General features: G+C 42.6%; 2 long non-coding RNA genes across 2 annotated transcripts; both read left to right on the top strand.

Annotated features, from left to right (window-relative positions):
* Positions 1–23,700: 23,700 nt before the first annotated feature.
* LOC118176937 lies at positions 23,701–31,119 on the top strand. The gene is made up of 3 exons (XR_004755589.1): positions 23,701–24,744; positions 27,697–27,759; positions 30,967–31,119. It is a non-coding gene; the product is annotated as an uncharacterized LOC118176937 (long non-coding RNA).
* Positions 31,120–47,692: 16,573 nt separating this feature from the next.
* Positions 47,693–53,100, top strand: LOC118176935. The gene is made up of 4 exons (XR_004755588.1): positions 47,693–47,777; positions 48,140–48,348; positions 49,921–49,966; positions 50,632–53,100. It is a non-coding gene; the product is annotated as an uncharacterized LOC118176935 (long non-coding RNA).
* Positions 53,101–72,089: the final 18,989 nt, after the last annotated feature.

Here is a 72,089-nt window from a genome sequence, read left to right as displayed (position 1 = left end):
CAGGATTAAATACTTCAGCCACTCTAAAATTAGTTCCAGGAGGCATTTTGTGCTTTCATTTCAGAGCTCTCAGGAGCCTTTCCTACTTTGTAAGTCTGCTACAGCTAATTACCTGATGGTTACAGTGCTCTAGAAGATTTCAAATATCTGTCTTTTCCACTAGCCTAAAGACCCAGGTGGGGTTACTCTGCAGAACCTGTACCAGGAGTGTTTGCCAAACACTGTAACTAGCTCAGACAGCTTTGTGAGACGGGCAAATAAACCACTGCAGACAAAATTGTCTTTGTCCAGCGTCTCCATCCAAGATTCACAGCAAGCTTATTTTTGAACCTTTAAAAGCATCTCGGAAGCCCATTGGAACAAATGTTTTTATGTACTGAGCCCTCTGCATCTGTGTGATCCATTAGAGAGGCCGCAGGATCACGGCAGAAGTTTTCAATGGGGCAGCCTTCAGTGCCGCAGTTTAAGAGTTTGCAAAGCTTATTTATTCTTTTACTTTGAGAACACCTGTAATGTGTGGTGCTACTGTTTGTCCTTTGCAGGCATGTAGCTGTCAGGGGCAGAATTAGAATACTTCTGGGGCAAGTGAGGAATCTCCTCACATCCACTAAGGAGTGTGGCCCCAGGAAGAATGTGGGCCCTCAGTGTGCAGACATCTCCTGGCAGTGGTGGTCCTCCCTTGAAGATGCAGTTCACACTGCTTGGTATTTCTGGCCACCTCTCTGGGCCAGTGCTGGCTATGATCCTTTGGCCCTGCTGTGATCCTTTCTATTTTCTTCCCACCTTTTCCTGGCTCCTTTGTGATGATTCATATTCTGAATATATGTGTGTGTCATATATAAAGTCTTACTCTTCTGACCACAGCAGAAGTCCAGAGAGGTTTGTTTCCTTACTTGTGATTTCACAGGCTGATTTTTTTTTTCTTTTAACGTGGCACCATGCCCCAAAGAAATGAACTCTCTTTTATGCTTCCTAGGGTTGTTCTTAGCATCTTTTAAAACCTGCTTGCTCATTGCTTCTGAGCCATCGAGGCAGGCACAGCTTCATCCACCAGCACCCAGCCTTACTTTCCTGGGTTTGGTACTGATGTTGTTAAACCCATGACAATCTGAAACACATTGCATTTTTTCTTGAATAGTTCTATGCATCCTGGTACTGCTAGCAAATACTTTTCATCTTTGAGCCATCATTGAACAAACTGAAATTGTTCCCTCACTTAATCCGAGTGAAAGATGTCTATCACCTTCAGCTAGATATTCAGTGAAGCTGAATACCGCTGCTCTCCAGGGTCTTTTCTTAAAAAAATAATAATTAAAAAATGCAACTCACGAGCCGTTGCTGCTAACCTCCAGCACAGCATCGCTGAAGAGCACAAGTCCTATTTTTCAAATATAGTGCCCTAACGTGACATTTCTAGGCTGTAAATTCCAAGACCCTGATCTTAGTGCATAACTATGGATTTATTCCTAGCCAATAGCAGGACCTGGTTGCTTCAACACGATTTTCTGTGTTGGGCATGATGTTTGAAAACCGTGTTCTAAGATTGAGACCTATCTTTCTTTGAAGTCAATGGGAATTTCAGCCTTGACTTCCAAAGCAGATGGGTTGGGCTCTTTGTTCTTTTGTGTAGCACAATTTGTGAGTAATTACTATGCTCCAAGTGCTGGGCTGGATTTTCTAGCTTGTTTCCAAACTGGTTTCAGAATGAGCACAGACTCTTCTTCTGCCTCTCCCAAACAAAATGCTGAAGGAGCACGGGTAGAGGAAATCCGTTCAAACTAAGTAAACAAGTAGTGAGGGTAGGCCAGCAGGATTCATTCATGCTCATTCAGCCCAGGCTGGCTGGTTTGATTCCAGTTGGAGCACTCTCTTCATTACAGGCCCCCTGGGGAATGTTAATCTGTACAGTATAAACATTTATAAACATCTACTAAATCATTACACTTCAGCTGCCCCATAAACACTCATGAATGCTTTCCTTAGGCAGCATTGGTTGGGTAGCGTGTGGCTTTTTGGAATGAGCTAACGTGTGTTTGGCACTGGTAGAAATATGGGGAGAGGGCACAGGAGGTTAAATAACATTGTTTAAACTCTGTGACTTATTTAGGATAAAGACAGAAGCTGTTTGTGAAGGATTAAAATGGGACTAACTGGTAGCTGTTGAGGCACAAAGCAGGTTGTAGAGGGGCTAAAACTGATTTTTAGCTTTGCACACTGGATTTTCAGCGGTATCATTGCCTTCAGCACCACAAACACACGTACCACCAGGCCACTCAAGCATTTTGACATTTCTGGACCCAAGCAATACATCATGATTCATGTACGACTGCAACACTAGCTGCCTCTGAAAGAGCTGCCTGATGCAAGAAAAAAATGTCGACACAACTTCTGGAAACTGAGCCAGAACTAACATAACCAACCAAACTGTAATCAACCAGGCTGCAGACCCAGGGCTTGCTTGTATAGGACACGTGAGTATGTATACGCAGGTAAAATTAAGTATGGTTATGAACTGAAATAAGCGTGTATATATGTTTGTGTCTGTGAAGTGTAAGAATAGTAAGCAGGTTTCGATGTACACATAGCAAAGCAAAACTTGAACCTACTGAATATGATCTCTCCCTTTGCCTCAAGGTGCAGACATGAGTGAGCATTACCAGGGCTGGAGACTTAGTGACCCCATAGCCAGCTCTAGTTGTATATGAATATAAAGGTAGTTAGTAAAAACAAACAAAGAAACCCTCGTGACCTAGTCTTAAATGGATAAAGGATCCTTCCCTCAATTGTTACTTTTTTTGTTTGTTTGCAGAGGTTCTGAACTGATAAGAGTTATAATTAATTACCACAAGGTCTGCATATGAGTAAAGTCACCTGAGCAGAAGTTAAACGTGTTGTATGTGAAGGAGATGTGTTTACTGATAGTCTGATGAACAGATAATAACTTGATTTTCAAACAGTATCTGAGGAAAAAACACAGCATTTAATTGGCTATAATTATATCATATCCTACACTTGAGCAAATACGAGTACGTACATAAATCTGTTTTGCTTGCACGTATCAATGGTATGTGGCTGGAGGTAATATTTTGGTTCAGGGTAACAGTCTTCAGGAGCTGGTAACAGAAGCATCCTTTTCTGTCTCCTCTTTTTCTGCTATTCATAAACATACAGCCACTGCCTTGAGCTACAACCACACCTATTTGTGAAATGAGGACAGAGAAAACAGGATTTTTTCCTAAGTGGATCTGGACGCACAAAGCAGGCAAGCCAGAGGGAAGAAATCCTCCCTGATAAACACCCAGGCATGGCTGCAGCTTTCCTGCCCAGGCCCCCTGGGGCTGTCATTGCCAAATTAACAGCTGGGGTGAGAACTTGCACATGGAAGGACTCCAAAATCCTTTGCAAAATCTCGAGGTGGTGGGGCAGTGGGCTGCAAGGTCTCCAGACACAGGCAGCAGGCCAAAGGCTTGTCCTGATGCTCCTTGGCCCTTGGTACCAAGGAAAAGGTATGCTGAAGATTGGTTTTACTACTCATTTTTACTAAAAGCCTCTTAAAACATGACATCGGTCCAGACCCAACCCAACATAGGCTAGAGGTGGCTTTAAGGTATCTGCACTAGCAAATTCCCTTGTATACGTATCATCATATCATCAGAAGTTGAATTTTCCACAGCTTTTCGTGGCATTTTGCATGTAATGAGGTGGGTAATTTAAAATCTGCTCTGTATGGTCAAGGATCCAGCTCCCAGAAAGTATTACACATTATTAGCTTCAATTGGTCTTTTAACATCCCTCTTAAAGGGTCACTAAATGAGTTTGCCTAGAGGTAAACCAGTTGTTATCAGGCACACAGTTAGGGTCGCAGCTGGAGGGCACTGGCAGGGACAGGCTGTCTGTCTGCCTGTGCCGGAGACGTCAGTCTCTAGCGTCGGTGTTCTATTAATTTTACAGTACCCTAAATTCATATTGTGATTATGAGAAATAAGCACAGAGAGAGAGGAGAGAGATCTCCTTTTAATAGAAAATGGGTTTTAAAAAATCTGGAGCCTATTACCCTGCCAAATGCTAATGGTATTACAGCTGAACTTTTTTTTTCTTAGTACTCTACAAATAAATTCAGAGGTAGCTTGGATATTTGTTTCCCAACTTGAAAGCAGGAACCTCTGGACAGGAGGAAGAATTGAGCAGAGGAAAGCAACCAGCATGCAGCTTCAGGAGTGTCAGATTTTTAAGTTCAGTTTTTTATCTTTCAATACCTAAGCTAAAATTTGGTGACTTTTTAATTCAAAAGCAAAAATAAATTTAGTGGTCTCATACAAACCCCTAGTGGACATCATTTCTCCAGTAGAAGAGAACAACAAGTATTTTAACATTATGAGGTCTCTGATTAGAAGGTAAAACTTGGAAAAAGCTTAGTTGTGAGGACTGGGAGACAGAAACTTTCAAAAGTGAAGGCTGACATACGTCATTCCCACTGCTGTTTGGGATGAAATCTGCTGTAATATAGCAGTTGCATATATGTCTGGAGCCCAAAGCTACAAAAATGATGAAATTTACTGTTGACTTGCTGAGCATTGACTGAATTGTGGTCAAAGCCTGGAACAGTGCTATTGGGGTACTTCAGCTCTGGTTTGGAGTAGGGAAACACAAGTGGCATCTGATCACTAGGCAAAGCTCTTCTGTTTTCATTAATGCCCTTGCTTACTGTATAGTTAAGAATTGTTAATGAGAGAGGCCTGCAAGCGTCGCTCTATTGGGATAGGGCTGAAGATAACAAGAACTTGAGGCATTTTGTAAGCACAGAGTTGGTATTTGACCCTTCCTCCCCAGCGATCAGGACTTTCAGTTGCAGTGTCCCTGGGCGTCTGCAGGCAACATCCAGACATTTAAGAAGGCTGGTCTCATCGAAGCTCCATTAGAGGCATTTAATATTGGCTTGACATGATCTACTGCGGCCTTTGTTCATATTTCTTCATCTCTCTGAGGGATCGGATAGTGGAGGTGGTGGTGGAGGGGAAGGGAAGAGCGGGGAATTGAGACTGTAATTTCTGTCAGAGCTTTACCAGGAGGACAACGTGAAGCTCTGTCCTTGCAAGGTTAAGAACAAGCACGTGGTTAATTCCTGGACGTGTCCGCCTGGCACCTGACCAGCAGCAGCTCGTGCTCTGCTCCCGGCTTACGTGTCCTGGGGTTTCTCCTGGGACCTGGCTCATCCGAGCCTTCTCTGCCACCCTCTCTGTTTTGTTTATTGCCTTTTTCTCAGAAACAACTGCCTCTGAAGAGAAAAGTCTTTTGCAACAGCCCTAAAAGTAGCTTGCATTGAATGAGGCTCTCACCCCTCGACACAGGCACTGCTTTTTTCGAGGAACGGTGACTGCATGGGACTGGTCTGCAGAACAGAAGCGTACCTGGCCCTGGTTCGTTATGGATGTGCGAGGGGGTGCCTGTAAACCCTGTGGCTCTTTTTCTTCCCAGCAGTGTGTTGCCAGGAAGAGCAGGGGTTGTGCCACAGCAGCACCGATCTCCATTCAGGATGGGACACTTTCTGGTCGCTCAGCATTTGTCGAGAGCTGTCGCAATGTCATCACGCAGGCCCTAGGGGGAATGTGCCCCCTTCATAGCTGCTCTTGCCCTCTGTTTCTCTTCTCTTCTCTTTCTTTTTCTGTCAGCCTTGTCCTTGTGAGCATACTTGCATTTCTCTGCGATTCCTTCCTGCCGGTCGGTTGTTCCCTCTCCTGACCCAGGGGGCTTTCCCCTGAGTCACGTTTTTGGGCAGTTTCTGCACAGCAGCAAGCACCACTGCCTGCTCACAGCTCTGCTGCCAGGTACCTGGACCTCACAGCCCAGGAATACTCCAGGGAAGGGGTTTGTGGGCAGGAATATTAGAGGAGATGGAGTTTTTTTTCCTTAAAAGTAAGTATTAGAAAATGTTCAGAGAAAGCACTTTTGTAATTGCAGGGGGGCAACTGTCCATGCAGCTGATTCCCATGGTGTTGCCGTCTGATTGAGGAACTGGAACATGACTTTTCAGAAAAGCAAGCCCAGTTTCCAATAGTCCATCATGGTCTTACCTGCAAAGTGAAGACTGAGTGTGCCTTTCACAAAAGCTATTTGACAAATAATTTTCAATAGAAATGAATGTGCATATGGAAAATTAAAGATTATTCATGAACAACTGTAAACTGGGAGAAGAGGCAAGGTCAGCTGAAGGGAGCCTTACAATTTTGGTCTTGCCCAGGAGCTAGATAAGCTGTACATAGTCCTTATGCTGACCTGATGCATAAAAGCAAATCCTGCAGCTAGCTCTAGAGATAAGCACAGCTTCGGAGTTCCCTGGACAGTGTTTTCCAACACTAATGTGCAGTCCAGCCCAGTGACTTCACGTAACGGAGAGCAGATTTGGCTCTGGTGAGTTTTGCTTCCTCCTTCGTTTGCAGCAGGAGTTTGGGCAGGAGGAAAACTTGGCTCTCAAAAGTTCAGCACTATTAGTGTCATTTTGATAAGCTCTTGGGCCTGCGCCTCAGCCTTCTGCAAGTATTCTGCAGTAAAACAAGAGCACGAGACCTTGTCTGACTCTATGCCTGCTCTCCTATGCCAGCGCTTTGAGTGGCAGCCGGAACTGTTTGGTTGGTGATGGCACAGGAAAGAATGCAAGTCCCTCAGAATTAGTCCCTTGCAGACTAAACTTGTCCCTATACAAAAGCTGTGCTACGCTTAGCCTGAAGTGGGACGGTGGGATACTTACTGCAGGGAAGGACACGATGTGCAGACCTCTGGCTTCTAGAAAGCTGCTCTGCCCTAGAAGCTGCAGTGGATGTGTTTTGGAGAGAGGGACAAGGGGAAGGGAGTGCAAACAGTCCTTTTGCTGCTGTAATGCATGCTCCTTAGCCTTTACCAAAGGTGTCAGTTCAGGACCTTTCCTTAAGAAGAAATGAATAAAGGATTTATCCAAAGACTACTCGTCTGTAGGAATTTTATCCATTGGCTGTACTGAGTTTTGGGTTGTGCCCTAAATCCTACAGCCGTGCCTCTTAATAATTAAGTAAAGAAAGATTGGCAAAGTTTTCCATCCACTGTAAACAGAGATGTTCCCACTCTGAAGTGCATTTAATGGAGTCTTGTAGCAGTGGTCTCCCGGGCGAGCATATTAGTCTCTGCTTTCCCTCCCTGCCCTAATGGCCGTGGCCGGGAGGGGCTGTTTGAACTGTGAAGGAGGCTGGTTTTTATCCACGTTGAGTGGAGAGGCATAAATTGGCATTCCATATCATCATAAAAAAAATCCCAGCAATTATTAAAAGATTCTTATCTCTTGCTCCCTACATGGATAATGAGATCCCTCTCTGCTGGACTGAGACAGCCTGTCTCTCAGCTCACTTAATGAAATGGACCCAAGTTTGCAAATTAGCATAGCCCTGACTCCAAATGTAACCTCTTGTTGTCTAGTTGTACATCAAGGCCCCTGGCTTATGTCTTTTCTTATTAACACCCCGTAATCATGTCAACTCTCTTTAGTTTTCATTTCCTGTTTCCTTTTACAAATTCACTTTTGAGTTTTGAGCACATTGTTGGATGCCTTTGGATGAGCTGGGATTTTATTTTTATCTCATTTTTAACATTATTGAAGTGTAATCTGTGGGCACTGGTTGGGATCTAGGGAATCTGTTTTCTGTTTCATATTTTTGCAGCTTGTTTGCTATGTTATCTTAAGGCAAATCGTTTCACATTTCTAAGCTTATTTCTCTTACACTTTTTTAAAATTAAATATTTTAGACTGTAAGTTCTTGAGGGCAGAGAGTTTTGTCTTGCTGTTTATTTGGTCAGTGCCTTGCAGAGTGTGTTTCTGGTTTCTGCGAGGTTGTCTATGTAAGACATGGTTATTAATAATAAGGAACAGTGATCTTGTACTCTAGCAAACACAATATGCTAAGGGCTTTCTAAGAAGTCATGAAGGAAGAGTGCTTTGAAAATCTTTTCCCTTCTCTCTCCCCTGATGTGCAACTTCATTGTTGGACCTTCAGAGTAATAAATCAAAGCAGCTGAAAGCAGTGAATCATGATTTCTTTTGCCCACATGTATCTGACCCAGTCTGTCTGTGATAAGGCACTGCCCTTCCACTCTGTCCACAACTCTGGTAATTATCCTTCACTTTCATGGCCACTAAAATTCAGTCACACATAAGAATAATAATAATAAAAGAAAAAGAAAGAGGGAAGTGATTAGTTGTGTACAGATAAGAAGCATCCCACAGTGTTAACAGGATAACAATATTTTTTTATTTTTTTATTTTTTTCTGGAATTCATTTTCTCTCATGTCCATTGAACTAAAAAATACAGTTTGTAACACAAAAGATAACTCTTCAATGCAAAGCTTTAGTGTATGCCTTTAAAAGATTTATTCCTTTATCAAGTATTAATTTAAGAAGGGGTGCCTTGTAGGTAAGGCAATGACATCAGTGGTAGGCTACGGGGCAGCAGATTTATTAATTTAATAGGTTTATCCATTTTACAGCTTGGATAATCATATTTCACTAAACTGGTACGCAAGGAGGCTTCAGCCCATCTGACAGCTTTATTCTTGTGTAAGTTAACAAGCACATTTTGTACTCATGACCTTGTGAATTGTAAAAGTGTGAGGAGCTAGAGAGGAATGACAGACCCAATCCAAGAAACGTGTTAGCATTTCAGTTTTCCTGGGCTAGATTTATAAAGGGAGCAGCGAGGAATCTCAGCTGCAAAGATAACCTAAACAGTTGTTAATTTATGTGGTTCGAGAAAATATGCAGAATTCATTTTTAAAAAATGATGGAATGTTGACTTAAAAAGAATGGGCCTAATTTGTTTTTCAGAGACATCAGTTTTACAGCAGAATTGCTACCCTGACAATAGATGAGCTGTTCCTGACTTGGGACAACTAGGAAAGAATTGGGCCAGTTTTGTTGAAAGTAAATGTGTTTGTTACATGCTTGTACTTACTAACTTAACTGGCTTAGAAACAATGAGATTAAACAAGCAATGGACTTAGGCTTTTAAAAATGCATCTTATAGTTACAAAAACCTCCCATATGTGTGTCTATGAAGAATTTCGTGTTTACTATATAGGAAAGAAAGCAAGCATGCACGCAGGGTTTTTTTTCATGTTGAAACTGTTGTGGAAAAATATTTCCCCATTTTTGTAAAGCCTTCACTCAAAGCTGGATTCCTTGTAAAAATCATGTTTTGGTTTCTTGTGGAAATGATGACAATCTTCTAGAAGAAATTTCCTGGGCAAAATAAGATTCAATGGAAATCTAACTTCTCTTAGGAAAATTTAACAGAGTAAAATTTAACAAGTAGGGGCCAGTTCAGCTCTGTCCTTTCAATAAAAACAAAAACTGAGCTACTTACTTGGTACTAACTGCAAGCTCTTCAAATGAAAGAGCAAATACCTTGGACCCCATCATAAAATGGTACATTTGGCAGCACTGCAGAAGTTGTAGACCTGAGGGATTTATTATCATTTACATTCAAACTCCTTTACACCGTTCTTGACATGCAAAAAGGAATATTTTGTGCAAATCAGAATTAAGCCATGAAGACAGGAATTTCAAAAGCTTGGATGTTAGTAGAACATGACAGGCCAGTCCTGAGGTACGGTGGGCTCTTAATGTACTTCCCTCTGTGCTCCTTGCTTTCTGCACATCATTCATTTCTGACAGCACATGATGACTGTTTAGCTCTTCTTAGCAGGTATCAGGAGCTGTCTGTCTGTTTCACGGGGAGAGCAAAGCAGGATGCTTGCTCTGACGTGCCCATGCTTGGGTCTGTGCACGAATCGCTCGGTGCACAGCGGCTGCACTGGGGTGTGCAAGCAGAGAGCTGCGTGAGCACAGACCTTGCACGCAGGGTGGCAAACTCCCTTGCACGGACCAAGCGGGCAGTGGCCTTGAGGAGCTGCAGCTTTCTCAGTAAGGTTTCTTCGGCCAGCTTCATGTCCTGCACCAGCCACTTGTACTTTCTGGTTCATAGACAGCAATAGTTAGCATTAGGATTTAAAACACTGAGGATATTTGTGTCTACAAAAGAATTCATTTTTAAAGAAAATATTATAAATCATGTTACATTTTGGGCTGATGCATTTACAACAGCATCTGAATTTTCACCCTAAAATATACAAGCATATGTCACTCCAGGGACGCGTTTTCCTTCTTTTCTAGAAATGAAATTTTATTGCCTGATCTGCTCTAGACAGAAAGCATTACAGGAACCTCCTTTTTAGCTCTTTTTAAATGTGCATGGACTGAAATTCTTATTTTATCTTGCCATTTACTGTGGTCCCTGCAGGTCTGGCAGGACTCCTCCATTAGATGCTTCTCAGCTCTGTGGAGATTTGCTTCTGCTGGATCCTGTAGTCTGAATCACTTGTTTTCCCTGGCTGTACAGCCTGTTCATCAGCTGGAGCAATGTTTCCAGAGCATTGTCATGTAAATGAAACCCCCATTTCATCTCCTACCATGCAAGGGACACACAGCATTCAACGTTTCAGATGTATTAGCGGATTCTGTGAGTGATCTTAATGTAAATATGGCAAAAAAAAAACCAGCTCCTTGGTACATGTGAGGACAGGTCCCGTCAGGCTCAAGAGGCTTTGGTCATTCCCTTTTCTGTTCTTCCAAGAGGGGGAACTTTGCTCACTGAAACATGCGCAGTCATGGGGATGTTGTCTTGTTGGCTGTGGATGCGTTACCGGTAGGGATCCCTAATTATTATCAATTTGCAGATTGCCTTGAATGTCTTATTAAGATTCCTGAGGAATGATTGATCATAATCAAAAAATTAATCACCAATCAGCCCTGGCAATTAACATTAGCAAGTCTATTTGCATATCTCTGATAATTTATGCTGCTGCTGAAAGAAGGGACTTTTGCTGAATATTATTGATTAGGGGAGAAGAGCCAGATGCTTCTATCATTGGGACGTTAGGCTTTATTAGATAGGGCTACTAATGTGTAAGAAACTGAGGCCATTACTGCCGTCTGCCACAACATAGGCATCTTCCTATGGAAGGTGGAAGAAGGGATTTCATCAATGCATCCACTGGAATTTCTTAAATGTCAAGAAGTGGGATAGGGTGCTTTAAGGAAGCATTGATTTGGGGCTTTTATTTATGCCTTAAATATCAGTTATGAGAAAAAAAAAGAAAAAAGAAAAAAAAAAAGCTTGATAATGCTAGGCTAGATGGTGAGATTTACATTACAAGAAGTTACTTATTTACTGTAATGAATAACGTATCTGCAGGCTTGTGATGAATTTCACTAATTGTTCTACTACTTACAGTATGAAGAATTGCGTAATAAAGTCCTATAATTTCTTCATATTTTTTTCTTCTTAAACAGCTTTTTATTAATGCATTTTTAAAGAGAAGTTTATTATCTATACCATCAATTGTGTTTTTGTCTTGAAATTGTCTTGCAGTTGCTTATAGGAACCGCATGTGTTTTAGATGTTATGAGCCTTGACAGTTTTTTTGACATTTATAATCCTTTTATAACAGTAGCCTTTGGTTTTGCTTCAACACTCTTCAGTGTGTCTCATACCTGGTGTTGTAACTACAGCTACATGAAAATGTACAGCCTGCTGTCATAAATTCAGATTTGGCACTCATGTATAGATGCTTAAAGATAGGAAGAAATTCATTTAAGGCAGTAGGCAGAGTGGTAACAGTTTATCATCTTCAGCCAACGCAACCCCAGAAAAGACAGCAGAATTAAATCCATGTCCATTAATGAGAAGTGGTCAACATTTTAAGTGGCAGAGTTATGCTGAAAATAAAGGCCAAGAAAAACAGGATTTCCCTCTCCAGTTTTGAATGAAAAAAAGAAAAAAGTGGAAGAATTTGAAAGATGTTTTCATTAAAAAAAAAAAAAAAAAAAAAAGCATTCTTTTGATCAATTTGAATTTTTAACTTCTAGCTTTGTTGCGTGCTAGAAGCCTTTGTAATTCATATAGGATTTTAGGAGAGCTTTCTGTATTGGATCTCTGAAACTGCTGTTTTTAAGACTAAAAAGTTTTCTCTAAAAAATATGAGTAAACCATAGTAAAATCCATTCTTATTGTAGCTAGATTGGTTTATTCTCTGATGTCAGCTGTGTGCTTATCAGTGTTCTTGAATGAAGATCTTATTTATCTGTTGGTGCACACTAATGTCTTTTGCAAGCCATGAACACTGTCCTTAATATAGTTGGTGTATGTGTGTGTGTCTTTTGACTTCATTTTCCTCCTATCAATGCGAATTCTGCATTTTATTTCAAATGGGAACAGAATCAGTCCCCAGTTGCAATGCGGTAATAGTATTAAAGTCTGAGATTTCACTTGCTTTTCTTTTGGTGAGCATTAAGAGAAAAGAGACTATCATCAAACCCTGTACGCTGTTTGGGGGCTGGATTAACCAGCTAGAACAGCTGCTTTTGGCTGAAGTTAGTCGGTAACCGTGAGATCTTGTCACTGCAAAGTTCAGAGGTTAATTGAAATCAGAGAGGCAGAACCCATTCAATTGTCCTCTTAATTATGCCCAGCTCCCGTCTCCCTCCCATAAACATCGGCCGCTGACCGCCCGCCGCTGAACAGGGAGAGAGCCGCTGCTGCCCTGCCGCCGTTTGGCACGGTGGCTGGGATGTGTCCAACGGCTGAGTCGCTGAAACCGTTAACAAAAATGCTTGCACCTGGGGAAAGGGGTATGTGCCTGCAAAGGGGGAGTCGGTGACATCCCCATACATCATCCCCCAGCCCTAATGTTGCCAGTTTTCGCTGAAAGCTGGTAATGCTTTGAGATTAATGGCAGGTGGGCTCTGCTGAATGCACAGCTTTGGGTAGGACGACTGGGGACGTGATGGTTGGGATGCTGCAGGAATGGCAGGGATTTCTGACAGTGGTTTACACAGTCTTTTTGCTGCGTGTTGCATTGTGTTATCATATATTATGGTTGAAATATGTAATTTTTAATTCCTGTTTCACCAAACTGATATGAACGGTGGAATTTTGCTAATGAGTATTAAATATCAGATGTTTCTTGGGCTGGTAACTTCCTCCAGGCTTTCTGCATTCAGCAGTTAGGTACCATTTACCTTACAGCAACGAGGCAAGCAAAGAAAATTTCAGAACTGAAGGAACGTAAGATACTAAAATAGGTCTGAGATTTGACACCCTAGCCTGACCCCGGGGAAGAAAATTCTCCACTGCCTTCAGTGGGAGCTGGCTGGGTTGCAGAAAAAGAAATCTGCCCACTTGGGGTAATTTTGAAGGCTTGAGCTTAAAGATGAAAAATAACTTTGAGACATAATAATTAGAGCTAGGTGGACTATGGGTGTCTTAAAAACTAGGATACTTGGATAATGAGTCTAAAAATTTCATATCTTTGTCCAAATTATCTGTTTGAAAACCTGATCTTCCTGCCATATAATAGGAATATTGAGCATAGGCCTGCAAAATGCATTCCATTTTCTTCTGACAGCCTTTCTCTTCCGACAGAAGCCAGGCTGTGGTGGAGCCCCCCTTCTGCCTGGATTTCTGCTGTTGGGTGCCGGTACGCCTGTCAGTGTTGTGTCACTTGGGAAATGCAGTCTGCAGCCAGGACCCTGTTGTCACGAGCTGCACAAACCTGAGACAAAAATACCCCGTATCTTGAAGCTTTTATTCAGCGATTTTAATCGCTGCTGTCTTTAATCTAGATTCAAGTGAGTGTTCTCCTCCATGCTACATCTGCCTGTGGGTAGAAACTGAGAGTGCTGTGAAATGAGGTCCTTGTTCCAATCACAGGAAAGTGTATAAATCACACAAATGATTCTTATGAATAATTCTCCAATATCTTGTTACTCATCCCCCAGACATAACAATGTAGCAGTGTTAGTAGAAATTTTCTTCTGTAAACATTTTAAAATGAAAATGAAACATCTTTGGATCTGCTTTCAAAAAGGCAATAGCAAAACTGAAACTGTTGAAATCCCGTTAATGAAAACTTTGTTGAATTTCACAGCCCTTATTAATTTTTTTAAAACAAACAAAAAGTCCTAAAAGTTCACTTGTTTTTACAGCCAGCAGCATTTTGTTTCCGTGTTTAAGAAAAAGAAAAATTGATCAAAGTTACTTGGTTCTGCTTTATTCAAAGTTACTGTTTTGAAATGAGACTTTATTTTTGTTGAGTAACTAAAAATGGTCATTTCTATTCTGTATTGGCTTGGACCTAATACTTCATAAAAGCTTCTTCTCTGATGGGGTGACAACTTGAACACTACACAGAACCGTGGAAGGCGTTCTGTATATAATTTATGCGCCTGGGCCATGCTCTGAGCCCATACACCACGGAGAAGGAGAAGCTAAATCAATCACGAGTGATTTCCTGTGAAAGCCGGATCACATTCACCACCCATTTGCTCTTGGCTGGCTGAGAAATGAAGCAATTTAAACCTATTGGGTCATACTGAAACAGGGGGCAAAACCTTAGCAATGTGCTGCACACAACGGAGCCTCATTTCAGCTTCATTTCCAGAGGTCCACAGGCTGTGGCGGTTCCACGTAGCCCAGCAGTGTCTGGCACCTACCTGCCCTGTCTTCCTGGCTGCTGTGCTGGTGCCAGAGGTGGAGAAAACTTTTTGGTGGCAGTGGGGATAGTCCAGTTTTAAACATTTTCTTATCTGCAGAAAAATACTGAGAAAAATGCAGTTGGTCTTCAGTAATAATGTGAATGTGGAGATAAGCTGGAGAAATCCAAGTTTGCAGTGGAATATTAGATGCAGAATAAATGATTTCCATTCACTTGCTTAATATTTCATACAGTCTTGGAAATGTTCCACTGCCTGACCCTCATGTTTGCAGATTATTTCTACATCTGTCTCAAAGCCGTACCCTCGTCAAATGGACCAAGCAGCTAGTTTCTTAGTTAAAATAACAATAATAAAGTGTACGAGCACCCAGGCGTGCTGAACATCCCATCCCCATAGCTCATTCTCAGCTCAGAAGGCTCAGCTACTGCCCCGTGCTCGCAGGCAGAAGGAACACACGGCATGTGCTCGCTGTTGGGTTTTCCTATTTCTTCTTGCTTCATATAAACATGAAATTCCATATGGAGCTTTTAATGGTTGCTTGGAAATTGGATGTCGGTCACCCCAGAGGGATGCATTGGCATTTTGCACCTGATTGCATTTCTCTGTTCTCCCCCAGAGGACGAGTCAAAGGTTATGGTTCAGAGGGGAAGGACTTTGTCGACAGCAGGTTCTCCTCAAGCTGAGAGGAGGATTTTTTGCTTTAATAGCATAGAGTAGGATGGAAATTGTTGTTTGAGTTTGCGTATGTGAATTTAGGAACCTGATCCAAAGTAAACTGACATGAACAAGAAAGTTGATACTGACTCCAAAATAAGTTGTTCCCATCCTAAACATTGGAAAGAGGAGTAAAGCAAAACAAACAGAAATGAAGCAGTTCAGAGCTAGGCACTAATTACCATCCACATCTCTCTTTTGTTTTCCATACTTGTTTAAGGAAAACAAAAAATGGCTTTTCTGAACTTCAGTATTTCTGAATACCTTTCTGAAAACTCCAGAGGCTGAAATATTGTCAACTTCCCTTGTAATTTTGTTCCCTTCAGCGTGACCGTACGGCGGTGCTGTTCCCTCTCCGGGCGGTGGCATGCAGCAGTGACATTCCCTAACTGCCACATGGATCTAGCACACAAGTCCAAGAGCCCACAAGTCCCAGAGAGTTCGCAGAGCGCTTCTCCACCCTGCTTTGGTGCAGGTTCCTGAGCCGATATTGCTGTGCCACGTACTGCTCTTTGTATGTGCAAGCTCTCCTAAGGTGAGTGTGCCTCACTTCTCCGAGGTGATGTAAGGATGCTCTGGGCTCCCTGGCATAAGTCACACATTTGCTAGTGGTTCGCAGGATAATGCTGTGCGACGGAACAATTTCACAGCATCAGCCTGGGTCACAGGGGGATGGTTTATAGCAAAATCTCCTACCTGACTCCTCCAAAATGCAATGCAGTGCCCCAGGATTCTTGGCCTTTCAGTGCCTGCAGTGGTAGTTAAACAGAACGTATGGGTAGAAGACCGAGTGCCAACATCTGCTATTGAATCTGAGCTGCTAAACTATGACTCTGCAAGTTATTTCCATAAATCTACTCTTTTAAATTTAATGAGGGAACTGAAATCTGTCCTTGGATCTGGATGATGCTGTGTGAAACAATGATGGCCAGTGAACAGCGGTATTTCCAATTCCAAGGATTTAGAAATCATGAGTCAGGCTTTCCAAATCTTAGAAATAATGAAATATGTTTTTGAAAAGAATATTTCAGGCTACGTTCAGTTTCTGCTTTCTCAATTTTTTTGGGCGCAATTGCTTCACTTGTAAAGTTTTTCAGCAAGAATACATGGTTTCTAAGATTGCTTTTTAAAATGAAACTCAGCTCCTGACATATTTCTGTGTTCTAGATCTAGGCTGTAACAGCAAGACCAAACATTCCTAGTAAATTTATATGTGCTAACAAATGCAAACTCCTTGCCAAATTTTATATCCCCCACAATATGCAAGGAGTGTCAGAAGTGAAAAATAAATCTGTGACAATTTCCTAGTTCTGTACTATGGGTTGCACAATTTTAAGGCAAATGTAAATCACATGCAGATTCTGTTACACTGGTTTCATTCAAAGATAACTTCGCTGCTGACAGCTAGCCAGTAATGTCTGCTCTAGCCTTCAAATGTGATCACTGAAAATTCAAGTTCTGTAGGAAATAACTGTAATAACCTTTTTATTATTATTTGTCTCCTGCATTTCTATGGGGATTACCTTGCATTTTTTCCTTTTTAATTACTTTTAAGTTTTTGTATTTTATTTTGAATACGCTTTCCTTCATTGGTGACAGCTAGAACTTGAAAAAATGAAAATTGAGATTCGTAACAATCACCTAATGGCTGAGGCCAAGGCTGTAATGAAAGCATCAGTCATCTTGAGGCCTGAGATAGATTCACTACAATTAATAAATTCACTGGAATTGGCAAGGAAGGAGAAGTTGCCTTGTGATCCAGTTGCTCTGGCCTTATGTGATTTTATTGTAAGACTGCTGTTGTGTTCCCAAGGTCCTTAAAGACTGGCACTCACTTCTGATAGACTATATATTGTTCTCTTTTAAAAATGTGCTCTTTTAAATATATTTGCATGGGTATTTCCAAACAGACCCAATCCAGCTCAAGCCTGGCGTGATTAACACAGGCACATCTTGGTTCTCACCCAAGAGAAGGTCCCCCATCACTGCAGCGTCCCTCACCCCGTGGTGTTTGTGTCCCACTGCGTACATCCGGGCAGGCAGGGCTCAATCCGCAGCACGAGCAGATTGCTCTAGCTCTGTTGATGGCAAAAATAAGCCTCACTTGACGTCAGTTGTAGTTATAAAACTTTCCAGATACTGAAAGCTTAACTGCTTCTCTGGTATATGAGCTTCATGGAGTTTGGTGGAGTTTGCAGGGGTTTGCCTGCTCCAAGGACCTATGCCAGTGTTTTCAGGAAAGTTTTTTTGAAAAATGTGTATTTCAATTGTTAACCATAATTGAGATAATATTGCACAAATCTCTGTAGTTTATTGACCTAACAGAGTGTAAACAGCTTTTTGGAAGCCTCCTGATATGAAATATTCCAGTCTTTGTATTGTTCTTGTAGATGAATTGCACAGAGAATAAGCAATAAAATACCAGATGGATTTCCTTTGAAACATAATTACTGTCCAGGTGCAGACCCCACTTTTCATAGTCAAAGATTTCCATCATTTTAATGGGATTCTTTCAGGTCACAGTACCCACGTCCCCTAACCTGAACAGTGTGGCAGTGTGCCCCACGTACGATAAGGGTGAACGAAGAAGGGGTTCACCTCTCAGTCCTCTTTGGCCACTGATACTTTTCCTGAGACTGGCAGTCGAGATGCCCCTTGGTGCCCATCCTGGCAGAGATTTCTGCAGGGCACACACCTGGCCAGAGGGAGCTGCGCTGAAGCTCATTTCTTCTTTGCGCAGAGCCAGGCAAAAATGTTTTCTTTTTTATTATTATTAGTTTTTCCCCTCTTTTCCTTTCAAGGGAGCAGAGCAATAAAATAATAATAATAATAAAAGGCACAGCCAGTCTCCCCTCCCACTCTGGCATGTTGAGTGCCAAAACTCAGATCAAGTCTTTAAGGCGAAGTGAGAAGGCAATGAAAACAGGGGCTTTATTATAAGGGCAGGGCTGTGAACTTTTTAACTCTCGCACTGCTCCCGGATGTGACTCTTCACACTGCACACAGCTGCTGAACGCTTCCAGCGACTGTGGGTGGTGGGTGAGGAAAGGGGAAGAGGTGGTTTAGCTATGCACAATATTTCCCATAAGAAATAAAGCAATAGAGTCTCACCTCACTGCCTGTTTTTCCACATATATTGAGACGGGAATGTATTTATATAACCCTATTAAAAGGGAACACTCAGTAGCAAACTCAGTCTTTAAATAGCTACTGTTCTGCATACTCCAGTCTCCAAACTCCTCAATTTCAACTCACACCCACTTACATTCTTTTGACATATTTCTCAGGTTTTTTGTGACTTTGGGGTCAAATCCAAAACTTACTGAATGCAGTTGAAAGACACCCTCTGAATTCAGTGGAATTTGGATAATACTCTTAGAGCTCAGATACCGTGCTGATAAATGCAATAAATTACATGGACAAAAGTTGCCCATTTGGGGCTAGTTCCACTTCTACGGAAACAAATGGAACTGTTGCTATTGACTGCCACAGGAATTGGTTCTGGCCCTTGTCTGTTGGTATTTCAGCAGCTCTCAAGACGTGTTACAAAGAAGGGGAATATCTCTGTCACCCATTTACAGATGAACAAACCGAGGCACGGAGCCATGATTAAGCTTGTGGGTCAGGCAGGCAGTGCAGCAGAGCTAGAATTAGACCCAGATACCAGTCCTTGGACCACCCAGTGGAAAAAGAGCCTGTTAGCTGCTAGCCATCCTGTGGACTGCTGGTGCTACCAGGTCCTACCGATGCCAGCAGGAGTGGAGGGCAACCAACATCCTCCCGTAAATCATTGAGCGTTAATAAACTGAGCAGCTCTTCAGAAGCATTTTGTTTTTACCACCAAGATGCATTATTTCATCCTTTTTTTTTTTCCCCTCAGCATTCATTTTTTCCCTTTGACTCCTGTTATTTTGGTTCCATTTAGCAAATACATTCTTGTGTGTTTTTTTTTCCCCTGTGTCCCTCCAGCCACCTTAGTTTGCCTTTTTTTTTTTCCTTCTTTCCCTTAAAAACTTTTTTCCTCATTCAGTGCACTAAGTGGATTTATGACCCATTTAGGCAGCTTACAGTGGCATTGCTTTTACAGTTCAGAGGCAGAAGGGCCATAAAAAGATTTACAGTTACAGCAAGAGTCGGTTGCATGGAAGTTCGAGATCCAAATTAGACAAAGGGAGCGGGGCTGTGTGAGTGGCCAGTAAAAGAAGCTTGGAAACAAAAACAAATGGAGCTGCTGTTAGAGGAGGAGGTTGGGCTGGGGGGAGAGAAAGAGGAGGAAAAGCTGCCTGTTAACTTCATGTTACTACTGCAACAGCTCTGTTAATTCTGTTATATAAAGCCCTTTTTCCTCCTTTTTTTCCTCTCGCTCGATGTTGTTGTTGGACGGGTTTCCTTTGCAAACACAACTCTCAAACTGGAGAGCAGCAACTCCACACAGTAGTTGAGATCCCAAGGCAGATATTCCCAGGATGTTGGCAGCTGCTTTTGCTGCTGCTGCTGCGACTCCAGGATGCAAACTCCAGAGAATAAAACCTAGCGGTGTAAGGACTGGGACCAGTCAGAGCAGGGGACTTCAGGTTGAATTGCACAAAGTTAATCTGACTTTTAAAAGAAGCTAGAAACTGGGGGGGAAAAAAAGACATTATCCTGTCCCCCTGGTAGAGTATTCCTGCTGACTTCAAAAGAAACAAGACCAGGCTTGACCAAATCCATAACAAGCTGAGGCAAAGGGGAGATTTGCCACCAACACCAAGGGAACGTGTCTGGGCACAGAAAGGGAGACTGGAGCTGGAGTCTGCAGGAGGTCAGGGCTGAGCTGTTGTGAGCCCCAGACCGTACACTGTGCTGTCAGAGCTACGGGCAGAAACTACTTTGGAAAGAAATGTGTCCTTAAGGGCAATCTGAAAGGATGCCACGTTGGGGTCTATAGATGTGGTCAGCCAGACGGGTACAGATACTCACATCTGCTCTATGGGGTCAAGCTTTAGTGCAGGCCAGTTATAGTCTGTACTGTGGCACTGCTATTTCGTTTTTTTTGAGGATGTGAGCTTAACAGGTCAGCAATAACAGCATGCTAATGCAGCATCAGGGCTTGAAACTGGTTGGAGTGAGGGTGAAGCAAGCACAAGGCTGTCTGCCCTCACCCACAGAGACAGGCTCTGTTGGAGTGCAGCAGAATGGCTCCAGTAATGTCTCCAGCAAGCCTATATTTGACTTATTTACTTCACCTTGTAGGGCCATTATTGTAGCTATGTAAGTATATGGTCTGGAAACAAGCATAAGTAAGCCATATGTGTAAGAAAGCCAATATTTCTCAGTTTTGCTGTAAGTGCTCATTTATTTTAGATAGTTGGAAAGCACACTATTGTTTTGTTTTTCTTCTCACTGACAATGTATTTATTCTGCTGCTCCCATTCCGAACCAACTTCCTGCTCAAAATATCGCCTTTAGTTCCACACAGATACGGTGCTCTGTGCTTCCTGAAGCCGTCACGTAGCGATGCAATTGGATGACTTTCTGGGCTCCGCTCACTTGGTGCCTGCATTTCAGAAGTGGGTGAGCTGTCTGTTAGTTGCTTTATTCTTAATTTCTGGTGGCAATGGGTACCTTGTTCGGGGCAGCAGCAGCAGGGGAGTTTGTATTGCCTCATTTCTTGAGTGTGAGCTTCACTGGTGATGTTCATGACATTACTGGGTCCCCTGGACCTTGTTTTCTCGGCTTTTTGGTTGTACTTTGCTCACTGTGTGCTCATAGCTCTCTGGTGAGATGAGTGTTACTGGTGGTGGAGAGGACACTGGGATCCTCTGGATGAAAAACCACTTCATAACGATGCACTTTTAATCCTTGTTCTTCTCCCACATTCTCACACGGATGCTAATGCTCAGCTTTCAGGCTATCTATAAGAGGAAAAAAGCAATCAGAATGCTTTCCCCTGCATCTTTGTTAGAACTAGTTCTTCCTTCCTCAGAAGAAAGATCTCCTAATAAGAAGAGTGGTAATACGTTTAAAAGCTTTGGCTGGTGTTTCGCTTTCTAGATGAATAAGCAGCCAACTTCAGAGAGAGGCTTCAGCCGAACCCTGAAATGAAATATCACCCAGGCCTCTATTAAAATGTAAAAGCAGACTGACGATAGCCAGACGTGCATCCCCTGCCCCTTGCCTCTCTCCTCCTCCCAGGGGCAAGGCAGGAACGCAGCCGTCCCCCTGCGAGCTCAGGCCCGTGGAGCACGCGCTGCGGGGCTGCTCCCCGCACCTTCGGGCTGTGTCAGTGGGCTGCCAGTCCAGCCCCTGGTGGGTGTGCTGCACAGCCTGCAAGTGACCAGCCATCTGGGACTCCGATGGATTTCTGTGGGTACCACTGGAGGCTTCCAACAGGACACTGAACTGTTACAGTTCTGCCATGTCAGGGCTGTTCCTCTCTCTTTTGGACTTAATGATCCTTATGGGTCCCTTCCAACTCGGGATATTCAATGATTCTCGCTCCTCCTTTTGGCATCCCTCCCTTGCTCTCGCCCTCTCCTCTCTCCTTCTCCCCTTTCTTTTTCAATTCAAAGGGCCTTGTACTCCTGGGAGTGACTTGACAGATGAGAGAAAGCATTGAATTGGAGAAAAAGAGTGTATTTTATGAGCAGTGGTTCAAATGTATTCTTTGGGTCCTATTTTTGTAACGAGAATATGGTTGTGTGGACAATAAAGCAATTTCCATGAAAAATTGCTACAGTGGTAAACTACATCATTTTGGGGGGAAAAAAGATTGCGAATGAATACATTCTTTTTTTGATACATACCAGGTCTTTATTTCAGGTTGATTTTTCCTCTTGTTCCCTTCTTTTGTTCTTTTCATTTTTCTTCTATATTTAGACAAGAAAAGATTTATTTTTTTTTTAAAGTCACACAGTAACTTTCAGACTTCTTCATTATGATTCTATTCATTTTAAAACCAAATCAGTGTTTCCAATTCAACTGGTAAAAACCTAAAAAACACTTCGGAAATATTTTGAAAAAAAAAATTTCTCCTACTGCTGAGATTCTTTACAGAACAGAGTATGCATTGCCTTGGGGGTGGGCCAACTGTCTTTTTTCTCCATAAAACAAATAGAAAGGATTTTAAAAGCTAAATTTTAATGATGTCAGAGGTCAACACAGCCCAGATGCAATGCCAGGTCTAAGATGATCAGAAAAGGTAAGTTACTTAATTTTTGCATTGAAAAAATGGGAATTGAGCTTGAAATTGTTCAAGCTCCTTCCACCTCTTGTTTTACCTTGCACTTAACACCTCCTTCAGAACTGAAGATGGGAACCGTGCAGGCCTGCAGAAGACTCAAGTGTCCTCCGTGCCCCACTCCTCCATCCCCAGATGGGTTCCCCTGTGCCAGGTGATGTTTGGGTGCAGGAGGTGCTGTCGCTGCCTCCAGCCCAGCAGGGACATGCACAGGGCAAGTCCCTCGTCCACAGCAGGGCTCAGGGCATGCAAGCAAGCTGCCTACCAGCAAAGACTTTTACTTAACCTAAGAGGCCCCCACATCCCCTTTAAGCTGTTTTCGACCGTGTCTCTGAGTGTGTAATGTGCTCTGTAAACAAATAACCTGTGTTTTTGTAACTGGGTCAGCAGGACTGAGTGGTACTTCTAGCATGGGACACGGGGAGGAAGTGGTGGGACCAGGAGCAGAAGGGGAGACAGCAGCAGCCTCAGACCCAGGGGACTGTGAGGAAGCAAAATAGGGATTGCTGCTAGAACAAATGCAGTTGGGAAACCTTCCCAAGACTGGAGAACAAAGAGGGATGGGAAGGCACAAGTAATGGGAGACCTCCAAAGGAGACGTTTGTCATGGGCAGGTAGCTCCAGCAAGGCTTCGCCCTTACTTCCAGGTGGCACGTTGCCATCTTGCTCTGTTATCACACCTCTGAGGAGGTTGTCTCCAGACACTGAGCCCAGAGCCTCTGGAAAGTAAAAAGCATGATGAAGTATTGCCAAAATGATTGGGGAAAAAAAGAAGAGGTGTATTTGCTTGAAAATAACAGCAACTTTGTAGATCTCCATATGTGGGCCAACTTTGGGGCTGGAATGAGGATCCTCAAAAGTATTTATGTGGCGAAAGGTCCATGAGGTCTCGTCAAGGCACAGTGTTGTGTTAGAGAGAGCAACATCTGGGAAAATTCCTGGGCCTGTTTCCTCCCAGGTTGATCTGCCAGAGTTTATGGCCCTCTGACTTGTTTTTTAAATTTTACCTTTCAGATTTAAATCATCACTAAATTTAACTGTGATTTAAAAAAAAAAAAAAAGAAAGAAAGAAAAAGGCACATCTCAACTTCTGTTTACTCAAAAACGAATTTTTAAAAAAGTCTTATTTTCACTCTTTTATTTCTCTAGGAATTTTAGTATAATTAGTCTTTTTTTTTTCTATAAATGACTGTGCTCAGCATTGTTTTGGAATAGTTATTAGTAAACTGCAGTTCCAAAACCTGCAGGCGGCACCCAAGAGCACTAAATATGATTTCTCCAAGCTGTCTGTTTTTATCGGCCAGATTCTGATCTCAGTCACTTTACGAAGCTTTGTTGGCTGATGTAGATATGAATCTGGTCCTTTATTTTAGTAAAATGAGGCTTCGCTGATTTACAGATGGAAAAAAAAAAAAAAATCTGTCACAGCTTCTTTTTCCCTAGAGTTGATGAGTTCATTTTGCTGTTCAGCGGTCCATGGAAGGCTTTTTGGGTGCTGGCTTTAGGAGTGGGTATGGTAATAGAGACCTCTCATAATGAGCTGGGGAGCTGCGGAGTCTCACCCGCATTGACAGGAGCAAGAGAAATGGCTCACGGGCGAGCTGAAGCAAAATGTGCAGTTACAGGCATACGATAGCGATGCAGCAGCTAAGATATCCTGCCAAAATGCTGTCTAAGTAGCCATTAATGGACATCGGAGTTTTGTTAAATAATTAATGTGTCTGTTGTGTTTTTTTCTTATAGATCTTTCAAGGAATTTAGTTTCTATTCCTTTGCATTTAGTTTCTGTTCCCTGAATTGCTGCCTTTGATCCTGTCTTCTCGGGCATTTATAGACACTGGCTCTAAGGCTGTTTTCTAACAGGAGCTCGTGTCTGTTATGGCCAGGAACCATTTAGCCCCAGTTTGTAAGGAGGATACTTTGTTCTCATGGTGTAGTTAGGAAACTGAGGCATAGCCACTGAAGTGGATTTGCCACTGGTCTGTAAAATAGGCAAGTCTTGTCCTGTGAACAGCACAAAGAAAAACTTTAACAGAGCTTTAAAAACTACTGAACGAGCTGTCTGAATCCAGAAGGCCTTGGTAATCCTCTTTTGTCGATCTCTGCTTGTGAGAAATGCCTGTTCTGATATCGTCCATACCAAAAACACCGGCAGGTTTCACTGGTTTTCAATCTCACTTTGCAAAATCATGCAAAGCAGAAATCTCAGATAACCGATGGGGTGTGGAAGTGCTGGTAAGATCCAGACCCCCAGAACATAACTGGTCCTGTTCCATTTTTTCCCTCGGTGTTTCTGCCATTGGGCTGACTGCCCCAGGTGGCTGGAGAAGGCTCCCTTCCTGTCACTCCCAATGCCTGAACACCTGGGGAATTTTCTTCACCTTCCTCCAAATCCCGGCTATCAGTAAGAGAAGGATGCTGGATGCAATATAGCAACTTGTTTTCTTATCTTCTTATCACTGGTTATTTTCCCTGAGTGTCCAATGACCACTTTGGCTTCAGCTTGTGCTTCTCAAACCAACATAATCCTGGTATTAGTGGCTAGATCAAACACTTCCCAAAGACCGGGGAGTACGCAGAGCTGACTTGCTGGTTTGGCCGCTGCTGAACGTGGGGGATAGTCACCAACTTCAGCTGCTGATGTGGGTGTGGATGCGGCCAGAGCAGGCTGCACGTGCGGGGAGTTGGCGGCAGCTGCTGGCTGGGGACCGCTCAGCGCCTCGCGGGGAGCACAGCGCCCGGCGCGCTCCCGTAGGCAGGTAGGTCACAAGCTAAGGAGCAAGCTTAGCTCCGAACGATGGCCAGTTCTCTGAAAGAACCCAAACCTTTCAGCATATCCGCTTAGGACAAGGTGTTTTTCCTCTTCTGAAGCACAAAGGAAGGAAATGTATCTTCAGGAAATGTTTATTTTATCACCGGATTGTCTGAAGCAATGTTCGACAATACCCGGAAAAAAAAAAAAAAAAATCCCTGCAAAATTAATATAAAAATATGAGGGCTTATTGACAAATTGTGTGAGTTTTATGAGCTAGAGAAAACACAGTGTTCAGTCATTTTCTGTGCTGATGCCAGCAGCTAAGAGTGTGGCCGGGACGCCGCGATGCTGCAGCTGCGGTGGCTGACCCAGGGACCCCCCCGGGCCAGGGGAGCCAGGAGGCAGGCTGCTGTCATCTCAGCTCTTCCCGTGTCTTAAAGCCTCAGTTAGAAAACAGAGCAAGCGAGGCACTTAGCAGTGTAAATGTTTACATGTTGGAGGGAGAGATGCTACTTAACACCTAACCCAGAGCAGTAACTTAAACCCCCAAACCTGTAGCCGGCCTCCTTCCTTTTTCAGGCCCTGGGAGATGTTAGGCACATTTCTTCTGAATGTCGTGGCTGTGCTCCCCCTCCTTTTTTCCCACCCTTGTATTTCCTAGGCTAGGGGAGCTGTAGAGGAAATCTTGAAGGCAGCTGGTCTCTGGAAATGAAACCTATGCGATTTAATGCCTTGAGTAAGGCTGAAGGAGTTAAAAGAAAAATAAAAGAAATATTTAATTTAGTTCCCTAAAACAGAGCTCTGCCCTGTCCCCTCCTCCCATGCACGCACCACCGACACCCTACCACAGAAAACAAAACCCTCGGTTATTGCATAAGCCCAGCCCAGCATGTCCCTGCAGTCTGCCGCAGACCTATAACCTCCAGCTCCTCCAGGCTGGCTCCAGCCTGCTCCACTCCAAGTCTGAGTTGACTCAAATAAGCATGGAGAGAGGCTTCCACAGAAACCTCTAAGTGGGCTTTAATGTCTCCCCACCGTAGGATTCCCGGAATTAATTTGCGTCTGGCTTTTGAAATCAGGGACGCTGTGTTAAGGAAGATGGATGCCCCAAAGAAGTATTGAAAAGAATGAAGGGATGACAGTGGTGGTTTATTTAGTAAGCCTGGCCATGGCTGCAGAGTAGTAAATGTGGTTGGTTGATTGAGATCAGATATATATATATATATATTCCCAGTGGCAATGCCCACATAGTTTATTTATTTATTTTTCCCTTTCACTTCAAGGCATCTAAAAACAACACAGTATTTTCTCAATCTCTGTGATTATAAATCTAGAAGGATGGCATTCTTGGTTTCCTCAGAGGCCAGGAGTCTATACCCACAGGAGACAGATGGGAGAAGAAGCCAGCAAGCTTTCTATATTATTGCACTGAATTGCAGGGACTGGTTTTGGCTTACACTGCATGGAGGAATACAGTCTGCACGGAGCACCTCCATTTACTGCTTCCTCTGCGTGCCGCCAGGGCTGGATTGCTTGCACTCCCTGTTACAGGAGAGGGAATAATGTCATGTCTGCTCTGCAGCCATTTCCCCTGTCCTGCTGCTAGGATGTGGCCCAAGCAGATTAGAAGTGCTTTGTGTAACTGTGCAAAGCTGGGGTGAGACTCTGGGCTGGCTCAGCTCCGTTCTTCCCTTCTAGCTCTGTGCCTTGTGCCAGCAGAATGGCTCCAGTTACTGCACGAAGAGAAGCATCCCCATAGTCTCTCTTGCAGCAGTGGCTGATGAGACTTTTGGGGACCCCCAAAATATGGATAGGAAATGGAGACCTTTTCTTCAGGATGTGCCAGATTGTGCTGCAAAGTGTTCTGGCGTTTAGAAGTTGAGTTTTAAAAGTAGAAAATTTAGTTTGCATATTTTCATGGGCCACAAGGTCAGCTATGGGGTAAGATACGGATTTAGATTTACAGCAGTCTCTGAGCTTTGAAGAAAACAAAATAAATCTGGGGTGTTTGATTGTGGTGCTTTGCTTCATCTGGCTGCCTTGGGAACAGGGAGACGGCTGCCTGTGGTGTTTGGGGGCAGCCCCACAAGGTCTCTGATCCTTCCCTCTCCTTCCTATCATTCACCTCCTCCCCAGCCCTACCAGAGTCAAATATAAACTTTCTTAAAATGAACACAAGATTCATTCCTCTTGACCAAGTCTGACTTCCCAGAAAATAAACAGTGATGGCAGAGCTGGCCACCCCCCCCCCCTTCCGCTGCTGCCAGCCTCCCGAGAGGCAAAAAATGGAGCAGGAGTGATGCTGGGACTTTTGCAATAGAGAAACATATGCTAAGTAGAGGGAGCTAACCTAAGGGACTTCCTGGGGTCCACTGCATAATAGCAATATTGCAAAGGGTCTTTAATTTTCTCAGCTCTGATTTGTTTTTCAGATGTGTCCTGGATAACTGGACTCATCAGTTTCCCTGCCCTGATAATTCATCAGAAGGAACCAGGTCAGTAGCACGTTGGTACTATTGTAAGAGGGCATTTTAGAGCTCAACACTTAAACAAAACTGATGAGGGAAATAGTTAATTCTTTTTTTTTTTTTTTTCCCTGTTGCCCTTTGTTTTCTTTCTGTGTTTTCACTGAAAGAGTCCCATCTGCTGGGATGCTTCCTCCTTTGGTGCCCAGTAGCGTACTTGAGGCAGCAAAGCTTTGTGGTGCAGCTGCCCTAAAACCACAGGATCAGCCATGACCTTTTGGACTTGACATCCATGAGTTTTCGTAGATTCGCAACCCCACAGGCGCTCCCTGCTCACCCTGTAATTCCTTGGACGCTTGTTTTGAGAGCAGTGTGCATGCAGGTGTTGCCTACGGTGCTAAAATGATTCTCTCTTACATAGCATGTGAAAGAAGCAAGTGTAGACAAAATAATAAGTACACCTGTATAGGGCTGACTCCTTTTGTTTAGCAAGCAGTAGATGTGCTGGGACCTAGGTCAGAGTTATCTGATATGTCCCTGATCCCCTTTTCCTGTGCTTGTCATCTTCCCTAGCTCATGATGTTTATCTGACTCTCCTTTCCCAGGACAGGTATCTTTGATCTTGGCTGCCCTCACTGCTAAACAGTCTCTCTTGCAATGAAAGCATGAGCTTCTGATCCCCTCTAATCCCAAAACATCCGGTGCAATTGTATGCATCTCTCTACTTCAATACCTGCACTCACTCTCTCAATAAACAAATACGTGGTGCCTTTACAAAGCACCAAACCTGCTCTTGAGGGAGAAAGCAGCTGAAATGTTCCCTCTGGGTGGCTGCTCGCTGCAGCAGGAGTCGCACAGTGCTGACCTCCAACACTCGGTAGATCTTGCTGCTTTGGCTCTGCTGATGTTCACGGCAGCCTGTACGAGGACAAATGAAATTAATGCAGATTGGGCAAAACTGTAAATTTAGTACCTGCTACTAATGATGACTTAAACGTTTTAAAATATAAAGTAGGGGAAAAGATTTGTTTTCATGTTAGGTTTCTATTTGCTGCCCCCCCCCCCCCCATCTGCTGTTTTCCACTATAAGCATTATCTGTTCGAGCCAGGACAGATTACAGCTAATTGTTAGGCCCCTCTGTTTTTCCTTCGTACTGTTTTATCTCCTAAGCAACTTTATATGGTACAAGACAAATAATCTGGATTCCTGAAGGCAGAAACAAGGAGTGGGAGTCCGGGAAACTGCCTGCTGATCTAATGCAGTTTTTTTTTGCAAGTGTGGTTATGGTTAGAAACTCTAAATATGGCACCATGTTACTGTACACACGGCGACTGCACCCTGTGTGTCAATGTCTGAGTCACAGGAGTCTAATTTACTGACAAAAACATGTTTTACTACTCTCAGCTGTGAGGAGTCAATAGAGCTAGGAGTGAATGGGTTGAGCTCGCTGCATCGAGTGGTATCAACCAAGTGGCTGGGCTCGGAGCACATCTAGGATTTGCCGTCACTTTCTGGGTTTTGTGCTTGTTTGTTTTTGGTTTTGTTTGACTTCTGAACTGAACAAACTTGATCTGAATGTTACTGCCAGAAACTAAGTTATGGGGCCATTATAATGCCTTTTTTTTTTTTTAATCTTTTAAATAGGTATCCACAAAGGAGACTAGTTGGCATTCCTGTACTGTACACATTCATGCTAACCTTTTCTATTGACTGACTCATACAGCATGCATTTGCAAGAGTTATTAATGGAAAGTATTAAATTAATTTGGCATAATATTTGGTAAATAGGGGGTGTCTTTTCTTTGTGCTTGAATTTGTGTTTCAAATGTCTGTGTTTGTGTTATTTATATTAATCTATTTCATGGGCTGCTTAATAATAGTAGCAATTAAGATAATAACAATAAATACTAATAATACTGAGCTCTTCTGCTTTTCATCAAAGGAGGTCAAGACTCAAGGGTATACCTCTGGGACTGGTATAATGTAGATGCGATCTCCTGGTGTTTCTTTTTGTGGAAAGTTAGGAATATCATGCACAGATCAGATCGCCTGTATTTTGGCCTGTGGAATGTCTCTTAGGCATTATAAATGCCAGTGAGAAACATAAAATTGGAAAGAAAACAAACACCAGGACATTGAAAAATGTAACCACAAATACTGACCTATTTGTTGTATTTTTTTTTTTTTCTGATTTAGCAGAATGCTATTAATATTATAATTAAAGCTATTTTGTAGCCCGGGGGATGGAACACCTGGCTCTTATTAGAGCTGGATCCATAGAGTGTGGTGGAAAAAAAAAAAGACGAGGAGATGGCCCAGAGGAGAACACAAGAGGGCACAGTGGCACCTGTGGTGCACTTCTTGTTCACTGGATTTTTGAAATGTAGAGGGCAGAGGTGAATTTAGGCCTATTCTTGCATGACATAAATAACTGTGGTAGCTTTGTTGATGAGTTAGAGTAGTAAAAATGTAAATTTGTCAACCTGGAGTAGATTTTTTACTAAAACAATTTTTTTGTTTAGTTACCAGGGTTAAAGGTAAAATGTAAAGGGTATCAGTGCCACTCGTCAATTCCTGCTCAAGGAAGACTGTGTTTCTGCAAAGCCTTTTTATGTGACTGATCAGCAGTGACCCAAGCAAAAGCAGCAGGCATTAGTTGAGCCCTCAGCAACCTCACCCGAACAGACCTCTGAAATGGGTGGTCAGTGGTGAAAATTTCCATCTGACAGAGCTAGTGCTGTAGACAGATATTTGGAAAGAAGCAGCACTGAGATAAGCAGGATCTTCTCCCAGATCCTAATCGGGAGTTTTTAGGTCATGGTCTTCCACAGACGTTTAATGCAGGGTGAGTCCTGGGGGAGCAAACAGCCTCTTAGAATCATAGAACACAAGGTTGGAAAGGACCTACAAGATCATCTAGTCCAACCCTCCTCCTGTCACCAATACTCTTGTACTGCGGTTGCTGGCCTAGGCTGGACTTTGTTGAGGGAGAACTGGGGTCAGAACCAGTCCAGCCAGAGCAAGTCCAACAAAGTCTGCAAACAGTTGTTTTTGGATTCGTTCAGTCACTGTTTCTGACTTTTGCAGGAGGTTGCACACCAGGCCTTTACTATGGGAATTGTGGTTGAAACCTCTGACCGCTGTAATGCACGACCTGACATTACTTCACAATTAAAAATGAACAGCAACCTTTCTTTTTTTTTTCCTTTTTTTTTTTTTTTTTTTTTTTTGCAAAGAACTCCTTATCTTCAGGTCCCCAGTACATACTATTCGCCGGACAACTTCTCCCATCCCAACCATCTCTGGTGGTTTCCTACCCTGCCAGAAGTCAATCAATCTGTCATTGAACATGGAGCTGTGAAAGGAAGATGCGATACTACGCTGAATGCAAAAAAGTAAGGAAACAAGATCATTAACATCTTAATATCCTGTCCTGACATCTCACAAATTATTTTAGACTTCATAGCCAATGTAAACAGGTTTGTTTTCAACTCCCCTAATTGCCTGCTAATTGAGAGCAGATGCAGGCCTTAACTTCCAGCAGATAAAGAACAGCCTCTTCTCTAGGGTTTCGCATCTATCATGAGGTCTCTGATGTATGCCTGTGAGCTTCCCTGGTTAGTGATGCTGAGGCAGAGAGGGATTGGAGCTGCTTCTCTTGAATCGCGCCTGAAACCTTAGTGAGACGGGAGGGAGAACAGAGCTGTGGGACTCATCAGTAACATCATCATCATTATTGTTTCATTTTGTACTTCAGTGCACTTTCTGCAACAGTGTAGGTTTCCTTTTGGGGGGGGAAGTTCTCCGAATTATAGATGGGTTTCTCGTTACGATAGAAATCACTGGATTTATGAAAAATGCATTGCTGTCATATTCCATTATCTACTTCCTCCCATGCTGCAGTTCTGTAGCTTGCAAGTCATTAGATTCTTTCTCAGAGTTCCTTTGAAATAATCCTTTCAAAAAACACTGTTCATTGGGTATGACCCCAGAGAGATACTGTCTGATACTAAAGCTCTCTTTTAGTTCTGCGAGGGAGACCTGTAACAACAAGATAAGTGCATGTATATTCCAAGTAACGTCTAGAGTTTGCTCCTTCCCATTAAACGCAATGGGAGCTCACAGTTCAAATGGCAGAATTTTGCTTTGTAAATGTAGGAGAAAATTTAGTTCAGATACATAGGTAAATTTGCATTTGGTAGTGATTTAATGTTCCATGGTCTGTTTTAGTTCCAACTTAAATATTACATTAAAACCAGCAATAAAAAATAAAAATAAAAAAATAAAAAGCATTCTAACTGCTGGGTTCAGAAAGAGTGGGTATGATTTTGTTGTTGCTGTCAGTGTAGCAGTGAGATGCCTTTTGCTTTTTCCTCTTCATATAGCAACTCAGCAGCAGCAGTTAAATAATAGCCCTCCGGTCTTTCTTCAGGACTGTTTTTGCAAACGAAAGCAGGAACTTCAAATCCTTGTGTTTTCCATATCACTTACAAGGTGTTTGTGAATTTTAAAATTTTTGCATCTATTCGCAAAAAAGCTGATGAGCATTAGTTAAGTCTTCTGGGTAAGAAGTACCCTTGGTGCAGGGAGGCTGCCTGGGTTTGTGCCACTGGGTTCAGAAGGTCGTAAGAGAATATATAAATCAAAAAAAAAAAGAAGGAAAACAAAGCAATAAAAATAACAGTTTGGTGGTTTGTGGATGATAAATGGATAGAAAAAAGAGGGAAGAGTTCATATCCAACCAATGTCAGTCAGAAATACCTAAAAGCACCTGGCGTCTGGATATTAAACATTGCTCAATCCCAGAACCACAAAACCTTCAGGTTTCCTCTCTGATTCCCTCACGAAGCCTCGTCCAGCCTCTGAGCCCATTTTCCCTCGTGGGGTGGCCCGAGGCCTCACTGTGAACCGGGAGTCACCCTGCTGACATTATGGCTCTCTGGAAAGCTGCCATAAACCTCGCAGAACCAAGTCCTGGTCTAGCAGCGATGCAGGCAGTTTAACAGGAGGGCAGGGGGCTTGATGTCGGTAGCACGAGGCATAACAGAGTAAAGCAGTGGTCCATTAAATCAGCGCACTGGGGCCTAGGCATTTACAGTCACACAGTCAAATGTTTCCAGTAATTATTTCCCCAAAGCATTTTTATTAGGTGCTCCATAAATCATATTCACTGCCATGCTCCTCTCATGGTCTTTAAAAAAATAAAAAAATAAAATAAGGGAAGAGAGAAGAGAAATGGAATTCGCTTTGCCTTCAGCTGGATTTGGGGGGTAACACTGTCTTTCAGCCCTACTGAAGCAGACACAAGCTTGGAAAATAGGAGCAAAGTAGTTCTTTGAAGAACAAATGTGACTCCCTATAACCATCACTAGACTAACTTAATGAGAGGCAAGTTTCTGTTTGAAATTTAGGTTGGCCTCCTTGCCATGGACACCTGAGATGGACAGTCAAGGAAGCAGTGGGATTGGACTGGGACTTCTGTGTTGGATTTTTTGTTTGCTACATAAGTTTTTTTATTTTTAGTAGAGTTTACCTAGTTCAAATCCAGGGTCATCAAACAACATGGCCTCCTCCTCCCTAGATAGACCTTCCCAAAGCTCAGCAGTGTCGCTGTGTGTTTAATCTGCTCTGTACATGCAGCACCTACAGACAGAGGCTGGCTTTCTCATGGGGGCTGTTGTGCAGTGGCTTTTTCTAGAAAATATTACTGTGTTGCCTGACTTGTTTTAATGTCAAGCACTAGAGCTTCTTTCCTGGTGCTTGTACATGTGTTTTGCAAAGGGTTTTTACTCAGGTTCTTGATTTTCAACATCAATTTTCTAGCCAAATTAAGATTCCCCAAATAAACTTAAGTATCTGGGGGATTGTTTTTTGATTTACTGTACCGCAGTATTGTGACTGAACCTAAGCAGAACTCAGGAGCAGGAGTAAAATGAGGTGTAGCCAGCAGTCATGGTTCAAGTTTGCTGCTGTGAGGATCAGCAGGTGTGTAATACTTCTGTCTAAGCTTAAAATCTGTGCACCAAATGTAGATGTGCACAAGGAGCACAGCAGTTGCTACAAGTTGAGCAGAAAATAGAGTTTTAAGTAACAAGGGGGGGTTGCTTATAGCAGCTCTCTGTCTCCTCAGGTTTGGTGGCTTTGTTCACTGGTGGTCTCCACGTGTGTATGTGAAGGTACAGTGCCTGTGGCTGTATTTCAGAGGGAGCAGAATATTTTCAGTTGAGTTAAAGTCAGTGGTCTAGGGCTATCTTAGCAGCCCTGGTTGCTAGCTGAAATGCATAATATGTTGCTTTGATATTCGATCTAAGACTTGTGTCAGAACTAATGCACCCTCGCACCTTAGCTGGAAGAGCCATGTGAGAGCTCTTCCCATAGCTCTGCTGAAGCCTGCCACAGCTGGAAGATGCTCTGCCGCTGGCCATTGCTTCAGCAATGCCAGGGGATGTAGAGTCAGTAGAAAAAGATGAGTCATCTGTTTCTCTGAAATTATCTTCTCCAGATAATTTCTCGCTTCCTTTTGTTCTCCGTTTCATTTCTGGACAACTCAAACTGGGGAAGTTGCAGCCCGAAATTAAATGTGAACCCAGCCCATTCCATACAAGTGTATGTATCTATTTAGTGGTATCGGAAGACTCAGTTCAGTGAACCCAGGCCATTGGCATTTTATAATTTCCTCTTGCTCCAGCAGGTTATAGATTAACCCATTGTTATTCCTGTCTGAAGGAGCAGAGAAAAAGATACGCTCTGCAAAGGCCATCATTAAAAAAAAAAAATCCAGTAGGTTTTTAAAGAAATATTTTATTGGAACCATAAGGTTTTTTTTTTTTTTTTTTTTTTTTTTTTTTGAGAGAGAAAATTTGAAATCCGGAGTTTATTTTTCCTTCGGTGTCTCTCCTAAGAACCAACAGGAATTGAGATATTTTTTTTTTTTTTGCTCTCTTGTGTTTGTGCCTACTTATTAAACACACATGTGGCCTGGATTCCTTGCGTAGGTGCAAAGAGGTTTGAAAAAAAAAAAAAAAAGAAAGAAAAAAAGGTGTAACCCAGTCCATTGACCTGTCTCTTTGCCCTTAGGACTCTTTCGAACAGCTGTGAGAAAAAGAAAAAGGAGGGAGGAAAGAGAAAAAAGGAGGCAGTTTAACAAGCCAAATCCAGATGTTCATTTCATACACACACCCTGAACAGCTTTTGCATGGTTTATTTCATTTTCTGAAACCATTTTTCACCAGCCTGTTTTCTCAGCTGGGAAACTTCTGGTGTAGTGTTTTCAAAAAAATATTGCATTTGGCATTACAAGAAAACAGAGCTTTTAAGACATTAAAAGGACAATATCCTTGTTTGACTTGGCCAAGAGAAGCAGGGCTATAGGAATTTTAGATTTTTGTACCACCCAAAGAATAGGTAAAATAAATTTTCCACTCTTAAACCCAGTTTACATGGGAATTTGAGAGTTGATTTAGCTTGATTTTTTTCCTTCATTTTAAAGACTTCTCTGAGGAGTTTGTATTAGTGTAGTGGGACTTTATTAGCATGAAGGGGTAAGCAAACTGATAGAGTTTAGTTCAAGTCTACATTTGACAAACTGTGATCTAAAACTGAAGCTGAGCAATACTTACCTTCATTTTGCAAGGACTAGATCTTGATACACTTGCTCACACCAACACCTACACAGCACAGACAGGTAGCCGGACAAATTTGAAATGATTTAATACTGGTGCACCTTTTTACTTAAAATATGCTGCAGCATGTAAACCACAACTCGTATTAGCTCTGTGAGTGACACTGATAGCAGTGGGGATGTGATGAGCCAACAGGACAGCATCTGCACTCAACTTGGAGGTGCCCCAAGTGAGGAATGAAATTAGTGAAAATCAAGTGCAAACAAGACCCATACTGCTGTCACTTAGCTAATTAAAGAGTGTACTGCCCTTCAGAAAACTGTGTGAAACTGAAGCCAGTTGCTTTTTGCTGTCAATGGCTTCAGAACTTTTCCCACCTGCATGTCTTACCTGTGAGATCCTACAAGTGCCGTTTGCTGTTTCTTATTGTATTAGAGACTTGATCCAAAAGCCTCCATGTAAAAAACGCTCTGTAACTCTGGAATAGGTGTGAGCAGTGCTTCAGTTCTCCCTTTGTTCAGCTGCTCTAAAACAGGAAAAATTGCAGATACACTTACCAGAAATCACACCTACCTATATAGGTTCCAGGACCCCGCAGCTAAGAAATTAAAGCAAAAGATTGGAATTGTTAGAGAGAAAGGATGGAAATCAGGCAAGTTCAAATATAGAAATTGAAGACATATATTGTGGTTAAATTAAATAGAGGATGAAAAAAAAAAAAAGTGTCATGAAAATACCCTAATTGGAAAAACTGCAACATTACTTAAGTAAATAGAAACGTTTAACATATTAAAATGTTCCACACCATGTTTTCCTTTCACTTTGCTACTGCTAAAATAAGGGCAAATCATCAAGTTCCTGTCTTCTGGCATTTCAGAGCATTCAAGGGTATGGTGTGTGTGCCTGTAGATGTGAGCATCATTAGGCCTTGGCAGTGCCAGGCGGTGGAAACACTGGCATTTTGGTGTCAGAACACCACCAAGTGGGCTATAAATACTTGGTCCTTGTACTAATATTCCCTTTAAGCAGAAAAAACAAAAGTAAGAAAAATCTAATTAAGGCTTAAAATGCATTAGGCAGATTATTTGGCCAGTGCAGAACTAGAGTGGAAAGCTGCCAAGGAATACTAGTAAGTTCTGTTGAGCAAACCGGTAGTCTTTTTAAAGCCACCGGCTTGGTACACAATCTGTGTAATCCTGGAGAAAGCAGATACTGTCAATCCATTTCAGGAGACCACAGATTTGTGATGTAAAGCAGTGCAGTGCCCTGAGTGTTTTTTCTCTCCTCTTTATCTGGTAGCATTCATTGTGCAGAGGTGTGTGTGTAGGCCTGTGTTTTTGTATGTATGGGTGCCTACACGTAGATAATTACACGCATCTATAGAAAGAAAACATACATTAATTACTTGATTAAAAAGGACAGTCTGTGAGGATATCAGACCAAGGACCCAGGCAGCTTCACATCTGGCTTTGGTAATAAGATAGGCTAGTAGCTAAGCTCAGAGATAGCTAAGGCTGGGGACTTCTACATGGATATTGTCAAGACTCTATATTTGGAAATATTCTGTTGCTCCATGTATGTACACCACACCTATATATTTGCCTTGGGAAATGTCATTTTAGGGTCTCTCTAAAAGGCAAGCAATCTGGTCATATCAGGCTATGATACATACAAATACCAGTGCATACATCTCTGCTGGGATGGCAGATGCCTTAAAAGGCACCTTGGAGCTGGTGTCAGGGTTGCATTCAGTGCTTGCACAATGCATTGTGGCTTGGCCCATCAGTGGGCACTTGTAATACAAAGAAGTCAGTAAGCAGAGTGTGAGAGCAGGGGAGAAAATGAGGAAGGAAATGGGCTGTATGGGGGATTTGCAGTCCTGTTGCCTTGTAGTGTCAGGCTGGACTCAGTCATGTCAAGGGAAAATAGTAAACCTGGTAAAGTGTGAGGGCTCTTATCTGATTCTTTAGCTCCTTTATAGCTGTGCATTGGTTAGCAGAAGGCACTGATTTGATCCCTTCCTTTAAGTTTCTCTTCTCCAGGCTGAACAAATTCATCTCCCTCATGTATTCAGCCCATGTTGATAGCCCACTTCTGGACTAAATCTGATGTGCTGATATCCTTCTTGCACTCTGAGTAGGGTAAATGGTCCAACAGTGGAACTGTGTTTTAGTTGTGGTTAATATTTTGTATTAACTATCTCCTCTGTTGACATCGGATGCTCAGACCTCAGCCATAATTGTGGTAAATCATCTCTCATTCAAATGTTGGAAACATCAGGGTGTACATGGTCAGCCTTCTTGGAAGAGCCTGTCTCGCTGTACCCAGCACATCCCGTCCCATTCATTTGGCTCTCTCTGATAGCAATACAGCTAATTGCCTTTTTTTTCCCCATTGGTGAGCTGCCTGGATCATCCTGGAGGTGCTGCATTTGTTTTCTTCTCTGACCATGTACTCTTATGGATTTAACAAAGGAACCAGAAACATCTAGGACAAGCAGAAGGAGAGGAGAGCCCTCCATTTCTATTTCTATGAATAATTTAGTGCCAAGTTAACTGAAACGCTTGAAAAAGATTTTTGGTGCCTAGCTTCATTAAACCCTCCATACCCAAATGTATTCTCTAACAGTGTCAGCATCCAACACTTCATCTTGTCCAAATCACAGCAAAGGGCTTGTAGAAATAAAATGCAGGGGAAGGGAGAAGAAAGGCAGATTATTGCTGCCATTACACGTCTGTGTGTGTGCACATGTTCTATAAACTTACACTGAGGGGGGAATCTATAAGAGAAGAAGGAATGGATCCCCAAGCCCCATCAACCTCCCAAAATTTACGCCCTGTTGGGGATACTAGCTGCGCTCTGTCGCACCAAAGAGCACTTTGCTGCATTCCAGCCCCCTTCTCTGGAGCAAGTGTTTTAATCAGAGTATTATATTCTCGTCCACTAAGCTTTTACCAGCAGGACGAGTGGGACCTCCTTCGCTTGGCAGTGGTTTCTGTCAGCGATCTGTCTTCTGCAGCTATTTCCGTGGGAAGGCCTTCCATCTGGCGCTTGGCAGAGAGGGGAACTTTCCTCTCAAATGTTTTCTCTTTTTTTCTTTCTCTTGCCCTGTTTAAGGTATACCCTTTGGAAGTCTGCAGCTTCCAAGATTTATTTTTGCACTGAGTACATACTTTGTTTTACGTGGTCTGGCTTTCTTTTCTTCTAACAAAACGCCGCCCCCATGCCCTGCTTATCCTGGCAGAGGGAGAAGAATGCTGTTTGCCTTAACATTACCTTCGGTCTCAGTATGCAGCAGGTCAAAAGATGTGACAAGTACACATGCTAATCCCTTTCCCTTTCAGTTAATAGAATAACACAGATGGGAAAGTTTACATTGGGATCTGACACTTGCTCCAAGCTAAAGTTAAGAGAGAGACGGGTTGGACATTGCCTTTCAGATCAGAGCGGGCCCTACACAAACTCACCTTCCCACTCAGCACCAAGGAGCTCCTGTCATCCTAAACCCTGTTTGCTCTGCTAAGAATTTTCCCCTTCCCCTTTACTGCTCTTTTGAGAGCAGTAGGTAGAATTGGGTAATGCGTTGAAAGCTTTTATAGAATGATATATTTCGCAAGAATTAGTGATGCTCAAGTGAAAAAATTCCAAGGTTTTCCATTGAAACATCACCATTTGTTTTAAAATGGTGACTTTTTAAACATTGGACATTCCAGAGCATTGAAGTGTCATGTAAGAAAATAATTCCCACTAAAAACAGATAGTTTCTTAGAAATAATAATTTAATTTCAATAAAACCTCATATTACCAGCTTTGTTTTGGTATAATCAGACTATTTATGTTTAATTTGATTTTATTTTTTGTTTCTTTGTAAGCTCCAGAATATATCCTCTGATGCTGAGCATGGCATATCCCATGTAAGTCTGCGTACCCAAAGATTTGCTACTTATGTGACTCCTGCAAGGTACAGGAAAGAATAAGAAGTAAGATTATGCCTCTGATGGGAAAGGCCGCAGCACTCCCCAGAAGGGTTGATCCATCACACCAAATACCGCTGTCTGCCCCTCAAGTACGTACCACCCCACAACATCTCTCATGCCATGAGAACTCACATGCTCACTCCCCACATGGGAGGAAGCTTCTGGTTTACCCGAAGCTCCTTAAATTTAAGGTTTTGAGGGTATCTCTAATGAGATTAATATCTAAGATCTATTCTGGCAGACACGGGTGTCAGAATCTAAACACAGAAATTGTATTTTATGTTATTGTTGTTTTTTTTTAATGTTTTTAAAAATGAAGCTGTGTGCTAATTAATAAAAATATGATTAGAAATACAACTAAAAACATTCTAAGTTTTACTGACAAAGACACATAATTGCATTGAACTTGCTAGTAATTAAAATACTTATTTTAGCTTCTATTAGAAACTGTCCCTATAAGGTTTGCATAACCACAAATGTATTGCTCGTGGGAAGCACTGTTAGCGACCTGCTTTCTGATGAGAGAAGTAATGTTTGTGTTTGAGAATGACTGCCTTTCTTTCAAGTTTCTTTCAAAATATGCAGTTTCAGAATTGCCTTTCTCACATTGCTTTAGCTATTTCTCTGAATTTCAGGGCAGACAGGGTTGTATATCTTTCAGCCTGCTACCTACTGTTAACCTCGATAGGTCCCTAATGCTTGTTTTACAAATCAAGTTTTGGCCTGCATTTGGTTTGGGCTGTTATCTGGTAAAGGTGTGTGTAATGAACAGGAAAGCTACAGCTGAAGCTCTATGAAAACGCATATGGAACAACTAGGAATAAGAACTAGCAGTGGTTTCACACGCTAGGATTGCCTGGCTTGGAAAGAAACAGTGTTAGGGGGACACCACGGCCTACGCAAAGCCAGCAGTCATGTTGCAGTGTACATAACAGTCACACAAATCTCTGTCTCTGGCCTGGCAGCAGCTGTGAGGCTCATTTATGCTGCACAGACTATGCAGGGGAGAGCAGAGCAAGCTGAGTTAGAAGCTTGAAGCCTTAAACCTAAGTGAAGGGTCCCTCTGGACCAGTGGAAAGATGCCTCCCCATGGGGAGCATGAGGAGGACCAGCTTATGCTAAATGCTGGAATCCTAGTGACAAGCATGAGGTGAGGGAGATTGTACCGTGAAGGCAGGTACACAGGATGACTTAGATACACAGGCCAAGATTCGTGACTTCCCATTTTGGCCACTTCTGTGAGTGTTTAGATTGGAAGGCACGCAGATCTTTCTGACTGATAAATGAGACAAGCACCCCTAGGGTAGGTGAATGTCCCACAAAAGCTTTGATCTAACTTCTGGAGGTGGCTTTCTTCCTCCTTTGTAGACAAACATGAAATAACAGCAGCATTTTACCTGATCATCATTGCAGTGATTCAGTGTGGGTCAGGTGAGTCCAGCCTGATTCCTACACAGGAACCAACATTCCCACTGGTCCTGGTGGAAATTCAGGCTCCTTATTTGGGGCAAGGAAACTTCAGTGCTTCTGTCAGCCTGACCTTTACTCTCCATTGTAATTTCATTATACTTCTTGGCTAAGAGCTCTATCAACGGGGAATGATTAGTGCCCCTCACAATGAAAGCTTTTGCAACATGGGTGACTGCTCACACGAAATACAGCTAAGACCACCAACTGTTTTATTTTTATTTATTTTTTTCCCCCAGATTCTGCTGATTAAGAAGCTCATGAGATCCATGTCATTTCCTTGGAGGTCCTGAGGGAAGCAGCGGTCAGACAATCCCTTTACAGCCTGCTTTGGGCAACGCTGGTGGTACAGCACTGCTGGCACTGCATTTAGGTTGTTGTGCTAGTAGGTCTCTTAGCTAGATGTAGGTTTTTCAAGTCTGCCCAAAAGGGGCCTGATTCAATGCAACAGGCTTCTAAAAAACTGTTGTCATTAGATGGTAAATGCTTTATTCACTGTTATTCTGAGCTTGATTTGAACAGGTAACCTGGCAGTAAGTGGCTCTGTGCCCTGAGGTTATGAAGAATAAAACAAAGATCTCTCATAATGGGGCTGGAACTTGAGAAACTCCATTATTCTTGGCAACCATTGCCCTAGGCTTTTTTTAAAATAGCCCCTAAACATGAAGAGGTGCCACATGGAATTTTCAGATCTATATCTGCCTGCAGACCTTTGTTTTAAAATTTCAGGTGCCTTTGTATCTCTCTGCACTAGGTTATGATCACAGGCATCACCCAGGGCAGTAGGTAGCATGTAACTTGCATCATCCTTTGGCTAATTTGAGCAGGAATTTCGGTACCCCTTGGAATCACACTCCTCCCTGCTTCCTCCACTTTGAGGGAGGCCAGTAATTTGCTGGTGGCTATTTAACCTCAGGAGGCCTTTTCGCCTTCCCGTCTCCTACCCCACACAGCCTAAGATGCTCTTGCCAGCAAGCTGAGCTGAGGCTCGCCTCATTTCCTCCCCTGTAATTCCACTCCCTACTTGGAAGAGAACGGCAGGGAATGGATTCAACTTGCCCCTTCCTCTGTGGCCAGTCTATCCGTCCTTCCTGTGTATGGGAACACAGACCAAGTCACATTGAGTCTAGTAGCAATATAGATAGAGACAAAGCCTGCAGTTTAACTGGACCTTGCATCTGAATACCTCAGAGAACTTTAAAAATTACAGTTCTGCAGTGTAAATAAAATATGCCAACACATCCGTCTTCCAGACCATCAGTCTATACTTAGGACTTGCCTCTACTGATGTTATTTGGAGTATTTCCACTGAGTTCAGCTGAGCTGGATGATCTTGTTAGAAATTATTTTCTGACCTTGTAATTTACAGTTCTTTGTTAATTTCTTTTAATCAATGCATTTTCATATAAGAAAGATCTTTGCTTCCTACTGCAGTAGATAGAGTGGAGACCTGATCCCTGTAACCTTACAAGCCAGAAACAGTTGTGAGATCATGTCCATAACCAGAAGTAAAATTTCTTTTTATAAAAATGTCTCATCTACCCAGAAAAATGTGTTTTTGTGATGAGGATAAAGCACAGTATGAATACCTGTTCATTTAAAACATCCAGTTAAATGCGTGTACATGTAGATTATAAAATTGTTTGGGAAACAGATGAAAGATGTTATTAGTATATTAAGATAGCCTATGTATATTCTCAACTCAGAGATTACATGAATGATCAGAACAGAGTTATAACAAAACGTTCAAAATATAGATTATTTTTGAAGCTAGAGAAAAAAGTTTTCCTTTGCTACAATGTCTGCTAAAAGAGCTGGCAATGCCAGGGAACGTGATGTGCTGAGACTACTGCTTACCATGGTTGTCTCATAGATCTCCTTTATTTCTTGTTTATTTTGTCTCTCTCTCTCTCTCCCTCTTTCTTGCCCTACATTTAGGTATTAGGCTCCTTGGGCAGAGCGTGATTTGGCATTCAGTGTTACAACAGTCATTATTCCAAATAAGCCCACGATTTGCAACCGAACAAGGGATGGTAATAGATACTGAATGTAAGTCACAAAAGCACACTCCACAGCTGAGCTTGCATTTAAAAAAGCAGCTTTATAAAAGGTCTATGAGCAAGCACAAGTTTTGTACAGTCATATTGAGTTTATATTCTGTTCCCTGATGAATGATAGCTGCATATTCTAGGGAAGAGGTGACCACACAAATCTAGCAGAGTTTCCTCCTGGTGATACCCTTGTGAGCGCTCAGTCATCCCTGAACATGGCAGTGAACATTGGGTCCCAGGTTTGTATTTCATGTGTATTTCCTATGGATCATATCTCCTCTTGTCACCAGAGCATCTCATCTTATCACTCTCTTTCTGAGAATTTAGTTGACTCATTACTCCAAGTTTCTTTTTCCTTGGTGCACTTCTCTCTCCCTTCATCTGATACCAGTCCTGCTTTATTCCTTGGCACCACTGTGATACATATATGCATTTCAGTGCCATTTGCAGAGCCTAACTGTGCCGTATGAACATAATCTATCACAGAATCACAGAATTTCTAGGTTGGAAGAGACCTCAAGATCATCAGGTCCAACCTCTGACCTAACACTAACAGTCCCCACTAAACCATATCCCTAAGCTCTACATCTAAACGTCTTTTAAAGACCTCCAGGGATGGTGACTCCACCACTTCCCTGGGCAGCCTATTCCAGTGCCTAACAACCCTTTCGGTAAAGAAGTTCTTCCTAACATGCAACCTAAAACTCCCCTGGCGCAACTTAAGCCCATTCCCCCTCGTCCTGTCACCAGGCACGTGGGAGAACAGACCAACCCCCACCTCGCTACAGCCTCCCTTGAGGTACCTGTAGAGAGCGATAAGGTCACCCCTGAGCCTCCTCTTCTCCAGGCTGAACAAGCCCAGCTCCCTCAGCCGCTCCTCGTAAGACTTGTTCTCCAGGCCCCACACCCCCTTCATCGGGGAGGACAGAGAAGAGTAGAGTGGCACCGTTCCTGGAAGAGCAGCAGGAAATGGAAAATTTCCATGAATTCAAGGCTGTTTTCAGGCAGCCTAAGTTCTACCTATGTTCTCGTGCCTAACATTATCCACAACATATTCTAGACCTTCAGGGTTGCCAAACAAATAGGAAACCAAAGCTGAATTAGGAGAATTAGATGGATTACAGCTGTTGGAGGCCACATGAGTTGTGTCCTTTGTAATCATGGAGCTTACTGGCAAAGCTATGTGAATAATGGACTATTTTTGTTTTTTGACAATTCTGAAAACGTGCAGCAAAAATATTTGTAAAGAATGTTTGAGCGTATTCAAAACAATCCAACAATCCATCTTCAAGGAGAGTGTGAACTGAAAAGCTGTCAGCTTTCCTTCTTGGTTTAAATGAAAAGTTTCACTTCATTTTTGTTCGTTTGCCTTAATTTAATTTTTCTTTAAATTTTAAGCAAGAAAACAGCAAAATTTGAAGTTGCTTTAAAATAATTAATGAAAAAGCACAGGTATTTCTTTCTGAAAAAGAATGAAAACTAATCATTTAAATGTTTTAAAACTGTATTTACTGTTTGAGATTGTTATTTTAAACCACTACATTTTGCAGAATGTAGCACAGAATTGGGGAATATTTTGGTTGATCACAAGTGGGATTTTGGCAAAATCTTTGCTATAACATTTCATCAGCTCTAACCATCAATCTTGCCCCTTCTCCCTCACTGTAAGCTCTGTGAACACTACCAACAACAGCATTTGACTTGACTCAAGTCAAGTCAAATTGGCCCTTTTTGGCCCTTGCATGACCTGTAGAAACAGGGTAAAAACATTGCATCTTCTTGGACTCTCTGACTTTCTAATAAGGGCATTTAATGTAAAACTGTGCATGCTACAGCCAGAAAGGCAAGACAGTCCAAGGAGACAAGGAGATAATTAAGAAAGGAGTTTGTATGCTAGACATGACATACTTCATGTATTTCATATTTCTTTGTGAAACACTTGGCTCACTGGAGTGTTTTGTTGCAGTCAGCACTGGCCAAATTGCTGAGTTGTGGGGTTACACGGCCATAGGTGCTCTCTGCAGTGAAGTACGTTTGTTTGCATGCAGCCAAAAAAGGTGTCTGCGTGCCATTCTGAAATGAAGAAATAATAACCCCTCCCTCCTCCTTGCAGTAAGTGTAGTCATCTGTTGATCTTCTCACATGGAGAAAGGTAGTTAAAGTGATGGAAGCAAGGTTAATACCTGGATCTCTGCTTGGAAATAGGCCAGTAAAAAAGAGCTAATGACCCCAAAGTGCAGGAGATGAGCAATTAAAATTCCTCTAGAACAAGGAGGCTTCTGGTGCTTTTCCATGAACTTAAGGTAAAGTCTGGGTTTGTGCTCACTGTCACATTTTAGTTCACAAAACTAAGTGTGTAAGTCACAAAAGTTTTTGTAGAAGTGATTCAGTGAAATAATCTGCTGTTTACCTAGGATCATCTACAGATGTCCTGGGACATCGTGCAAACTTCTTTTTTAATATATGCTCAGTGGAATTGAATCTACAATGACCATGTGAGACATGTTTAGTGGAAGTGATTCTCATGTGCAATTCATATGCTGTCCATTGAAAACACGAAGTTTGGAAAAAAAGGGACCTGTGTATCTGGAAAGCAGAAAGTTAATGCCTGGCAGAGCTCAGCTGTGAATTTCACATGAGAGAAAAGAAGAATGAATTAAAAGTGAACATGGACATACTGGAAAAAGTCCAACAGAAGACCACTGAGATGATCAAGGGACTGGAGCACATCTCCTATGAGGAGAGACTGAGGGAGCTGGTGCTGTTGAGCCTGGAGACCAGGAGGTGCAGAGAGGATCTTATCAATGCATATAAATACCTGAAAGGAGGATGCAAAGAAGATGGAGCTAGGCTCTTTTCAGTGGTGCCCAGTGCTAGGGCAAGAAGCAATGGGCACAGACTGGAACACCAGAGGTTCCCTCTGAACATCAGGAAGTGCTTCCTTACTGTGCAGGTAACAGCACTGGCAGAGGTTACCCAGACAGGGAGGTTGTGGAGATCTTCAAAAGCCCCCTGGACATAGTCTAGGTGCTTCAGGAGTCCCTGCTCAAGCAGGGAGGTAGGATCAAATGACTTCCAGAGGACCCTTCCAACCTTACCGTTCCTGTGATTCGGTGAAATCTGGGGTGCATCTCAAGGCCTGATACCTCTTTTTTTAAAATTTATTTTTATTTTCCACTGCACACAGAAGTGTGGGGTTATTTTCCTTTCACAGATTGAGAATATGTTTCCTTTGAAAGCATGATTCCAAGTAGTTTAAGGAAAGAGCTTCTGTAAGACCTTTCCTACCCCTTTTTCCTACTTAAGACTTTTTATCTTACTGTGGTATCCCAAAGGTTGTGTTGTGATTGATCTTTTTTATCCTTAGCATAGGTTGTATGCTCTCAACATGGTATGGCAGTATCTGACAAATGATGCCTTGTAATGGTGCAGTTTTGAGTAAATAAAAGAATTCTGGGTAAGACTGAGCCTTTAGGAGAGCAGAGCTGTCTCTCTGCCATGGTTATGGTGACAAATGTAAAACATTTGTACAAAGGGAATATATTGGTCACCAGCTGTTATTATAAGCCTTCCACATTACTTAATGACCAGAGCAGGCCTTAGGCAACCAAAGCAGGGGACGGTATGGCCCCTAAGTGCCTCTTACAGCCTTGTAAAACCAGAGCATGGTCTTGCCCTCTCTTATCTCTAAAGCTACTTGCGAAACAAACATGCTGTATTTGGCCCGCTAACCATAGATGCAAACCACTGCAGAGCTTGAGGGTGTTTCATTAGAACTCCATTAAAAATGAACAATCTTTTTTTTATTATTATTTTTAAATCAGAATCCACAGACTGAAACCTCACAATATAAAACCTAGCCAGTCTCCTTTGCCTTTCTTGTGGCTATCAGCATGCGTTGCTTTTAATCTGCAACAACTGCAAAAGTTAGGAGTGGCAGAATACTTTTACTTGTTTATCTGTTCATTTAAACAGCTTTAAAACCCCGCACGAAGCTGAGCATAGGCTCGTGAAGAAGAACTAGCAAAGGCTCGGCGTGGCATTGTTTTGTTCTGCTTTTAGATGCAATTTTATCCTTTGCTGCAGCAGGCTGTTCCTCTTTCAACAGCTAGGCTCTTCAAAACCATGTGCTTAGGATAGCTTATAAACTGCCAGCCTAGATGCAGATGATTATGTCTGGCAGAATGTCTTTATGGTATTGGTGGTAAGGGAAAAGCATGTGCAGTGCTATTGAAAGCTGCTGGAAATATGAGACCTGCCTGGTGCCTCATGCCATCCATGATCAGTGATGGTGGTTCTGAAGTGACAGCCTGCTTGATACTGGTTTCAAACTATTTCCCCTTAGAAGTGGCAAGCTGGATGGATATCTAAAACAAACTTTCAGAGAATGTAAGACAGATGAACTCTAGAGTTGTATTTTGAGTTGATACTATTAGGGCCTGGGGTAGTTACATCTGAAAGCACCCCTAGCCTATGCTAGCACCAGTTGTTAGTGAGGTATCTACATATAGATGCCAAAAAAGGGTCAATAAATGGATGAAGAAAGGGAAAATAGACCATTGCTTAAATATGTAGGAAGATCAACAGAAATTCATGAGGGCCTGCTGTCATCAGGAGCCAGGTGAAACACAGGTGACATGTTCTCTGTGGTGTCACTCATGTTTCAGGGAAGCAAGTGGCAGTAAACCAAAGTCACCATGGAGCCAAGTTCATAGCTGTGGTCTGATGGAGCATCCAGGTTTAGCACAGATAACCTCAGCCTTGCAAATTTGACATCCTTAAACTAGTAAAACATTTTATTTTTAATTCAGAAACTATGAATCTCACCTGCTCTTTCAGCCACACAACAAATTGGATAGACAGAAGGGGCCACATTCTGAAAAGTTATATTTAACTCTGGTCACCTAAGCTGCGTTTGGAAAGCAGGCAGGTAGGAAAGTTCATAAAAATTTGCACTATTAGGATGATAGTATGGAGTGTTTGCAACTGCTTTCTTTTCAGCCATCTTTCTTTTACCAAGACGCATTGAGAATTCAGAATCTCAGAATACTTGGCAAACCGATAACTTCAGCATCTTTTGGCACACTCTAACCTAATCATACTGAAAAATTGTGTTTGATCTTTATTCTCTAGTTCTCTAGGGTACTACTTGTTTATGTATAAACAAATTCACATTTTGAAATGAAAAGTTGATTGTACTAGGAGAAAAACCTTTAAAATGTTTCTGCAGCTTTGAGATAATTATTTTTTCTCTCCCTTTAATTTTTTTTTTTTTTTTTTTTTTTTTTGCAGTTGGATAAAGCATCAGCCTAATGTGTTTCTGTGAAGAGTTTCAAAGTTGGTATTTCCCAGTGAAAGAATACTAGAGCACGTTTTCTATCTTGTGCTACCTGAGGTTACGTGGACCCAGCAGACCTGGCTGCAGGCTCCAGGAGCAACTCACATCATGACCTGAACTGTGAGGCTCAGCTGTGCTTTCCTTCATGCTCAGCACGGTACAGGTACCCAGTTTTAACAGCTCTAAAGGGGTTACAGTGCCTAACTGTGTTAGTGTCAAATATAGCTCCATTTTACCTCTTTAATTCCTGCTTTTCTCAGTTAGGAAGCCCATTGCCGGGGCACGGCACAGGGTGCTGAGCCTGCGACCTCTCTCCTGTGCCTTTAGAATGGGCTCACACCGGTGCCCGGGCATGCCGGCTCTGTGCGGCACGGCTGATGAAGTGAAGGGACCACGTGCTGCTGGCTCTGAAGCGAAAACAATCACTCTGAAATCTCAGAGCTTCCTTAGAAATGTAAAAAAATGGGGTGGGAGCATAAGTTAATTGTGCTTTTACACACTGTTATACTTGTCACTGTGCCAGACTCTACATTTCTTCCAAGGGTGAAATGAAAACTCCAAATTCATGTGGTTATGAAACAATTTCAGTATGAGCACTCAGCAAAGAATTATAAAGTGGGAAAGACACAGTCCTGTGTCTCAGCTGGTTGAGAAGGGCATGAATTGATCAAGGCTTCTTCCAGCTTGGAGGAGCCTTCTGGAGTGTATTGAAACCATTCTGCATCTGTATGTTGAGTGTATATAAGGTACTAAAGAAAAGCTGATTTGTTATGACAATTCCTTGATTAGGAGATGAGGCAACTGGCAGAAGGCATCACTGTCACTCCAAGAAATCTCATTTCCTTGCAACTAGAAATTTAGGAAATGAGTCTGGTTTGCCCTGATTTACACCAGAATAAACTCATACATTGGGAACATGGCAAGAAATCACTGGCACTGGAGGGTGCTCCTAACGAAACAGTGATCACAGGTGGAGACCTTGATGAACAAGGACCAAACACCATTTTCTCTGCCTGCAGTAACACTGCCTGAGGTACCTGAAGGTATATGTAAGCTAAGCCGGGGTCAGCCCCACTTTTTGTTACTTCTGAGACCAAGGAAGTGCAATGCCAATTTAAAATCAGGCTTTCTCTTGTGCTTCCATCCTGACCACATGTGCTTCACTGAGGCTGGAATTACAAGGTCAGTCCTGATTGCATTACCGTGAAAGGAGAACCAGTCCCAAATAACTGTCTCATTGGACAAGTAGTGTTTTGCTTATTTTTGTTATTAGAGATGAGTCAAAGGTCAAAAAAGTGCTGAAGGATGGGGTCAAAATACCCCGAGGCCAAATCAAAACTGGAGCCAATCCATGTTAAAAACTTGAGTGTGCCTAAAGTTAGCACCTTCCGAGCTGCTCTTGTAGGCACACAAATCCACATCCTTGAAGATGCTTGGTAGCCTAACGCCCACTTGGGTGCTTAACTCCCACTGATAACACCGTGTGCTAATTTGGGCACCCAGGTTTCCATGTAATGTTCTTACTATGAAGAGCAGTTGGTCCTGAGGGAAAACATTTACATAGATGACAGCTATTTGCAGGAAAATGAAAAGTACTGGGTGAAGAAGGAGGTTTTGACATTGTGTGAAATATGGGGTTTACACACAGTAGTTTTTGCTGTGTGTATATAAATGGGTGATTTACCATATATTGATTCACACACCATTTGTAAGTGTCTCATTTATTTATTTGCAGAGATGTATGGAAACCATGGTTTGAAAAGCAGTTTGCATAACATCTGGTATGTCAACAATGTAACCTTTCAATTTACTCGTTGGTGAAAATGTCAATAGAGCGAACCTGAACTCAGCATTGGTTTACACAAATTTCCTGGCAGACAAAGCAGGAATGATTTGCATGTCAGTGTAAGTGACACGTGCCCTCCAGTTTTGAGGAGCTTACACAGCTCAGAGGTATAAACAGCACAGAGCACATGGTTGGTTCCTTACAGACTCATGCTGGCAGCACAAACTGCATGTATTTGTGGAGTGTGAAACTCTAGCGCATTTTGACTTCCAGTTTTTCAAAACTGGCTTTTGATTTTTCACTGCAAATGCTTTTTTTTTTTTTTTTTTTGGACACAAAAAAAATTTAAGAGTAAAATTGTAGACCTAACGGTGGCTTAAATCCTGTTAGTATGCAATCCACGAGCATATTTTTTCAATTACTTTTACAGCTTATGTGTTTCCTACGGGCAAAGATATTGTACTGGGATACAAGAGAGGATTCTTGATCACTGTTAATCATATGCCAACAGAAATAAAATAATGGTATATTATTTACAGCTCTTACATTGCTGCCTGTATGAGACAGGTCACATAAGTCATGTCCGTGACTCGTTTTGAGGCAGAGAAGTATTAAATGCTGTCAGAACTGACTAGCAGCAAGAATTTCCCTTAAACACAGAACCAGTCCACCGATGGCATCAGACGTTCTTGCTTGATGGGAGGGAGCCAAGGCCTCTACAGTTAAGTCACTGCCCAGTTCTTCTCATCAAACTACGCATGTGAAAAGGCAGGAGACCTGGTTTTAGAAAAACGCCCAAGTCAATGTTGTTCCAGCCCATGAAGTGACACGAGTGGGGGCTGAGAGGACAGGTCTCACCTTCCTCCCCTCTTCCTCTCCTCCCCTAGTACCCCACCCCAAAGGTTTGCTTTACGTTTGGGATTTCAGTCGAGATACCAAAAAACGGTGGGGGATGGAGGGGAAAAGGAGACAGTTATTTAACCAGTTTGTGTATGCTTAAAAAACAACAACAACAACAACAACAGATGCTATCTGTTTCCTGTTGTTCTGCCCACACTGTTCAGTTTGGATTTGATCTGGGTGGTGTATGTGTATGAAGGAGGGAGGGAGTCACGCTTTGCCCATCTATTATTGCCTGATAACTTTAAAAAAGTTAAAGCCACGTATGACCCCACGCTCTCAGCTAAGAAAAACTCAGGACTGCAGAGCAGCACCCCTGCCCTGCAGTTTAGGCAGATCTTGAGATGCTCTCAGATTTCTCAGGATTCTGTGATCTGATTTTTTTTATCACTTCTTCAAAAATCACATTAACTGGGCAAGCAGTTGTGATTATAATGAGATTTAAATGAAAGTTTTTATTGAGCCATGGGATGTTTTAAGCAGATATGCCAAATGAACAAGCTTAGTGTTTATCCAGCAGATAAGATGCACATGAAGCTGCCAGAGAAAGTCTCTGTAAAAGTTATGGGAGAAGGAAGGAAGTGATGGGCAGTATTAGGTAGGGGAAAGCAAGGCAGGAGAGGAGAAGGCAGATGAGAAATGTTTGTATTTGTAGAGAGGTAATCACAGAATGGTGTAGGTTGGAGGTTATCTGCTCCAACCCCAAAATACTTAAAGTGTTCTACTTACATGAAGGAAGTGTAGCTGAGGACTTTATTGGCTGATGTTGTTTTTTTAATGTGCCTAAACAATAATAACAAAAACCCTATAAATACGTGAATGGCGCTGAAGTTTATTTGTTTACTTACTGAGTGGCATGGGACTCCTGCAGAGTTTTCCCTCCAGCTGTGTCGACTCAGGACCCTGCCTGACGGGAGCTCTGTGTAACATTTCGTACAACACAGAGTATTATTTAGAGTCCCGGGCACACTTCCCACTGCATTAAAATCAAATTGAGTTCTCACAGGTCACGTTGCTGGCCTAGATGGTACAGTCCTCTTAAGGGTCTTTCCCCTTTCCTCTTTCTGCTGTGCATTCGTTCTTTTCCTTCAGCTGGTTTAGAAAATGAGGTCACATCTGAGCTGGGTCCCTGATCCCATCAAGTTTCTTTGCTCTGTAGCCAAAACCTGCCCAACTCTCTTTCTCTCTACTGTATTTTCCCTGCAATGTTAACTTGCTCTGCTCCTTGTTTACACAGATGGAGGCTACACGTTTAACTGCAAAAACAAAAGTACATAACTGCATCTGCATAACTTCGGCACAAGTGTGCAGCCTCCTCTCTGTGACCCCTGTTTCGCAGCCTTAGGCCAGATTTTAGCTTCTTGGCTTCAGCGTCCTGGAAAGATGCGAAGCCCCTGAGCACCCACTTGACTGCTCTCTTTCATTTTAATGCTTTCTTATCTTTACTGCTTTTCCATGCTTTGGACTACTGACAAAGCAAGAAAGGGCTTCTCAGGCTGAAAAACGGACATCATCACCTAAGCCTCCTTCTAATGCACAGCTGCCAGACTTTATGCGTGCGCACGGGTTTTGATGGAGATACTGAGCTGGGTGTTCAGGCACTGCACAGAGCCCAGTGGAGCACGCTCATCGGGGGAGACCGGATCTCCTTGCCTTGTTACTCGCAGAGATGTAGGAGGGCTGGAAGCAAGGCTTCTGACAGCGGGTGTTTGGAGGGGAAGGCTGGCAGCTGCCTCCATGCCCAGGAGGCTTCTTTCACTGGTGCTATGAAGGCAAACAGCAGTGACTTAGAGGGTTTGGTCTGACTGGAAATGAGGTGCAGAAAAGAATAACAGGGGAGAAATAGAATAGAGCAACAGTTAGTTCAGAGGAGAGGATGGTATGAGCTTGAGTTTCATTTTAAGGCTCTGATTTATCTGAGCTGAGGATGGCATCAGCTGAAATTCAGAATGAAACTAGGACACAGACTTAATTGCAAAACCAGCTGAAACCACAGGATTCAGTCAAAGAATATTCTCACTCATTTGAGGCTGGCATAGGGTTTCACTCTGAGCTTCAGCAGGAGGTTTTGGGGCCCCCAAAGCAGATTCAGGGGGTTAAAATTCAGTTGTTTTCTCAAATTCAGCCCTGGACTAGCAGAAGTGTTGAGGGGGATGATTGCAGAGCAGCCACATGAGCAGGAGTGACAACTGGCTGGCACACTGCTTTTCCACCTAACAGTGAAATACATCGGGGATATTTCGTAACTGTTAGTGTAAATAGATATGGTCATCCTAAAATACCTCCATTCAATGCCATGACAACAAGTGACACCAAAAAGCCTAAGGTCAACAGCTGTTTCTCTTGAAAAAAAAAAAAAAAAGAACCAAGAACCTCAGACCTACTGAGACTGGCCGGCCACAGTGCTTAGGCTGTTCTCCTAATTGTCAACTGGTGATGGCTGATTCCTGGAAATAACCAGAGAGAGAGAGGTCTGTTCCTAACATGAGCAGACTTGTGGTTGTGTTGACAAAGCCAAAACAACAGCTTCGAGCAAGTCATTCCAGCAGTATCATCCCCTCGCCTGTCACTGTGTCTCTGCTGCTCCCTCAGAGAATATCTTCTGCTGAAGACATTTATCCCACTTTGGATTTCTCCCCTCCTGCCAATATATTCTTTTGTTTCGTTTTGTTTTGTTTTCTCTAAAGCCATGCTTTTTCTGAATTTCAGGAGCCAGATGTGTACTTTTTTTGGCTCTTGCCCGACTCCCTCATTATGACAGGGACAAAGACTTGCAGGGGAGAAGCTGAAGAGCTTTTGGTTCTTTTGTATTCACTTTACATTTTTTTGTACTTCTTGTATTTAGCAAAGCTGAAAATGCCTGAGGTTGAGAGACATGTTGCCTTCAGACCTAAACTTTGTGCACTGGAGCTGAGGGCCTGGTGCAAAGCCCCGTTGTCTCAGGGAAGTGGGTGCTGCTGAGCTGAGCCAGGTTTCTGGTGGTGCATTGCCTGCTGGCATGGCAGAGAGGTGAATCCTGCTGCTGGGACAGACAGGCAGCTAAAACATGCAGATTTCTATGAAACGTGCAGATTTTTTGGTGCCTTTGGTGTTTGGAGCCTATGGGAGTGAAACTGGACTTTTCACTTCTGCTTTTCATGCGCGTATTTAGGGTGATGCATGTATGGCGTGGAGTTTTGCAATCAGTAGATTTCCCCATCAGGATTAGCTTGTTTCTTCACCTTTACAAGGGCTAAATGGGCATCATTTCTGGGCAAAAGATACAGTATTATATTGGGGGGAAATCCAAGTAAAATATCTGAATGTTATTTGTTTTACAAGCAATGACATGTTGGTGTTTATTGTTTCTGAAGGCTCTTTTGTCAATCGGACAAGGAATAATCGTGCCATCTGTTGCAAGTTATTGTCCCCCAGAGTTGTTTCACACAGTTTGGAGTTTGCTTTTTTCATCCACCACAAATAAAGCCTGGAATGATCTCCCTGTCCCCACAGAGGTGAGCGGGAACCTCCTGGGAAAACACTGCAGGCTCCAAGAAGAGGTTCAGCAGAAGCAGGGGGCTGAGTACAACCACGGGGTTGGGTGGTGAAACTCAAAATCCAAACCCCGCTGAGGTCCACAGGAGATGATAAAATAGTTGTTTCATGAAAACAAAAACAAAGATCTCAACCTTCTGAACTGCTATTTGGGTTCCAGGCTGTGTCAGGGATGCTCGTGTTGGTGTCTGCGGGTTTGCGCCTTGTTGACACCTCCGGTGCTGCTGCAGGGAGCCAGCAGGGCCACAGCCAAGGCGGCTTTCCCTTTCAGCCCATCTGCCTTTATCAGGGAAGAAATACTGTCTGTTTGTTTAGGTGAGGTATTAGTCTGCCCCCAGAGCTCCAGGTCACTGTAAATGTAGCACAAGCCCTATTTCCTGTTAGGAAAGGGGAAAAAATATGCCTGTGAATTATCTCTGATGTGCTGCCAATTGTCAGAGAAGATTCAATTTGGTGGAGAATTACTGTGCTCTTAAAGAGCTGCACTAGTGACAGAGATTTAGGGCAGCTACTCCTGCCAGAAATGGGAGATTTGTCTTTGATTTCCATAAAGCCAGCATGGGGACTGGTGGCCAGTTGCCCCTTCGCATTGCTGGAGAAGTGAAGGGGTTGGAGGGGGGACGAAGCAGCACGTCAGGTTAATGGGACGCTGGTTAATGGGATGCTGGTGAGCCCCTCCGTATGGCAGGAGGGCAGGACAGGGACTTCAGACTAAGGCTGGTAGGTCCTGGGGCAAAGCTGTCTGCCCATGCTCTGCTATGAAAAAGGACAACTATTGGCATCTTCTTGCCACCTAGCCCAAAAGCCAGACCAAAAGAGACAAGAAGCTGCTCTGTGTGTGTGATGCACACGTGTTCCCTGATAATCCAATAAAGTAAATGTGACCTGTGGAGTGACCCAGAGCTGCTACAACAAATAGTGGGGTAGATCACTCGTTATTTTCCTTTCCTTTGCATTTCCTGGATGAAGGCCAAATCCAGCTGTCATCGAAGTGGGGAATGTCTTCCACAAATGCATCTACAGGAGGACAGGCAAACTAGATCTACACATTTGGTCTGTTTTATGATAGGAAAAAATACTGACAATGAAGCTGTTTCCCCTTATTTGTCATTATGTTTACTGCGAAGAGAAACAACATTTAAATTTAGGCCTGGGTGAAGGCCCGGTGCCCTTACAAAGGTTAATGATGATGGAGTAGTCCAAGCAACATCTTTGCCTTCTGAAGCATTCATCCTCCAAACTTCTTTGTGGCAAAGAAACTAAAGAAAATATGTCTATGGACTACATCCCATGAACTTTCCCATATGTTGATGGGATATCAGATAGGCACTTTGCAACCTGGCATTCGTGGTGTGTTAGTGTGCCAGTGCCGAGGCTCCTACGGAAGAGACCATCTTTTTCTTGCTAGCCTTAGTGGCAGAGTACTCATTAAATAAAAACTGTGCAATCCATAAAAATAACCCTCAAGAGGCCTGATTTTTACTTAGCGTACTACTGCAGACAAGCAATGTTTGGTTGGAGGGAGACCAAAAGAAATGCAGAAAAGCAATTTGGAAGAAGGCAAATGCTTTTAGGTCCGTTTGGTCCCCTCTCCTAGTTGCTGTCATGAAGCTGCTGGGGTGATTCGAGTGTGATCCACCCAGAGCCTGACCCTCTGGTTCTCTCCCCCCAGCATGGACCAGAAGGCACACTTTAAATGCTCTCTCTCAATCTATGGGCCCTCACCCTGGTAATGTCTAAGCATCTCTCTGAATCAGCAAGGGCACGCCTAACATCAGCAAAATTATCCTCTCTGCAGTCCTTTGAAATCACGTAGACACCTCCTGTGCTACCGTCCAGGCTTCCAGGTGGAGCCATGGAGGTTTACCAAATTCTCTGGAGCTGTTTTTATAATTCATCAAGGTTCTGCCAAACGTGCTGGAGCTCAGCGGGGTGGGAGGGCCTGAGCCCAGCAGGTGCTGGGTTGCAGCACGGTGATGCACAGCACTCCTGTGGCCACCCCCGCGGGATGTTCCCGGCCCTTCGGCTTCCCCCAGGAGTGCCTTGTGCTGCAGGAGGTACAGGGACTGCTCCTAGTATTAATACCAGTTTCTGTCTTTTTTTTTTTTTTTCTTTTTCTTTTTTTTTTTTTTTTGGTGCCCCTGTGTTTCAGAGTAACTCTGTTGAATTTGGAGGAAAAAAATAATAAAAATGCATCATTTATTTCATCAAATGTTAATTAACAGTATGTAGGGTCAAAAGCCAGTGCTGCAGATGGCTACAAGGTGGTGACTTCTCTGTGAGCCATCGCAATCATTGCATTGTGCCAATCTTCCTCCCTCCCTGTCCCTTTCCACCTCTCAGACATTTGTTGTCACCATCCCCAGCTTTTGAAGGAGCCGATCAGCTATGATTTCTCTCTTGTTCCATTAACCATTGCTGCTGCCTCCTAAACTTGTTCTATTGTTAGGATCCTCTTGCTTTCCGTTATTGCATTTCTGCTACAATATTATATACATATATACACATGCATGGTAGGCCAGGTCTCTCTTTCCATCTCTCTTTGCCTATGTTCTGAAATCTCCTTTAGAGGTGTCTCTGTCTTTCCAGTCACTCTAAATCCTATTAGACCCTTTTGTTGTTTTAGTCAACTGAAAAATATGCCATTATTGCTTGAGGAAGTTTTTGAGATCCCTTTCAAAAGGGTAAAATGGACTTAATCCATTTCCTGCATGATAAATCCATTTTAAGGTTCTTGGTCTGTCTGCACCAAAGATGTCAAAATTTAATGCTTTAAAATCAATGTGATTGATTTTTTAATATACTTTTCAGCCTAACACTCTAAAATACTTTCTTACAGTTTAAAAACACATGTTCACAGTAGACCAGTTCTGTTTAGATGTAGGTGGGCATACATGAAATACCCAGGGAAAAGGTATCTGCTACAAGTGTCGTGAACTGTTGGGTAAAATAGCTATTACTCACCAAATCTAGGATCTTGTTCCTGGGGAAAAGATAATTTCTCCTGAAAACATCTGCAGGGTAAAGTTTATTCCCCTCTGTCAGCCTGAGTAACAAAGTAAGGATGTTGTAATAAATGATGGCAGGGGCTGAAAAAGATGTAAGAGGATGGAGAAGAAATCATTAATCCACTGCACCAACTCTGCTGCATCTGATAACAGCCAGCAGATACTGGACTGCCAGCACATCGCTTTTATCCATAGGTGTATCTCCTCATGGGCACTGTTTGTTTGCCTTGGCTTGGGTGGTTTTTGATTTGATTTGTTTTGTTTTCTTTTTTTGTATGTTTTTTGTTTGTTTTTGTTTTTCTCCAGCAGCTCTTAATCTCGTCCCTTCTATGACAAGAGTCACATATACAGGAGAACCCATCTTTGGCTCTGATCTTAGCATCTTCCTCTCCTGCAAGACTAAGGATTTCCTAAAAGTCTGTCCCTGCTTCTCCGGAGTACACGCTGCTGCAGCTCCATAGGTAGCCCACAGAAAACAGTTTAACAAGGTTACCACGGTGTCACACTGAAAGTAGCCAGCAATTCTTTTCAGTTTATTATTTGTGCTGTTAATTATGACCTGGAAATTTGTATCGTTGTATAACCAGATGTCAGTTCCTTCAGTTCCTACAAAGCGTCTATTTTTTTCCCCTTCCCCCTCCTTTGCTGGCTATCCAGAGAAATGAAAAGCCCACAACGTGAGTTCATGCTCCTAACAAGATGAGTATTGTCAGGAATATACAAGCTGTGTTTTTTTCTTTCTGAATCCTGAAAGTGAAGAAAAAAGAGCTTTGATGTATCCAAAGCTCTGTTATTCTTTTTCCTTCTTTGAGCTAATAAAAGGTATCATTATATTATCACACTTGTGTCCTTTCCATGTTTGTTCTGGCCCATATTCTGCTCTGCAACAAGAACATAAAACATCCCATGAGAAATCCTAGGTTAAGTTTATTTGACTTTTTTTTTTTTTTTTAAACCTATGTTGTAATCAGTATTGTTTTGCTAACTTAGTTCACCGAGGTAGTTTTTGGTAAAAGCAAAGATTTGCTTAAGTGGCCAGAAAGAAAACACATATGACTGGTTTATGCCTTGCCACCCTGAATCGTAATGCTTTGTTTATTATGACTTTGGGCATGTTTTATTGGCGAGTGGAGAGGTCACAGCCTCGCATTTAGAACCTGTATTTGTGCTTTACGGGTTCTGGGATTTGAAACCACAAGCAGCCACTGAACTTTTGGCTGCCTTAGGTAACAATTGCACGCTGTGACCAAGTGGCCAGACCAGGTCATCTCCACTGTGCTCAACCTACTGCAATCAGAAGTGTGACACGGCTCAGGGACCTCTGAAAGAGCAGACTCCCAGACTCTGCCCTTTTAATATTCCTAATTTCTGAGCTTTCTAATTAACCTTTTATTTTGGAAATGGATGGTACTCCATGTTTTCATACCCTGCCTGGAAAATACTTCAAGGATGCGCCCACCTTCTGTATTGATGGATCCCATGGTAAGAATGGAATAGAAGAGACTCCATTCTACAGGTGGGAAACTGTGTTTGGGATCAGCCTGAGCCTTTGTATTTCCAAAGGAATCAGTGACCAAACCAAGGCACCTTCACTTCTAGGGTTGTTTTGTTTAGCCTTAGACAGCAGTGCCATGGTGCTCAGTGAGAGCAGTCGCATTGCCGGGGAACACCGGGAGATGTAGCAAGCCTGGAGAGACTTGAGACAGGTTTGCTTTAAATCTGTATAAAACAGAGGGGTAAAAATTTCTCATACAAAGCATTTAGTGATGTGATGGATGTTAAGGTGTATGAAGAACAGCCATGTGCTAATTGTTGTGCTCTTTAATTTGAAAGATGAGCAATTATAAAAAAGCACAAACATGCATTTACTGCAATCAGTGAAATTGCAAAGTTCCGCCCCGGATGCTGCATGTTCAGGTGTTTACTGTCATGTGTTTCATGTACAGCCTGAGTCTGGATACTCAAAATGAATTCAAAGTGAAGTTTTCTTTCACATTCGTTGTGCATCCATGGCAGATGCCAAATTTGAAGCAAGATCTAAGAATAAATGAAATCTCATTACCCTAATGGTTTGTACCTGTTTCAAAGTGGAGTGAACTGAGGTGCAGAGAATTTGTGTGCATTATGTCTCTCAAGAGATAGAAACCCACAGGATTACAGCGAAGCTACAACAAACAGGCACCGTTGGCCAACATTCACTCCAACATCTCCTTTAGATATTTCCAAATTCAGCATGTTTAGTTTCCCCCCTCCAGACTATGTCTGTTAAATACCATTTTTCTTCAGTGCCTTGCTGGGATGAGGATAAGAAGTGTGTTATTCTGTAAAATCCCTCTGTGGATAGCCTGGTTCAGTTTTCACCTCCATTGTTTTGCTCTAGATAGCATGGAGCGAGCTACTGAGCATCAGCCCTTTAACCTCGGTCTTTCTCTCAGAGAATGAATGCAGTGAAATTTGTCCTGCCTGAACCAAGTGATCCCTTCAAATGTAGAATTACTGGATTATAAATACAATAAAACTACACGATCTTCTTGCCAGGATGTATATTTTTTTCTTCCATTCTCTGTGTTTTCGGTGTTACTTTTTTCATGGCCATTTACTAAATGTATATGCATTCTTCCTACATACTTCAGTATCCAGCTTCAAGACTTCTCGTGGTTTCCCCAGGATTAACAAAACTATTCATAGCTCAGTCCTCAGGGAGAAGATACAGCTGAAAACTGCCCGAGGAGAGAGGTGGTCCTGCTGGCCCCATAAGGACAGGTACAGCTGTGCTTGATGTCCAGGACGCATTGGAGGGGCTTGGGGATCGATGAAGGAAATAATGATTCCTCCACAAGGTACTCTGCTATTTTGGGTGCTCCTAACCTTACTGCTGGTTTCACAAGCTTCTGAAAACTGAACAGCGTAAAGTTACATGGAACAGTAAGAGATAATGTATAAATGGATTAAAGAAATGGTTAAAAGCATCAAGTTGTCCCAGTGTGTGGACTCCAGGGGGGGAAAGAGACATATTAGAGAACATCCATAAAGCGTGTTGCCTCCTGACAAGACTGTTGGCAACTTGGGATGCCAGGGAAATACGGTGCAATACGACAGGGGAGCACAGTACTGTGTAACAGTGAAAGATCTTTTTTGTACAGATGGGACTATTTTTACATTTGCCCCAGCTCTCTCTGCCTGATAATGGTCATTTGCCCATCAGCCCGCAATGGGAAATCTCTCTCCACCAGTCCGTGTACATTGGCAGCAATTCCGCTTTCCGCTTTGAGAACAACCCGCTCTGCTACCAGCAGAAGCTGTGAGAGCTTTGCTTTGTTTGTTTTTTTTACCCCCCTATGAGGAGATCGTTCCCGAAAATGCTTATAACCGATCCTCACTTCAGGTATATGTTCCTCTCGTGGCTTCTTGAGCTGTGGTCTGTGGAGTATGAATAGCACATGAAGTCATTCCTGCTGATACCACAGGGAAACATTAGCAAAGCGTGCAACAGTTGGCATGTCAGTGGGGAAGGGCAAATGCACCGCACTGCCCTCTCTTTATCACAGCTGGTTGTAGAGTACAGCTCTGGCAGTTGGGTGTTTGCAGATCGATCTCTCTCATCTGGTTTCTTTTGTTTGTTTGTTTGACTGATTGATTGTTTTACCCCTTCCTTATTGGTGCGTATTCATTTAGCCCATCTTTTTTCAATTCCATTTCAGGCCTGATCCTGCGAGCACCAGCTGGCACAGTTGTGCAACCCGTTCTCTCATGCCCAGCGTGCATGTGCTCATGCCAAAGCAACCACCAGCCTTGGCCCCAGTTGAGCGCTCTCGTTCCTCCTTGCTGCAGGGCAATGCTCTCAGACGTGTGCAAAGAAGGGATGACAATTTGCTGGCCTGGAAGGGGACCAAGCGCATGTCTCCTGGGTAAGCCGGCTTGCACGTTAAGTGGAAACTTTCATTATTTACCAACCAGACAAAATGATTTTGCTATTGACAGAGGCTTCATTATGTCAGCCACTCCGTTCTTTGAAAACATGTACAAAACAGAGAGAGAGTGGTGGCAGGGAGGGGGAAATTCCATTTCTTCCTAAATTGAGTGGAAACATCTTCAGGAAAATTAAAGAAAAACCCGAGAGGAGGAGAAGAGCAAAAGAAATAACTGTAGCCAAAGCCACTTTCCTTTTTCTTTTTCAATCTCCTTTCCAACATGCTCCTGGTAAAATCATTACAAAGGCCGTTTATTTTTAAAATTGAAAGATTGGGGAGAGTCATAATGAGATATTATGTGTAAAAGTTGCACATAAATTTCCTTCTGTCATATTTTGGGCTCGCCTAACGCATCCCCTTGGCAGGCCTGAGGGAAGCTGATCGCTTTAGTATAGATTGTGTGTGCTTCAATAATATTGCCCAAGGACAGAGCTACTGGGTGGCTGAGTTGGCTACATGCTGATTTAAAAATTAGCTGGGCTTTTATTGGCCACAGTAAATTGTTCTCAAAAAGAGGAAAAAAGTTTTATATGGAACGGAGAAGCATGTTTGGAGCAAGACTCCTCTCCTTTGTCTTAGGGAATGCAATTTTTTACTCACTGGAGAACTTTTTGTTCTTTCTCACCTTTAGGGAAAGCTGTGGAAGAAAGGTGATGTGTCTGGGGTGTGCGATATAGAGGAAAAAGTCCTACATCGAGTGGCTGGGCTCTGGAGCCTTTCCTTAGGGGTCTCTCCACAAAGATCTTAAGGCTATGGACACAACATTACTCTACAGCCTGGTCTCACTCTCAGGTCAAAGGGATGAAGAGCTCTGTCTTCCTTTTTTAAGCAAATGGACACAAAATGCCATAAATTTATTACAGAAAAATCCTAAATTCTTTTAGGTATTGTGTTTGTGAAGTACTGTGAAATTTGCCATCATGTACGCAGTCTGGGATGTTTCCTTTCAGTCACGGGCTTGTCCTCAATTTTTTTGTTTTGCTGAGTTTGGTGGGCCCTGATTAAGGTTTTATTTTCTAATTTGTATTTAGTCATTGTTGTCCCCATCGGTCTGTATCTGAGGTTTTAGCGCTTCCAGGATCTCAGCAGAGTCAGGGTTCTTGGCAGCTGCCAAGAGCTGGGACATTTCCTTTTCCCTTTCTTTCTTGGTCTCAGCCAGAAACTGGTCTTCAAGGAGGATAAAGACCATCAAAGTGCACAAAAATAAATAGTAATTCATAACAGTCTTTGCTAATATTCTTAATTTAGAGCTCTGGAGTCCAAGTCCTAGCCACATCGCCTCTGTATTCCCTTTTTATGGAGCACTTGACCTATTTACTCACTTTTTGACCTAGTAGATGAAGAAATATAAGATGGAAAAGACATGACCAAAATGAGAGGTTTAAATAAGGAGCTTTTAGTGTGGGACAAGGCCAAATTCATTGTAACTGTAAACATGTTTTTTTGACGTGATCCTTATCTGAGTACCCTTATACTTTGGGCAAATTTGAGTGAATCTGAGCTTTGCATTCAGTCTGTGTCTCAGTCCTGTGCCAGACAAAAACCTAAACTGGAGCTTGGAAAACCAATACTTTATCTCAATTGCTTCAGATAATCGTCCTCTGAACCAAACCTCCCAAGCTCGTCCCATTGGGAGTTACAGTTAATTAAATTAAGATTTCACTTCTCTTCACCGATATCTTCATCTCTGGGTAGCAGCCCTGGGCAAGGTTGAAAGTGAAACTTGCTTCCTGTGCTTCAAGGCAGCTTTGTCTAAAATTGACTCCAGAATCAAAAGCACCATGTGCAGCTATTAAAGTACTCTCACCACAAGCTGCTCTGCCAGCATTTCTGAATACCTGGTTCCTACAGGTAACCCAGCGCGCTTTCATCTTGTCTGAATTGTAAAGGAACGCATCAGGGTTTATTAAAGAGTTTGTGTTGCTAACGTGTCATACATCATGCCATTAATTAAGAGAAATTCCTTTTTCCCCAGTTGGGTGGCTGCATAACGCTGCCAGCATGTATATATTATCCATCTCTCCCCACCCTGGCCTAACCCAAGCGCTGCATGACTGATTGTACCCCAGAGAAGCTCCAGCTTCTTCAGGTAATTTGATTGCTGAGTCTCCAAAACCAACGAATTAAAGAAACCTCCGTGTTGGGCTCTGCTCCCCTTGTAATTAGTACCAGAGCAAAGTGGGGTGCGGCGGGTACATGTGTTCCCAATCACAGCCCACACAATGAAAATGTTTTCTTTCTGGGACAATCTGAAGAAACCTCGTGGGGATTTGGGGCTTTTATATATATGTGTATGTAATAATAATAATTATCCTCATTAGAAAGCTAACTCCAAAGCTCGGCGACGTGCTTGAAAAATTGGTGAGAGAGCTGCCTGGTGTGCCAGGCACTAAGAGCCCACGCACGACCTCTCGCATCACTTGGGGTGCTCGGGGCAGCACATTTGGGGATGGACACAGACTGTCCTTTGTCCTTCTCTTTTCCCACCGTGGGCAGCACATGGAAAATGGCTGCTTTTATAACATTTTTCCATCCTGCTTTGATCATGCAGGGTTTCATTTACCCGGGGTGGTCAAAAAAGCAGCACGCAGTCACCCAGCAGCCCCCCAGCTCTCTGTGCTTCTCACTGACGCTGCCCCTCTGACTTCCTGGGGACCAGGGACACATAATGGCATGCCGGGCCGTTACTGTACAGAGGGTAGCAATATTCTCCCTCAGACTGAGCCCTAGGGTATAATTAGAGCTGCTCTGGAATTTTAGTCATTAAAAGTCTTTTGGTTAGAAAATGGCGATTCTTTAAAAAAAAAAAAACAAAAAAAAAAAACTTTTTCAGAGTTAAAGGGAAAAGTTTCTCGTGTCAAAGAGGGACAAACTCTGGAATAACTACCAGCCTTGGGTACAGGGGACCTGTGCTCAAGTCCCCGCTCCAGTGGAAGTACAGATTACTGATATATTAGAAAAAAAAAACAAAAAACAGCAGTCTAAAACAGGGGTGAACGATTCTGTGCTCAGCCAGTACATGGGAAAAAGAGGATCAAATTGATCCTCCCTGTTTCAGCAAGGAATCGTATTTATCAGACTATTTCCTATTTCTTGGGAAACAACCCAGTTTAAGGATTTGTGTGGCACTCAGGATTTGTGTGGATCTTTTTGAAAAGTGACTTTGAAACCCTGTGCAGGGAGGGATAACCCTTCTTCATGTGCCCTCACTGTGGTGAGCATGGGGCAGTTGTTAGTAGGAGAGCCGAAGCTCTCTGGTCACAGACAGACCTGGTTACCCAAACCATCTTGCAAACAATCAATAACAGCCTGGTGCTGTCATTGCATTACTAACTCAGTTCCTGCACGAATCCCACACACCACTAACAATAACAGTTCACTCCGTCACAAGATAAAACTGCTCCACTGGAGGTGGGACGCCTGACCCAGTGAGCCATTAGCCTACATACCACAACAAACAGCTCGCAGGCGAGCATCACTCGGTACCCAGCACTCATCGCAATGATCTAATGCTGCCTGAATGTGGCACTCCCAGGAGGAACTCCAGCATGCCAGTCGGTCCCATTGCCAGGAATGGCAGCGCTGCAGATATCCTACAGAAATGTTATTCTCTAGGTCGCAACGTGTCCTGGGCTGGATGGGGAAGAAAGGTGCCAGGAAAGCTGCATGGAAGGCAAGTCAGGTTTCCAACCTGTATGCATTTACAGGAGACAGAAAACAATAAATAAATAACCAGCGTAGACCACAATGCAACATATTTCATTACATTTGCTGAGCTCACTTCCTGAGCCATATATGCAAAAAAAAAAAAAGCTTTTTTTAATGAAGATTTTTGCTGCTGGTGAAGGACTTTACACAATTGCAGCTTCAGTGAAATCTAACGAGATTCTCTGGGAAAGGCTGGCTTTGATGAACGCTCAGATTTGGAAGAATTCTGGAAGAAATTACTAAAGTGGGACTTTTCAACATTTTTCATAAAGAAAGCTTTGTTTCTTATTTGCAGGTGATTTTATCATTTGAAATATGAATAGTGGTTGTTGTTTTTTTTTAGATAGGAAATAGTCAAATGCTGAAATAGTTTCTGAATTTCTCAATGTTTCTATAAACTGGATATAATTATTATATGTTATGTACAATTATATTATTGCAAAGTGATATATTTTTTAGATAAGATCTTCTAAAAGATCTGTTGAGATAAATGTTTCAGAAATGTCAAGGTCTTGCATGCAAAAAAATCTCTTACCTCTTCTTTCAAGTATCATGTGCTTGAAATGTGTTCTTTTTACATTTGGCTAAGTTTCCTATTGTAAGATTTTTAGCTTGCATTAAAAAAAATAATAATAAAAAAAAATAAAAAAAGAACTTTGGAATTTCATGTAGTGGCCACTGAAGACTTGTGCTACCAGCAAGCATTGCCAGAAGGTGCAAATCCAAGGAATCAAACAGGAAATCTACTGCTAGAACTTTGCTTTCGAGGAAAGTCCAGAAATTGGAAGAGTGAGCAGATCCATGAGTCGGTATTGCTGGGGCCTGGGCACTTGGTGTCAAAGGGGATGGGAAATGAATGTTGGGGTCTGGGACAGTATATCCAAGAAAACAGCCATGAAGAGAGAAGAAGGAAAGGAGCAAGTGTTTTCGTCTCTTGACTGGAGTTTGCATCAGTGCTGTATTCCCAAGGAGACTGGGAGGCTGGGCGAACCTTCCAAGAGATCAAACAGCAATGTCTGCTTTAGTGGTTTTTTTTCCTCCCAAATTCTCTTTATTAGAAACTCACTTAAAATAACCAAATAAAGCATTTCAGTTTATTCAGGCTAAATTTTAGCATAGGCTTCTGTGTACATGAAGTGTCACTTCTGAGCTGAAATCACAAACGTGTGAACGCTGCAAACAAGTGGCTTCTCTTTGTAAACTTTCCCAGATCAAAATCGATTCATTTTTAGTAGTCTCTTCTTTCTCTTCTTCATTTTGAGGTAGTCTTTCTGATCTATAGCCAGGTCATCAGTTCACTGGTGTGGGAGTTTCCTTGTGATGTTTAGCTAGCAAATGACAGACAGATACCAACAGGCAGACAGATTACCAAAACTTCAACTTTTAGGGAAGTTTTCACACCAGGCTTGTTTTGACTCATGTATATTTTAATCAGAAGCAGAACTTAGTAAACCTGAGCATAGCCTGAGCTGAACATCTCAAGCAACAGCCAGGCTCTGACTCTGAATCTGTCTGCAGCTGCTATTTACAACTGCGTCCATCATATCTCAAGACCAAATTGTAATTCATACCTGAGTACCCCTTCAGTGTGCACAGAGCTAGTATGAACTTTTTGCAATAAGGCCTCAGTGCCTGGTTTAATCTGTCACTTTAAAACTTGGAAGCAAAATCATCTGAGTTGCATTTTCATAGACATAAAAAATGAGGCATTTCGTACAGGCAAGGATATTTTCAGAAGTGTATGTGCATTTGACCACCCTATTTTGCAAGAACTTTCGCAGGAAGGGCTGTGCAGATGGCCAGATAGGCAGTGAATAGACACTTTGGGAACATATTAACTGCCAGTGAGCATGTGGATTTGGTGCCCTTCTTGTGTGCGCAATTAACCACTCCAAAATTTTGACAACAAAGGAATCATTATGTTTCTGAAAATGTTTATTGTATAAATATTGTCCTTTCTGGTTCAGTAGTGTATTATTCTCATTCCTTTTGTACGGCCATAAAACTATCCCTGTTCTTGCTTTTCCAAACTGGTGTAACTGGCATGTGGAATGCAACAGCTGGTTAACTCTGCAATGATCCAAGAGCAGCAGAAGACAGGGAGTGCAGAGGGGGCTGCCTTCTTCTGCCAAGCGTAGAACTAAGCAGCTGCTTTATATTTTCACATGAACAAAAATGTTTTGTTAACTGCTTCGCTGCTGAAGGAGGTATGATGTACATAAAACGGGGTACGGTTGCTGACCTCCAGGGTTCCTGGGTTTCAAGAGGCTTAGCAATTCTCCTTTTGATCCAAGTAGTGGCCAATAGCGTCTAGGACAAATGCTCCTGTCACAGGAGGAATGCTTGTAGGACAGTATTCAAACAACTTTATTTTCTCTCTTATTGCATTAAGCATGCCCGTATGTGCAAAAATCTCCCCTTAAAAGAACATCCTTAGGCTTTAGATTGGCTTTATCATCTAAAAGTTGTCAAACCTTCCCTTAAACATCTCAGGTCCTCCTGATTTCTGGTTTATTTATTTATTTTTTCAAAACAAGTGTGGCTTTTGGGGATCCTAGGTAGGTTGCATTAAACCTGTCCAGAACTAAAGATCTGCATCTTATTAAAAAAAATAATTGAAAGGTAGATGAGGAAACTACTTTTAATTAAAAGAAAAATGAGATTTCTCTGTTTAGAGTAAGAGTATCAAAAGTGGTACTGAGAAGAGATCATTTCACTCTTCAAAGGAAGTACAGCCTGGAGAAACTGTCTAGAGATAAGAATGACAAGGGCAGAAGTTGAACCCGATGTTATGTATTTGCATCCAGCATTCTTCATACTTCACTGGTGAGTGGATGCTGTGGCAAGGGTAATTAGGAAGAGGCTAATCAGGAGCTCTAAGATGTTTGTGATGTGTACTTATGTACAAATAAAAGAGAGAATGTAAGAAAAGCACAGGTGCAATCTCTGAAAGAGGTTCTGGAGGAAGTGGAAAAGATGCACTAAGAAATGTTTATGCTCCAGGCTCCAGCTGGTAAGGGCAGAACCCAGCCTGCAGCAAGGCGTCGGCCTGTGGGCATGGTGGCCGTGCTGATGTGGAGGTGACTGTCCCCGTAACAGCTGGATAAGGTGGGACATGATTCCCTGATGGGACACGGCAATGCAGTCCTGAATAGTGTGAGCACAAGCCTCTGGCCACGGTATTCATGAAATTCACTGGTAAGTTAGATGGGTTGTGTGTAACAGGGTGGGATGGGTGCTGGCAGCAAGCTCTGCAGAAACAGAAGTTTGCAGATGGGTAGGAAACATTTGCTTACAACATATTGTGCGGAAATGGGACAGTCTTCACCCCTGGGGGCATGCAGCAGGGAATCTACCTTCTAAGAGCATGAAACCCCAGGTTTCAAGCTATTTGCATTTATCTCTAAACTTTGCTGCGCACACTCTGATGTGCAGGGCAAGACCTGCTGAATTCTAGGCAAAGGCAATTTGAGAGTGATCCAATTGCAATGCTAAATGTCTGTGCTTAATTTTCCGTTTATTCAAAGCCTTCTCTTCAAAGTCAGCTTTGAGTTTAACTTGTTAAACAACACTTTCTTACTTACAAGTCTTTCGGTTTTGAAGGGCGGAGGCAGACTGAAGCTGGGTGAGACTGACAAACAAGGTGAGCTATTTCTGGGAAGACAGCAAATGTCTTTATGGAGATAGCAGTGTCTTGAGGAACACGTACCCAGGCCATGTTTAGGGAAAGCAGGGGATGGAGGGCTTTGGCAGCCAGACTGGAATGGGTCGGTGTGGGGGCTAGGAAGGCCGAGTGCCAAGTCTGGAAGTGGTGCCTTCTGGCAGGCATATGCCAGAAGAAAAGAAATAGATAGTGGGGGAGTGCTCTGGGCAGCCCAAAGCTTCGTATCAGTGCCCAGTGAGTGGGCTGCGGGAGAGACAATTGCCAACAGCAGCAGGGAGGGCAAAGCAGCGGGACCCCAGGCTGCTCACGTTGCAAAGTGTTTAGTTACAACCTTGCCTTAATCAGGAAAAGCAAATTCCAAAATAAATTCATTTTACTTCCAAACCATTAAGTAAAAAAGCAAGCAAAGGGGCTCTCTCATATTCCTATCTTGCTCTGTGTAAGGTGTGGAGATCTGACTGCAAAAAGAGCCCTGATCTTACAGACATTGGGAAATCCTGGGCAATGTGATCTCTAGAAGTTGGTCCAAGTGTTTCTGTTGAAAACTGTAAGATTGGTGTGCTCAGACATGCCAGTTCTGGATCATTCAGATCTCACAGCTCCATAATGCTCTGAGGAAGAAAAATCTTGTGTGTGTGTGTACATATATTTATAAATATATATGTAGATATATATTCCCCAGAGAATGTGAACTGCCTTCTTATCTCCTGCAACACCAAAACTGCTCTCTTAAGTAGTATTCAGAATGTCACAGTTTCAAGAAAAATGGTAAAATGTGTTTAGCTTTACTCACACTGAGACACTTCTCTGAGGACCTTACTACTGTGTACCTGAGGTTAAGCACGAAGTGAGCACTGCCAAACAAGGGGGGTCAGCATGGCTTTGGTTAAACTTAACCAAACTTTGAAGCTCTGGTGAATTTTCAGATGAGAGTTTGTTAGAACCTGGCCCTCAGATGGCAGCTCCAAGCATCCCCCAAATGCCTGGGGGACATATCACATTCAAATCAGGTTCTGGCTCGAATATGGTATATAGCTTATATTTTCAAAGCATGATGGGTTGAATGATCCCTTTTAGACAGTCAGAGCTGTGGATACTCAGTGCAGATGTGTCTCAGTTATGTACCACTAACTTACTTTGTGACATGGCTTCAGGAAAAAGAGCAGGGAAATGGTATTGAAACATACTTTTTTTCTTTTAAAAACAAATTTTAGTTTTGAGAAAAGCTTGAAAAATTACGAGTTGATTCTCCTTCAGCCATTATTTACTAGACATTTTTAGAGATTATCTATTTATTTATTGCCCTCTGAGACCACTAGAGAGGAAGGAAAATGCAGTTAGTCCATCACTTTCCTGGATAAAGAGAGATGCAAACTCTTAATAAAGTATCGATGGCACCCCAAGGGGACAAAAAGAGATTTGCATCCCAGTGGCCCTGCTGACAGACCACATAAGTTACTGCAGCAGCCGTGAGGACCTGCCAGAGAAAGGAGCATGATGAGAGAAGAGGGAGCAAAACATGATTTGTACTGGCATGCAGTGAACAAGCTAAGCTGTGTAAAAATGAATACATGAAATTAAAAGGATTAATGGGACAAGTTAGTGCAGGGTAGCAGGGAAAGTCCCCTGTCTAGGCACTTCTGCCGGGTTCCACCCAGACAGGTTATTTTTTTTAAAACCTTCTTTTGTAAGTGAAATTTCATCTGGAGAGCGCTTCGTGAACAGAATTCAATTCCTTCCCCCAGCTCCATCTGGAAGAGCCCTTTGAGCTTTTAAAATTTGCTTTTATTTAAAATATCATGGCTGTTTTCACGAAAGTCTGAAATGTTAGCTTCGTCTGAGGAAAGCTAATGGCATGTTGGCCACCTAAAATCATCCAGCGAGTTCATTTGCATCAAATGCTCCTCTTAACCTCGTGTTGTAAATGACTGGTAAGTAGCCATGCCCTCGGCTGGCTACCGTTCAGGACTGGGAAGAATCATTTCTGCTTATGCCATGGAGGCCTTTGAAATCACTTGTGATAAAGGTGTATAGATTTAAGGTTTTACTATTTAAATCACAAATATTTTTTCTACAATAAAATAACATTTTGCTTGGGAGCAGTGTGTTCATTCAAGCCTAGCCAGTCCCACCTCTGAAGTTAAACAAAGCTATGTGTATAGATGCAGAATTTGCTCCATTGGGTGACTTTTTTTTTTTTTTTTTTTTTTTTTTTTACAACTATACCTGGTTTTCATCTTGCAAAAGGCAATTACAATATTCACAAGATGACAGTCATTTTATGCAACAGAAGGCTGACTAATTGATGGAAAGGGATGATATTTGGGAATGAAAAACAAAGCTGTGACATGTAAAATTACATATAAAGTGTGGGGGTTTTTTTCCTCATAAAATTCTCAACAAGTGAACTCCAGATGTCAGCATTTAAACACTGTCAGGTATTACTTGTATTATTGTAGCATCTACAGGCCCATGGGGAAATCACAGGTGTTGCACACTCCTAATTTGAGGGGCATGGTACGCACTGAAGAGCTTATGGCTTACGTAGACAAGTCAGAAAAAGTGAAGATCAGGAAATACTGACACTGTTTTAGTGTAGTTTCTTTCTCCCTTTAAAAGTAACTGCAACAGGTTTCAGCTGATTGAAGCAATGTGGACAAGTCTGTGCCTTGGTACCACCAGAATCACACTGTTCTTGCAAGGGAACTGTCCTCCAGTTTGCTTCTTCAACCAAGTTGGTCATATTTGGTCCTGAATGAGCTATTTCTGACTGCGTGCAGCTGTAACAGTTTATGTTACATCAGCCTGAAAGGTGAGGTGGCTTCTCTGCTTGTCTGGGAAAAAGGGAGTCGAAGATGGTGTCACTAGGCCAGATCTGGCAAGCATGTTTCATCTTTTCATGGAGGTTTTTGCATCTCTTTACCCTGGTTAGTCATTTTTTTCTTGATCTAGAAGAAAACATGATTCCGTTTTGTAGGTCTTACTGCTCTTTGTGTCTTCAAAGCAGACCAGTTTATGTGTACTAAAGGGGACTTACTGAGCGGATCTAACAGCTTGAGGATTTATAAGTCATTCCCTGTATTCCTGGAGTCTCGTCCCAGGATCTGTGAAGGGATCCATTGGGAATGTTAGCTTTTTTCTACTTGATCTGACAAGGTTTTATTCAGTAATGCAAGGCCTTCCTCCCGTGCTCACTACTGCCTCTCTCCATGCCCGTATGTCCAGGGGGGAGCACACAGAAGCAATGCCATACACATCACTGGTGGAAAACGGGAGCCAACGCTAATGCCTCACCTTCATCAGGAAAGAACACTTTGTCTGAATGTAAAAATA

This window comes from Oxyura jamaicensis, chromosome 20 (genome assembly GCF_011077185.1).
Source record: "Oxyura jamaicensis isolate SHBP4307 breed ruddy duck chromosome 20, BPBGC_Ojam_1.0, whole genome shotgun sequence".
In the NCBI taxonomy this organism is placed as follows: domain Eukaryota; kingdom Metazoa; phylum Chordata; class Aves; order Anseriformes; family Anatidae; genus Oxyura; species Oxyura jamaicensis.
The sequence above is the reverse complement of the archived record's forward strand: the minus strand, read 5'-3'. Positions and strand labels throughout refer to the sequence as shown.